The sequence below is a fragment of the Eutrema salsugineum genome, unplaced genomic scaffold (assembly GCF_000478725.1).
Source record: "Eutrema salsugineum unplaced genomic scaffold, Eutsalg1_0 scaffold_4, whole genome shotgun sequence".
Classification (NCBI taxonomy): Eukaryota; Viridiplantae; Streptophyta; class Magnoliopsida; order Brassicales; family Brassicaceae; genus Eutrema; species Eutrema salsugineum.
In genome coordinates, this window is record NW_006256686.1 from 2,508,275 (window position 1) to 2,572,673 (window position 64,399).

Genomic DNA, 64,399 nt, shown 5'->3' on the forward strand with positions numbered 1-64,399 from the left:
AGAAACATTGACCTTCAATGGTGGGTTTCTTCATCATCTCATTCACATCAAACTTGAGCTTTTCAGACCCAAGTTGAAGCTCTATTATCCCACCTCTCACATCAATAATAGCTCCTGCAGTTGCTAAGAATGGCCTGCCCAAGATAAGAGGATCTACTGGTTCCTCATCCATTTCCAGCACAACAAAATCTGTTGGAACCTCAAAACCACCTATCTTAACAGGTAGATCTTCCAACATACCAACAGGCAATCTAACTGATCTATCTGCAAGGATAAGAGAGATCCTAGCAGGTTTGAAGACTCTAAAGCCCAGCTTCTTTGCTATGGAGAATGGCATCAAGCTGACTGATGCTCATAGATCACAAAGACATCCAGAGAATAGAAGAGGTCCAATGGCACAAGGGAGTGTGAAACTTCCTGGATCAGTTAACTTCCTTGGAATGGACTTCTTCTGAATGATAGCACTGCATTCATGACTTAGTACCACCATGCCTTGAAGTTCTTTAGTTTTTTTCAGAATGGCATCCTTCAAGAACTTCCCCATCTTTGGCATCATTAAGAATGCATCAATGAGAGGCATAGTGAGTGGTGTCTCATTGAGTGCCTTCTCAAATACAGCTCTTGCCTTGTCCACAAGTTGCTTCTTAAATCTCCGGAAACCGTATCTTCCTGCTCATAGCTCCGAATTGAATGATCTCGGGTGTTCTAGAAAGAGGACTCAAATGTCTCAGGTTCTCATGAGGACCCCGGAAACTGAATCGGCCTGGAAGTGCACCGTCCTTCGCATTCTTCAGAGCTCATCGGCTTGGTCCAAAACAGCAGCGAGATAGGAGTTTCTTCTGACGAGCTTAACTCTCTGCTCACGCGTCCGAATTCCATGATTTTATTTGCTATGGAACCGTGATCCAATCGTCTCCAACTTTCATGAAGCAGCCGCCAACTGAATCGGACCGGAAGGTTCCCCGGACAGGTGACTTCGGAAACGTGTCTGCACCCAGAGATTTTGGCCGATACAATCCACTCGCGGTACGCGTTTTGGCCGATAAGGTCTACCGCAGTATGCGTTTTGGCCGAGAAAAAACCTTCCTGGTGCGCAAGAATGGCCGATAACCTCCAAAGACCCAATTTCACCGTTTTTCAAGCCTTGATCACCATTCCACCTCCTGGATTCATCTTTTCAGCTCCAAATACACCTGATAAACACTCAAAACATGCAAAGACTCATTGGGACCTAATGCATCTCCTAAGTTCTAAAACAAACCCTAAGGACTTAAAATGCATGGAATAAAACATGATTTGGAATGAATTATGCAACCTAAATGATGCAAATTATGAACATATCAATCTCTTGCAGTATTAGTTTGAAAAACTTAGGAAGAAGCTTCCTTATTGTGTAAGGTAAATGCATCAGCGACTCAAGAGGATCATAGCAGGAATAATTAGGATCATAGCAGAAATACTTAGGATCATAAAGGAATATTTCTCATCTCTTTGAATCAATGTGGAAATCTCCTGACATGAGACTTGTCAAATGCAACAACATTGCTAATTGGAGAAACGATAGGTTGCATAGCAGAAGTACCTGGTTTTTTAAGATATCATTGTGTCAAGTTCCATGCAAAAGAAGCTAAATATTTGCATAATGCAAAGTCTGCGTGATCTTCATATCTCAGAGGTCTGGATAATATCCAATTTTCAATCAGTGGTAAAGGCGATCACTAAACCCCTTGAATGTCCAATATTTTGAGTTTTCACTTATTATATTTCTCAGCTTTGTTCTGCATTTGTGAACTGCTCGACAGAACATTGATGATTGGTTTAAGCAAAGCAGCTCAAGAGATTTCCAAAAGAGTGACTTGTAATAGGCGTTTAGTCGTATACGATCTTCTTCGTAATGACGTTATTTTATCCTGAGTATCCAAAAAAACATTCACTTAGATATTTGATGCTCTGTTTCTAATTTTTCCTTTGTACCGGATCTTTTGATTCTTGATTCAATAAAGTTTGAAACATAAAAAATTAAGTATATAAACTGAGATCTTTATATTTTATATAAATGAAAAAATTATGAAAATCGATGGGGTGCCATATCATAAATTAGCCGACTATAAGTTTCGCTTTGGGCGAAAATACTAATACCTATGATCTCTTGCTCCAGCGAGGAAGTGCCCACGTCTTTTTTGTACAATTGCTTTAACCTTTATCTTGAATATTCTAAAACTTTTTAAATAGAAAAACTGTAGAATCAAAAGAAGAAGAGAGAATATTAGCTTACCTATCTATACAAACATGTATCGCCATATGGTTTTCTTAGCTCAACCACGTTCAGTGACGGCTTTATCTCGAGAAAGTATATGACAAAAAGTCCTTTGATTACTCAAATATAGTCACTAAATCGTCTAAATTTCTTATTATAAACCAACTTGACTTTTCTTGTTTTTATTTTTTCTTCTTGCTATCCTTTTAATATACGGTTTAAAATTATATGAACGCTACAAAATTAACATTAGAAGTAGCTAAAGAAAGAGGAAGACCATGTTGTGAAGACTAACCTTCGCATGTTTCTTTTGTACACTGAATCCCATTTCGGTAACCGCTGTTTTGATTTTCTCCAGTAAATCTTTTGATGAGCTATTTGACGTGAACGTTATTCTCCTTTCTGATACCTTATGAGAATTCAAAAGTATAATTTTTTTTTTTAGTTATTCATTGTCTCATGCATTGGAAAAATCTTTGAGACATTACGTCTTGTTCAAAGAAACAAGACATGTCAAGAACCGAAGACATTCCAATTAACTGAAACGCATTGATGATGGTCGTGAATCACTACCCTTCCCATTTACAGATCACTACACCGTTCAGAAAAGAAAGAAGAGAATGGAGCACATTGTACATAAATCAATTGCAATTGCAATAAAGAGTGAGGTGCAGATTCTTACGAGTTCTTGGATTAAGAAAGTATCATCGTCTGTCTCAACTTCTTCTTGGCCATCATCAGCGAGAATTGCGGGGGTGTAGTTGTGCTTGAACCATTCGCTGGCTTGAGTACCTGTGATTCTGGTAGATGGATTTGGATCGCACATTCTCTTAATCATGGTTCTTGCACCTAGTGATAGCCATCTTCGTATTGGTGGGTCTCCTTTGCATATCTGAATAAGAAATCAAATCTTTTATCAAGCTTGTTTCTTCAAAATGTGTGCCAAATCGAATACAACAAAGGGAAGAGGCTTAAAGGCGGTTTACCTTCGGGAGACATCTAGTTAGAATCACATACAAAATTATACCATACAACCATATATCTGATCCAAACCAAAAGTACGCCCTTAAAGTCACATAGCAGACACAAGATACAGAGCACACTTTCATACCTGCATCAATAAAGCTCTAAGAGAAGCACATGAGGCATCATCACTGATGGACCCGGCCTAAAACCTCAAGGCAGCACTGTCAACGAAAGCAAATCGATACACAGTTGAACACTTTTCTAGGTTAGCATGAGAACAAATAGACCAACAACGAAATTAGCAATAGCATTAAACAAAACAACAAATATAACTGCTTTAAACGAAAAGAAACCAAAAAGGGTAACATAGGAGTAAAAATAGACACTGAAAAATTTGTCTTGTGCTACCATTTTAGATAACAAAAGTTATTCTCCCAGAAAACCTGAAAAACCAGAACTAATCCACGACCACTTAAAAAAAAAGTAGAAAACAAAAGATAAGAGACAACAACAAACAAACAAAAAAGCACATAGGGACAGAAAGAATCGAATTGAGTTATATATTGCTGCAAACACAGAATAATCTAACGTAAGAGCACGTATGGGATGTATCTTTAATAATTCAAAGGAAGAGCTCGGAGATTTCGTTATTATAGAGTTTCTTGATCGAAAATGTTGAAGAGTAAATTGTTATCTGAAACTTGCGAGTAGGTCGTTTAATTTGCGAACTACAAAGAGATTTACGAGTTTGAAGATTAATCGAGCTACGAGTATAAGAGTAGATCGAATGTCTTAAAGTTGCGAGCTTAATGCATTTATTCAAGATTACGGATCCCGTCTTAAATGAAGGTACAAGACTATTTATAGTAAAACGATTAGGTTAATTTCGGGAAAAGTAGGTCGTACGGTCGATCAGACTGACCGCCCTTCTTGGTATCGCAGTGGCGATTAATCCATGTTTCATGTAGCTCGTACGGTCAAAATGGTCGAGCTTCGTGGATACGTTGGGCCTGGTGAGGTTATTGGGCTTTACCAGGCTTAATGGGCCGATCTTGACTTGGGCTAATTCTTGAAGAGGGCTGTGCGCAGACCACCTCCAACAATTGCCCCCCTAGTTCGTCGAGAGAGATTTGTATTGATAGCTCGGTGACTTGACGTTGTGACTCCTTATTGCGAGTTCTAATCCAGTCTTGGGCAATATCTTTGGCGAGGCGACACTTAGATATTGCGGTGATGGAGCTGTACAGTATATATCAAGGAGGGGTGGTGTGCATTGATGACGGCTTTGAAGTTGAAAAGGCGCACGTGAATGGCGGTTTCAGAATCGAAAAGACGCGCATGAGAGGCGGCTTGGAAGTCGAAAAGGCGTGCGCTGAGATACGAAACATTGGATGGCTCGTGAACTCCAAATATCTTTGAATTCGATTGGATTGCGGGTCATGATTATATTCCTCGGTAACCGGTATTTTTCTTCTATATAATTTGAGAATCCCAACTTCTCTTCATTCTCTTCTCTCGCTCATAAAAGGTAACTTCTCTTTCTCCCTTCCCGCACTCTCTCTAGTTTCTCTCTCTAGAATTTACTCTTCCTCCGTCATTTTGGTTCTATTCTCGTGGCTTGATTTCTCCAATCATAACTTCTTCGGCCATCTCCATAAACATCACCCAATGGTCATGGGAGAGGAACACATTGAGTCGAGTTTGGAATCTGGATCTCGATCTGAGGAGATTGCTGAGGAGAGTGGAGATTCATCTCCCTAAGTATCATCAAGGTCTGAGAGTCCGTTGGATAGAGGGACATCACCACTAGATGAGTTTTCAAAGCGGATTTGTCCGGATGGGGCCACTTCTAACTCGACAAGAGTTGAGATCGTGACTCCTTGATCGAGCCACATCAAAGCAAATTCTTGCGATGTTGATGCTGAGGTGCCCGATATAGACGACGTCGAAGAGAAAAATTAAAATGAAGAAGAGGAAGACGAAAATGAAGAAGTCAAACCTCGCAGGAAGGGTTCCAAATGTAAGGGACCAATAGAGAATCATCTTAAGAAGATCCTGTCGTGGATGACGGTTGAGCGTCTGAACGATATGCAGAACAGGTTCCACCTTTCATTAGGTTTTGTTCTTAATTCACCAGGCCCAGCAGATCCACCATGGCGAGCTCTGGAATTTCCCAGTTGTGTTTAAAGATCAAGGGGATCTCTGAAATTTCCGGGTGGATGGCCGCTGTGGAGGAGTGGCAAACTGAAAAGAAGAGGGAGTTGACCAATCAGATTGAGTTGTTGAGAATAGAAAACCAGGATTTGATCAACAATCTCCAGATCGCCAACGAGAAGAAGATTCAGCTCGAGAAAACGATGGCTTCGGAGGTCCTCCGAGCGCAGAGGAACACCGCCAAGAGGATTGAGGCCGAGAGCATAAGGATTTTTTCGGATGCTGAAGCCAGGTTCTCTGCTCGCATGGGTCGGCTGAGAGCTTACAATGTTGATCGCGAGGCAGCCGAAACCGTGAATCTCGATCTTGTTCAGGCTAGAGGAACCCTCGAGTGTCTCGATCTTTTGAAGCAGCCTTCAAAAATTACCAAGGGAGAGATAAGGTCTGAGTATGCGAAAACAAAACTTGATTGTGAGCAGAACCTTGCAAGTCTCAGTATTTCTGACCTGCAGAAGCGTGATCTTGAACTGCCGTTTCCTGCTACTTCAGGAGGCGGTTCAGATCATTACAAGCCTGAAGATCCTGAAGACCCCGAAGCTCGAGATCGATTCGTTGAGTAAAGTGTTTTCCTTTGTTGTTGCACTTCTCCTTATTCGTCGCATTTTCCTGATTTTCTTTGTTTTTTTTTATTCGATGTAATGCGATATTCGAACTTAATGAAATGTCTATTTTTTTTACAAGTGGTTGTTTGACTATTTTTGTTATTGAGACTAATCAAATTATAGGTGCGAGACAAGAGTTCGGCAACTCTTTTTTTCCTAATGAGTGTGGGCTCGGTTTAGTATGCTAGCAGGTGCGAGTAGTAGCTCGGCTGACCTGTTAGCTTTAGCGTATTTATTCGGGCGATCTAAGAGAGTGCAGGATTGGACCCGACTTAATCTCTATAATCGTTAAGGTTTTTGTTCCTTAGGATTATAGAGAGTTTGCATTATGATGAATGAGTTTTTGTAGATCGCCGAGATGTCGAGTAAAGAGTTCAGAAAAGTAATAACAAATTTTTATTAATAGCTGCACTTGATAATTCGGGATCAAGCTAATCGTAGTTTTCATTTAATACAGAGTAGAATCTAGCTCGGTGAGCAACCTTTTTTTTTGGCAATCTTGTGGTCAAATCGATCTAGTAGTAGTATCTCTTTATGTTAATCGAATTCCATGACCGTGGGATCATCTCTCCTTGCATTGTCATTAGCTCGTATACTTCTGGTTTGAAGAATTTTGTGATTTGGTATGGGCCATCCCAGTTTGCTCCAAGCTTCCCCGCTTGTTGTTCAGCGGTGTTTTCGAGTACCTTGCAAAGTACGAGGTGGCCTGCCTTGAAATGTCTTCCTTTGACCTTCTTGTTGTAATATCGGGCCGCTTTTTGTTGGTAATTTTGTATTCGAATTAGAGCTTGGGCTCGTTCTTCTTCTAACATGGTGTTGGTTTTGGCGTCTTGTGTTAGCATTATTTGGCGCAGGCTTGGTAGGCCAACCTCGGATGGAGCTAGAGCTTCCATTCCATGTGACAATGAGAATGAGGTTTTATTTGTTGATCGTCGAGGTGTGGTTCTATGCGACCACAGTACTCCATCGAGTTCGTCGGCCCATAGACCTTTCTCTTCTTTAAGTCTCTTTTTGATCCCGCCGAGTATGATTTTGTTGGTCGCCTCAGCTTTCCTGTTACTTGTGGGTATCTCGAGGTCGATTTACTGAGTCTGATCTTCCACTTGGCACAGAAATTCTCAACTGTGCTAGAAATGAATGTGGGGCCGTTATCCGTCACGCTCTAATAAGGGAGGCCGTGTCGACATATTATGTGTTTCTAGAGAAAATTCTTGACGTCTTCTGCGTGGATTTTAGCATAGGATTCGGCCTTGATCCACTTCGTGAAATAGGTGATGATGATAATAGTACATTTCTGGCGGGTGCGAGGTAATGGACCGACGATATCCATCACCATCGCATGAATGGGTGGGGTGGTGATGAAGCCATGAGGAGTTCGATTGGGTCGTGGATCAAAAGGGTGTGTCGCTGGCATTTTTTGCAGCGAGCAACGAATCTATCGCAGTCTATCAATATAGTCGGCCTGAAGTGTCTGTGATTTTTTTATTTAAAGGGTTAATGCCCAACCAGTCGAATGATTTTCACACCCACCTTCGTGTGTTTCTTGCATAACGTCAACAGTTTCTTCCCCGTGCAGACAGCTAAGCAGCGCGCCCTTGGCGCTCAATCAGTATAGGTTTTTGTGCGACTGAACATACTTTGTGCTGCGGGCTTTTAGGCGTCTGGTTGCCCATCAGTCAAGAGGTACATCGCCATCTATGATGTACATTAAAATTTTGACCCTCCATTCATTGTTCGAGGGTTCTTGCACAGCCTACTCATCTATGTTTGAGTAGTTTCTCAGTTGGGTTTAAACGGATTTCTCAAAGGGAATTTCATGTGTCTTCTTATATGAATTGCTAGATTTAGTATTAATAATCTTCTAGGTGTTCTTCGTCTACCTTTATTCTTATTGCGCGATTCTCTGCTGGCCACTTAGAATTCGATCTAGATATGATATGTTCTAAAAGTTTTCATTGATTGTCTAATCTAGGGTGAAACGAGAAATTCTACTATAGAAGTGGAAACTTACGTATAAATGAGTTGTGAATATTGATGAGTCTTGTTCAAACTATTGAATCTTCTTCCTTTCAGGACCAGAGTGGAAACCTACTTCTTAGGGTTGCGAGAGATAGTTGTTTAGTGATGCAAAAGTAGGCTATTCATACTTCCATGCCTCAAGTTCTAGAATATACATAGTCGATTACCTTTATCATTTATTTATGTCATAGGTTTAGTCCAATGAATCCCTGCGATACCCTTGAGCCCATCGTTTGTTTTCCATTGTTTATAGCCTTCGATTTTCATTCGGTTTTTACCCGCTTCACTTGCTTTCATTTTCAGTTACTTTTTACTTGCTTTCTAGTTTAGATTTAGTGACACCCGAAAACAAAAACCCAAATTGTTTAGTTCAAGCCTGATTTAAGCATTAGCGTGAATTCGTACTGAAACAACTAAGTCTTTGTGGATCGATACCCTAAGTACTATAGCGCACATCTGCGCACTTGCAGACATTTAGTGGTTATAAATTTTAAACCTGAAAATTAGTAAAACCAACACCTCGTTTACAATCGCATCAAGTTTTTGGCGGCGTTGCCGGGGACTTTGATGCGAATCTCAGCTTAAATCCATTAGAACACTTGTTTACTTTTACTTTTTCTTTTGAACTTTCCAGGTTACTCGACAATGGGAGACCGGAACATATTCACAGAACTCTCGGTGATCCGCCATATCATGTGGATGATAACCCAAGCGACGGACCTGAGTGATGAAGAGCTTGACAATCTGATCAATGATGATGAGAAGCTAATTGGATCAACAAGATGATGATGATGAACTAATAGGAAGTTTTGATTCACTCAAAAAGTTTTTGGGAGATCGAAGAGCTATTCAACCTTCCTTACCAGAGGATGGTAAAACTGAAATAAAGGTACCATATATCAACTTAGTTCAACAAAATTAATTCTATGGTTATTCATCCGAACACCCGATGGACCATATCGAGTCGTTCGAAGAATTATGTGCAACCATTACATCAAATGGGGATTACCACAAGTGTATTCTTTTCTCATTTTCTTTGAGAGACAACGCCAGCAATTGGCTAAAATTTTTGCAACCTGCATCAATAAAAACGTGGAAAGACTGTAGAGCGGCTTTCCTAAATCGTTTTTACACTAGAACTCGTTCCAATCTCTTAAGGAACAAGATACAAACTTTCGAACAAAAGAAAGACGAAGATCTTTACGATGCTTGGGGAAGATTTAGAGAATACCAAAGAGATTGTCCACACCATGGATTTTCCGACGAATACCTGATGGGTATCTTCTATCAAAGCGTAACTAAAGAATTGCAACATTCTTTTGACACAGCAAGCAATGGAGACTTCTCCACCAGATCCACAGAAGATGCTAGTGTTTTCATAACAACCTGGCAGGAAGTATCCGTAACAAGCAATCTTTGGCAAGTCTGCACTTCATGAGAAGAAAGAAGAGATTTCAGAAGTTATGAAGTGTCTCCATCAAATAATGAGTCAACTTGGATTGCAACAACCAAACAAAGTACACAATACGTGTAACTTTGATGGTTGGAACAACCCAATGGATTCTTATAAGCAAGAGATGATGAACACTGAAGAAATCTATCAAATTCAAGATTTTCTTTCGTGCTTGATCACCACAGGTCCATTCTTTCGGACCCCGGCCAAACCAGCTTTCACCACGGTCGTGCCTTCCCTGACCGCGATCAAGACCCATTCCACCACGGTCGCGAGTCATACGACCGCGGGAAATTCTCTTCCGAACAAATATGGGCTGTCCAATCTGATTCAATCCCCTATTCAAGTTTTCCCTCTTCTGAAGCTAAAAACCTAAACAACAGATTCTAGAGCTTGAAAAATCTAAGTCTAGGGAGATCAGTGATCTTAGTTCTGAAATAAAAAGGATGCAAGAAGATTTCAATGACAAATTTTCCACCCTAAGAACACAGATAATCCCGAGGAGGAGCCAAGTGAAAGTTCTTTCAAAAGCTCAAGCGAGGCCGACCCCTCTGATCATGTGAAAGCCATCACACTTAGGAGCGGTCTAGCTTACAAAGAGCCTGAATTTCCTAAAGATCCCGTAGATGAGAAAAAAGGAAAGGAAAAGGAAAAAGAAAGAGACAGAGTCACGATTGAAGACGTTGAAAAAGACGTGGTCAGAGAAAAGGATGGAGAAGAAGTAAGAGAAGTTACATCCCGGGAAATTCTCTTAGAAGACCCGATCCCCCCTCCATCAGCTCGTGTATACAAACCTAAACCGCCATATCCTAAAGCATTAAGAGCCCCGAAGAAGGAGAAAGAAAAAGCTAAGCTGAAAAGCTAATCGATCAATTAAATGTGAGATTACCTTTCGTATAAGCTTGTGCTATGATTCCCGCTTTAAGAAAATACATGAAGGGTATTCTAACAATTTTTTTAACTCTTGAAGAAGGTGTTATAATGAGAACCCATGAATGTAGTTCTATCCAGCAAAGCCGGATCCCTCAAAAGAAAGACGATCCTGAGAGCTTCATACTTTTCTGCACTATCAATAATATGGCTTTTAAGCGTGCTCTTTGTGATTTGGGATCAAGCCTAGACATGATGCCTCTCTCATTTTCAAAAAACGTTTAGGACATCACAATTTCCAGCCCACTATTTCTTTAGTATTAGCTGATCGTTCCGTTAGACAACCCGTAGGTATCTTAATAGATGTTCCCATCAAAATTGAAAAATGTTGCATACCCACCGATTTTGTAGTGCTAGAATTAGAAAGAGAACGTAGAGATCCTCTTATTCTCGGACGACCATTCTTATGTACAGCGGGAGCGATAATCAATGTTCCTAAAGGAAAAATCGATCTTCACTTAGGTGATCTGGTTATGCAATTTGACATGAACAAAAATCTCGATAAACCAACTCTGGATAAAAAAAAATTGTTGGATTGATGAGCTTGACGGAATTATTGAGGAAGTCTATGAAGATCTACTTCTCGAAGACCCTTTAAGTGTCACGGTTTCAACCACAAAAGACGAAAGCAATTTCCTTGAAGAAATCTCAAGTGAATGCGCGCGGATGCTTGATAAGTCTGAAACTTATAAGAAGCCTCTAAACCATCTAGATCTTAAAGACCAAACAAACATTCCTACACTTCCTATAGGCACAGCCACAACAATAAATGATCCGTGGAGCAAGCTGAAAGCCCCGAAGGTTGAGCTTAAATCTCTTCCAGTCGGACTAAAGTACACTTTCTTTGGACCAAATTCGACTTATCCTGTCATTATAAACTCCGGTTTGACAGAAGAAGAAACCAAAATGCTATTTTCTGAACTGAGAAAGCATAAAAAGCCTTAGGATATTCACTTGATGACATATCTGGAATCTCTGCAGATCTTTTTATGCACAAGATCAATCTCGAGGATAATGCTGAAAACTCAATCGAAAGTCAAAGGAGACTAAACCCTAATCTCATGAATGTCGTCAAGAAAGAGATTATGAAGCTTTTAGAAGCCGGAATAATATTTCATATCTCAGATAGCACTTGGGTTAGCCATTTCATGTTGTCCCGAAGAAAGGAGGAGTCACTGTCGTTAAAAATGATAAAGATGAATTGATCGCTACAAGAACACTCACTAGACATCGTATGTGCATCGATTACTGGAAACTGAATACAGCAACTAGGAAATATCATTTTCCACTTCCCTTCATAGATCAAATGCTAGAAAGGTTAGCTAATCACCCCTATTATTGCTAATTGATGTATACTCCGGACTTTTCCAAATTACCATTCGACCGGAGGATCAAGAAAAAACGTAATTTACTTGTACATATGGCACGTTCGCTTATCGACGAAATGCCTTTTGGATTGTGTAATGCACCTGCTACCTTCCAGCGATGCATGATGTCGATCTTCACGGACTTTATCGAAGACATTATGGAGTTTTCATGGATGATTTCTCAATCTATGGATCTTCTTTCAAAAAATGCCTGGCCAACCTTGGTAAATTTTTGCAAAGATGTGAAGATAGGCACTAAGTATTAAATTGGGGAAAATGTCACTTCATGGTGCGAGACGGAATCGTGCTTGGGCACAGGATTTCGGGAAAAAGAATTGAAGTTGACAAAGCAAAAATCAGTCATGACAAGCCTACAACCCCCCCCCCCCACATATGTAAAAGGCATACGTAGTTTCTTAGGACTTCAGGATTCTATAGGTGCGTCATAAAGGATTTTTCACAAATATCTAGACCTCTTACGCATTTGCTTTGCAAAGAAACGAACTTCCAGTTCGATGACGAGTGTTTAGCCGCATTTCATAAAATAAAAGAAGCCCTTGTCTCTGCTCCAGTCGTGAAAGCACCTGATTTGGAACTCCTATTCGAAATCATGTGTGATGCAAGTGACTATTTAGTCGGAGCAGTTCTTGGCCAACGAAAAGATAAGAAACTGCATGTAATCTATTACGCAAGCAGAACTCTAGATGAAGCTTAATGCAATTATGCAACAACAGAGAAAGAACTTCTATCTGTCGTATGTGCATTTGAGAAATTCCGTTTTTATCTAGTAGGATCTAAGGTTATAATTCATATTGATCATGTGGAAATTAAGTATTTAATGTCTATGAAAGACAATAAACCGAGATTGATAAGATGGATCTTCCTACGGCAAGAATTCGACATCGAAATTTGAGATCGGAAAGGAGCAGAAATGGAGTTGCAGACTGATATGTTCATAATTTGCATCATTTAGGTTGCATGTTTCATTCCAAATCATGTTTTATTTCATGCATTTTAGGTCCTTAGGGTTTGTTTTAGGATTTAGGAGTTGCATTATCTTTGCATGTTTTGAGTGTTTATCAGGTGTATTTGGAGTTATTTGGAGTCGGAGAGATGGATCCAGGAAGAGAAATGGCAACCAGGACTTGAAAGATGCTGAAAATGGGTTTTTGGAGGTTCTTGGCTATTCTCGCGTACCGCAGGAAGGTTTTCTCGGCCATTCTCACATACCGCGGGTGGATTCATCGGCCAAAACGCGTACCGGCTAATGAATTTCTCGGCCAAAATCTCCGGGTGCAGACACGTTTTCAAAATCGCCTAACCGGGGAACCTTCCGGTCCGATTCAGCTGTCGGGTGCTTCCTCAAAGTTGGAGAAGATTGGATCACGGTTCCAGAGCAAGTGGAATCATAGACTTCGGACACGTGAGCAGAGAGTTAAGCTCGTTGGAAGGAACTCCTGTCTCGCTTCCGTTTTGGACCGACCCGATGAGGTCCGAAGAATGCGAAGGACGGTATTCTTCCAGACCGATTCAGTTTACGGGGTCTTCATCAGAATCCGATATCTTTGAGTCCTATTTCCAGAACGTTTGAGATCATGTAATTCGGAGCTATGAGCAAGAAGATAACGTTTCCGGAATGGACACATGTCTAGACGCCACTCTCTGATCGTGTAAATGCACTGCGAAGATGAGCCCTCCAGGAAACCTTCCACTTCCCAAGCACCGAAGCTTCCTTCACCAAAGTTGAAGATATATGAGTCTTCTGTCCTCTGAAACCGGAAGCACACAATTCGGACAAATATCTTAGAAGTTACGCCTCCCTGAACGCAAAGTGGTCCTAGGAGCCCTGAACGCTGTAAGATTGATAAAATTATGCTAAGGGAAAGATGGCACGATGGAATGCCACGGTCCACACCTGACCGTGGCACTTAATTGCAGTCCTTCGGCGTTTGACACGATCTTCATGCCACGGTCTACACTTGACCGTGGCAAAGTAACATTTGGCCGCGAAAAGATTTTACTCACATTCGACATTTGACAAGGTCTCCATGCCACGGCTTAGGACTTGGCCGTGGCAACTTTGTACACTTCTTTGGTGTTTGACATGGTCTCCATGCCACGGCTTAGGACTTGGCCGTGGCAACTTTGTACAATTCTTCGGCGTTTGACACGGTCTCCATGCCACGGCTTAGGACCTGGCCGTGGCAACTTTGTACACTTCTTCGGCGTTTGACACGGTCTCCATGCCACGGCTTAGGACTTGGCCGTGGCAACCTTGCGCATGCTTTCGGCGTTTGACACGGCCATGCATCACGGCTTCACATCTGACCGTGGCAACTTTGTGCGTTCTTTCGGCGATTGACACGATCACTTGCCACGGCTTGACCCAAACTTGCTAGACCGTGGCATCATGATTCATCCAAGAACGCGAGATACAAGATTTGACACGGTCACTTGCCACGGCCTGACCAAGAACCTGCTAGACCGTGGCAAACTCATTCTTTACCCACCAAGACCGGGTCAGTACCCGGTTTGTTCCGGGTTGACCCGGTTCGTCCAAGGCTTCTATAAATACTTTTTAGACCTAATTTGGAGAGAACTTTTATCCTATTTTTAGTCTCCTTTTCCCTTTTTGTGAAAGACCACTTGTTAATAGCTTGCTTTTGAGTTTAATATCAATTTGAAGAGTGTTTACCCCTTAATCTATCATCTCCATCCCTATTTATCATCATTAATCATGCCAATCTTCTCAACTTGCAAAGGTTTAAGAGAGATTAGTATGATTAGTGAGTAGTCACCTTAATGAGGTTCTAGATGTGTAGGTTAGGGTGCTAAAGTGTTAGATTAGGAGTACTTAGGGCTAGATTCATTGATTCATCTCTCTAAACAGCTGTTCTCTATGATAGATCCTTGCATATCACTTGAGATCTAGATTCTGGGAATTTCATGCACCAAAAATGTTTGATGAAATTCCTGAAATAGCTGTATTAGAGGTTTAAGCATTTGCTGCATGATGATGTATTGTTATTTGCATGAATGATCATTTAGAACTGTTTATTAATGCATACTGATTCATATTTCACAAATGATTATTTGGTTTGAAAATGGATTAGTATAGGGGTTAATACCTTCATGAGAGGATTAACTTAGATTAGAGTTTTTAATCATTTGAATCAGGTCTCAACATTGTCATTAGCATTCCTAGTTTAGCACCAAAGCACCCTAACCAACTATCATGTCTGGAATCTCATGCCTCCATCATATCATAATCATATCACTTGTCATTGTTTAGTTCTTCTTTAGTCTTTAATCCTGTTTTTAAGTTTGTGGTTGTCATTAGTTAATCAAAACCACTCTTGTTTGCTTGAATTAAGAATCTGATCACATATTTTAGTGTCTAACACCACATATGGATTGATAAACCCCTTGTACTACAAGACAGGGGATTGATAACCTCTACAAAGAGCCTTGAAAACTCTTAGTTATCACAGACCATCTTTCACGAATTCGAGTTGAAGAAATATTGCCTTTAAATGATAGTTTGCCAGAAGAAAACATTTATGCAATAGATGCAGTTCCCGCCAATGCCGCACCACCAAGGCAACTCATGCGACGATAAGATGCTTTCAACACCCCATTGTTTAGGCACATAGTGAATTACCTAGCAGCTGATGTAGAACCACCACAACTTTTCGGATATAGGAAGAAGAAGTTTTTGCGAGACGGAAAACAATGTTTTTGGGACGAACCCCATCTTTATAAGAGATGTGTTGATAGTTTATTCCAAAAATGTGTGGCTGAAGAAGAGATGGAAGGAATTTATTCGGATGCCATGGCTCGTCTTACGTAGGACATTTTGCAAAAGGAATGAGATGCCTCAAAATTTTATTCTCGAAGTCGAATTTTTTGATGTCTGGGGAATAGATTTTATGGGACCATTACCGACTTCTTACAGAAACCAATACATCTTAGTAGCAGTAGACTACGTCTCTAAGTGGGTTAAAGCAGTCGCTAGTCCCACCAATGATGCGAAAGTTGTTATCAAGCTGTTTAAATCTATAATCTTTCCGCGTTTTAGAGTTCCCAGAATTATGATAAGCGACGGAGGATCGCATTTCATCAACAAGGGTTTTGAAAATCTTCTTAGAAAGAATGGAGTTACGCATAAAGTTTCTTCTCCATACCTTCCCCAAACTAGCGGTCAAGTAGAAATCTTCAATAGGGAAATCAAGTCAATTTTGCAGAAAACAACTGCAATACATCACAAGGATTGGTCTACAAAACTTTACGGCGCATCATGGGCATATCGACCAGCTTTCAAGACGCCATTAGGAACAACACCATTCAACCTAGTTTACGGAAAAGCATGTCCCCTTCCAGTAGAACTCGAGTATAAAGCGCAATAGACAATTAAGGAGATGAACATGAACTTGAAAGAGCTGGAGAAAGAAGACTACTTCAACTTCACGAGTTAGAAGAAATCCGACACAATGCTTCTAACGATAAAGTTCTTCTTTTCAATCCTCATCTTAAGCTTATCCCAGGAAAATTACGTTCAAGATGGTCCGGACCCTTCACGATAAAGGAAGTCTAACCATACGGAGCCATTGTCTTATAGGACAAAACTGGAAATTCATTTATAGTAAATGGCCAACGTGTAAAGCCATATCTGGCCGAAGAAAGAGAAGATGAGAGAGAAGTGATGCTTCTGATCGATCTATCATCATCCAAGAAAGCGATCAAGGAGTGTTATGACCCCGGAAAGTCTAATCGAGCAACAATGTCAAGCTAACAACTTAAAATAAATACTTAGTGGGAGGCAACCCACTTGGTATTTTACTTATTTCCCTTTGACCTTCATTTTCTATTTTTATTGCTCTGTTTTTGTTTCATTTAATTCCAGGCTTTTTCAAAGAAGAACAAACAAAAGACGAACACCCATTTGCAACCACAATAACATTGTTCTACGAATGATATTCTCCGGCATGATAAGTACACTTAGACATTTCAATTTTGAATTTTCTTAACCATTCTTTCCAAGATTTATCACACTGAGGACAGTGTGAAATAAGTCTGAGGGAGGATATTCATCCGTTACTAACGAAATTTGATTTGTTTTGAGTTTGTTTTGGACACAAAATCTTTCAATAAAACTTTTCAAAAAGTTTTTTTCAAACAAAGTTTTCAAACCAGGAACATAAATAAACAATACTATGATGATTTAGATCAGTGTGCTTCTACGCTATGTCCTTGTTTTTTTTTTTTTGCTCTTTTGTGATTTAGGCCTAGACTAGGCGGTAGCTAGAATACTTGCACTATAAACTCCCACCAGAGGACTTCTATTTATTGAGAATCTTTCTGACAGGATATACTAGCTCATTTATGACTTAATTTTGACTTAATTTTCTCGTTAAAGCATTAGATCAGAGAAACGAATCATACATTCAGGACTCCTTTACCCTTTTACCACTCTTTGTTGATCCTGAATGGCTAGTTCACCTTTAGCTAGTTCTCTACCTTCACCCATCCTCTTTTAAACCACATGCATTCTTGGTTTTCATTTTCCTATATGCAGATATGTGCAAAAACGTCGAAGAGAAAGAGGATCAACGCGGTTTTCAGTCACTGAAGACGGAGACCTGCGATTTTACCGGAATAATTCAACAAAAGGAGAAAACTCAGTTTGCCCCTAGAAAAACTGGAAAATGAATATACATTCGTCCCTTAGACTCTCTCTCTTAATAAAAGGTTGTTTCCATTTTCAAAAAAAAAAAATCCGAAAAAGAAAAGGAAAATAAGAAAGGAAAGGAAATAAAAAAAAAACCTTAGAGAGTCTAGGAGAATCGAGTTTTATACTTGAGACAAGCTTGATTTTAATTATATGGAGTTTTGGAGATCATCTTTCTGATTCTTGGAAAAGATCTAAGTCTGGGGGAACAGCTGTTTTTCAACAAAGGAGGAAGGATTATGCAACAACATTTGGCAAAAAGATGTGACTGAAAATTGCAGACATAACAGGTCCATGCTCTCTTGCGGTTTTGTATAATATCTTGCATCCTCCAGATTCTTCAGGTAACCCGAAACACTTAAACTCCACCACTTAAACAGCCCTTAATGCCAAACGCCGTCTGATAACATCTCATTTTGACCACTTTTCACCATTGATTTCAAATGCTTTTTCAAATGTTTTACTTTGTTTTAGGAAATTTTATTATGATTTCCATGTATTTATAGTTTCAAGGCTCTTTTCAGGAAACTTAGGAAATATGATGGCAAAATGGAAGAAATCCACATTTTTAGCTCAGAGTCAAACCATCAGAAGTTCAGCCTCAAATGAAGTCTGTCTCACTGTCCGATCCAGCTCAAATTTGGAGACAATCAAGAGGAGACAACCAGCTTTCCATATCACTTTATATCACAAAGATCTAACGGTGCAATCAAAAGATACATGGAGAACAAGTTGACCCAGTTCCAAGTCCCGGAAGACTCTCACCCGCGGGAAACACATGTTTTACCTGCCTTGGAAGACTCTCACCCCTGGTGGACCTTAGGACGAGCCACAAGGCCCAAAATCAAAGCCCACTTCGCCATATCTCTTCAGAGAAGCCCTAAATGAGAGCTGGAAGATTTTAGGACATATAAATACATTGTTTAGCAGTCCTAAACGGGTGTGTGCTCTTGTAATGAGATTTTGAGCCACCAAACTCTGTTTTTCTAGGGTTAGGCGATGGAGATGGGGATTCTTCCCCAGATCCATTGTTCTTCCTCTTGTTTATCTTATTAACTTTTCTGTTTCATTCTTCTATGTCTTTTATCATTCATTGCATCATGTAGATTAGTCCCAGAGAGTCAAGTTGTTTGAAGATATCGACAAGCATATATATCGATTAGGATTTCTATTGTTCTTAGCCATATTCTGGCTCTCATCTCTTCTAAGTTGTTCGTAAAGCATGATAGTACATTCATGACCTATTCTATGAGCCTAGGATCGATCAGAGCCACAAGAGTGCTGTATCAGATCATCCATACCTAGCTTCAGAAGAACATAGTCGCTATAGGAGTCGAGAGCTACCTATAGAGAAGATGTCAGCAGACAAATTCAATGTCCAATGCATGATCTTAAGTTTAGCATGAGAGCGAGAGTTAATTGCTGGATCTAAGAGATTTGTTGATTAAGGTGACGACAGTTGGTTAATCATACATATGTCTATTCTAGTTCAATGCAGATCCCCAGAAACAGATGAAGATAAATCACCCGGAAGCTAATTGGAAATGCCATCATACATCAGTTAGAGTAACCCGGAGAAGTCTAAATCGCCACCTATGAGTTTAAGAGTTTAGTTTGAGTCGATATGCTTTAGATGTTCTTTTAACAATTCATCTTGCATTGCATTTCTTGTGAATACTAGATTAGGTTTAGTTTAGGATCTTAACCAAAAACCCCAAAACTTTTATTGGTTTATGAATTTTCTTACTTCCCAGTTTGTTGTTTCTCGCAGATTAGACATCCTCCCTGTGGATCGGTACCCTAAGTCCTACAACGTACATATGTGCACTTGCAGACACTAGGGTTTTATAAATATAAAACTTCTGGAGGACCGCCGGGGTTGTAAAAAAAAACAACCCTAAGCCCGCAAGCCCATCAAGTTTTTGGCACTGTTGCCGGGGAGGCATGAAGCCGCTGGAGGTCTAAACCTGGGAGGTTGAAGCCGCAGACGACTATATAAATGTCGAGTTTATGCCAAAGCCACATGGGAAGTAAACCAAATTCATAAACACCCTAACTTTTTTATTTTTCTGCTTATTCTCTCTTCTGTTTGCCCTAGTTTCAGAAACCTTTGAAGCATGGATCATCCAAGAAGAAACTCTAATACTGAGCGAGGTCCTGCGACCTGTGTGAAGCTCCCTGCGCATATGAATCACCATCCAGGCGTGATTTTGATCATCATCTTTGGAACCCTAATCTGAAACACCACCATGGAGACTCGCAACCTCCACACCACCGAGATGAGCCTATTCGCCACACCTGGTGAACCGTCGACCCTCTCATCCTCTTCCTCTTCAGATTCTGCCCCAAAATGCTGAAGCTGATCGATTTAGGCTCCAACTGAATCGATTAGGACATATGCTGAATCAATACCTTGATTTTCATGTTGTTACGGAAGCTACCCTGTACAAGAGGATCGATGACCTCACTCACCATGTGAGATCGCTGGAAGATCTGCACTCTCAAGACATTGCTGCCCTAAAGAGGAAGATAGATGCTTTCGAGGAAGAGCAGCCAAGACAGAAGTATGATATCCTTCAAGGATCCATCGATGCCAAAGCTGCTAAGCTAGAGATCAAGGAGGCCAATGAAATCTCTTCATGGTACAGAGGAAAGACAGATGGTGAACTTTAAGAGATTGAATTTCGCCTTAGCAAGCTTGAGCACAAGAGCATGGAAACTAGTTCTGACATCAAGCATCTCTCTAAGTGCCAAGGAGACACAAACCTTGTTGTGAGGAAGATCTTTGAGAATCATAAGAAGGATTCTCTTGTTCATGGTCAGCAAAAAGAAGGAGCATCAACCAATTCTGATGCAAGGGATCTCACAATGGACACCCAGAATAACCCTACAGACATCCTGGAAGAGCAAGAAGGAAAAGCAGCTGAGCAACCTCCGGAATTTCCCACCGCGGCCGCAAGGACTTCAGCCACGGCCAGGCCCATCCTCACCACGGCCGCGAGAGCTTCACCCGAAGCCGGACCTTTCTCCACCGCGGATGCGACTTCTCCACCCGTGGGGAACCCCATCTCACTCCCAGTCTGCATCACCAAGACCCTGAGGAACCAGAAGAGCATGACTCTTACATCCCATGCATGAAGATCACAGAAGAAGAACCAAATGTCATAGATGTGAAGGATGAATCACCTAAGAGATTGAAATGCCATACATAGATTCAATCATCAAGTTCGATGCTGCCAAGTTCTATTGTGATTCTTACTCTGCACCAGACCATCCACAGGAAAGACCAGTTCGAACTCTGCACAAAGTTCAAGACAAAGGTCAATTTCTTATCTCTTGTGACATTAGAGGTGAAAGATTCCTCATATTCTTTGTGATTTTGGAGCTTGCATTAACATGATGTCCAAGGCAACTGCTTTGAGACTTGGCATTAAGCACATCTCAAGTACCAGGACAAAGATTAGCTTAGCAGATGATTCAAGTGCAACACCAAGAGGGATAGTCTGAGACATTCCTCTAAGGATTGGAGATTGCATTGCACATGTCGATCTATACATAGTGAAGACCAAAGATGACTCTTATCCAGTTATTCTTGGATGGCCTTTCTTAGCAACTGCTGGAGCCATCATGGATTGGCCCGATAGGCGAGTTTTCTTTGCCAATATCTACAAGGACATATTCTATGAAGCTACACCACTTAAGAGCAAGAGAGAAGAGCATATAGCCCAGGCATTTGAACCAGAAGAACTCTGGAGTGATGAAGAACCTGCAAGACAGAACAGAAGGATTTCGAAAAGGACTTGTCTTAGGACAAGATCCTATTTGAACTAAGTCTTTTTCTTTGCAAAGTCTAGCTAAGGATTATAAACCAAAGCGCTTGATGGGAGGCAACCCATTTTAGGTACTTATTTGTTTTTGTTTAGCTTTCTTTTTCTATTATAGTTTTGTTTCTTTTATTTTAGACAGGCCTTAGTATGCAATATAAAAAAAAAAAGAGAGAGAAGAAAAGGAGCTGACCGCGGCCAAAGGAGGTGTGTGAGCCAAAACTCGGACAACCAAGAATTTGTTAAGGAAAACTTAAGGGATCAGAAACTTCTAGGGTTTATCGCAAGAACAGTAAGATCGAAAGAATGTTTTTATTGCTGCGAAAGTGTTTAGTCTTTATTGCTTAGGATTGTGAAAAGTTACAGAATAAATTGTGTAAATCTCCTATTTATACTAACTAAATCTCCTATTTATACTAACTCCTTAAACCGCCTAGCCGAGAATCTCGGAAGAGATTTTAGGAATATTTCCTTATCACTTCGTGCGGCCACCGCCTCAAGGTATCGCCTAGGGTTTTCATGGGCTTTCTCCCTTCGAGACTTCGGTTCGGCCCATCTTGGAAGTATTGGCTCGGCCCACTTGCGACAAATAACGGCTCGCCCAATCGCAACAGTTAACGGCTCGGTCCTCTCTCCTTCTCCCACGGCTCGGCCCATCTTCACTTATGTATGGCTCGGCCCATTTGACTATCTGTCACGTAGCTCGGTCCCCTCAATTCTCCCTCACAGCTCGGCCCAAGCTACACCCAAAGTCATGGGATGGCTCGTCCCAACTCTTCTTTCTTTCATGGATTCAGCCTACTTTCGCACTTCTTCGATATAGCTCGGCTCTCCCGAACACTTAGTCGCTATGAAGATGGTTTTGTCCACTTGGGGTGAAACCGACCCCAACAGTTAGCCCCCCAGCTCGTTAATTTCGGAGACGAGAGTGACGAGGTTCTTCATTCCTGGCCATGGGATAAACCATCGAGTCAAGCCATCGCGAAACAACCCCAGGTGAGGCGTTATGGGAACAAAAGTGTTGAGCGTTTCCTGAAGATGCCGAGGCGTTTTCAAAGGGTGCCGAGCCGACGTGACGTTTTTTTTTCAATAACACCGAGTCGTGGTTTATGGCAACGACGAGGCGATTATGCTCGATAACGCCGAGCTGCTTTGGCAAAGGATAGTGGCGAGCCGTTTCTGGCAAGGTTGTGCGAAGGAAAGTACCAAGCCGTCTTGTTAGTGACGAGGCGTTTTTCGAAAAGATGCCGAGCCGTGATTCAAGTTAACGATGAGGCGTTTATGCTGATGATGCTGAGCCGTGATTCAAGTTAACGACGAGGCGTTTTAAAAGAAAATTACCGAGCCGTTTCATGTTAACGATGAGATGTTCTTATGAAATCGTCGAGCCGTATCGACAAAGCACGGCTCGGTGCATGCAGTTTGAGACGTTCTCAGATAACCATAGCTGTGTTGCGGGCTCGGTTTACCTGGACAGAGTGACTGTTAGTTCTTTCCAAGACATCTTGAGTGTTGGCATACATAACGGACGCGCCGAAGAGTTATGCTTTCGCCGCGGACTTCACGCGCCCCCTTTTTGAACACTTTTGCATCATCCCGAGGTCCATGCGGATTTCACGCGCTTCGGTTATCCTATAAATAGGTGAGCTCCTTCATTCCTCCTCATAATCTTCAGATCCACTCGTTTTCACTAAAAAGGTAGCTCTCCCTTCTCTCTTCTTTCTCTCTCTAGTTTATTTATTTTCCGGCTAGGGTTCCGAGGTCTCCGCCGCCTCAGATGTTTTCCCGACGAAAGTTGGCCGCGTAGCATTGTTTTTTCCGTACCAGCTGTAAATCATGTCGAACCATTCCAATGATTCATTAGATTCACTCTTCAACTACGAGCCGAGCCGTGTAGACGCCGAGGTGATAGGTGTAACAGGATCCTCCGAGGCGTCTATCTCGCCAAGCCCTTCCAATCGTGCATCCGAAAGTGGTGAGGCGTCGAATCTTTCAAGTCCCTCAGGCGCTCGCTCTCCAGATGACGAGCCGTCGGTTTTGACGAGCCGCCCTCAGGGTCCCGCTCTCGACGAAGATGTTAATCATGCCGCAGTGAAAGCCGAGGAGGAAGCGTTTCCCTTTGATCTGCTCGAGGTGAAACGTGAATTAGAACGTCTCATGGCGTCCCGAGGCGCTTCTTCATCTGGGTGAGGGAAACGAGTGAAAAGACAAAAACCTGACCCGCCCGTGTCTACGCTCTCTCCTCCCCTGACTCACTCGAGGCGTTGAGATGTCGCTTCGGGATATCCGAGGCGGTAGAATTCGTCCTTCCAGAGAAAAATGACTGAGCCGACAAACCTCCTAAGAATCACTTCACTCTGTACGAGGCGTTCTTTGAGCTTTGTTTTCTCTGGTTCCCGATCCCCGGAGTTATCCTTGAATACCTCTGGAAACATGGGATCTCAATCGGGCAGATCATGCCGAGGGGTCTGCGGCACATGATCGGTATTCTGGTTCGAAGTTTTGAATGCGGGCTCGACATCAAACTGAATCACCTGCTGAACTTGTTAGAGATCAGAAAAGCTCCGAAGGGAGACAGATTTTACATCTCCAACAAGTCCAACCGCCGGATCATAGGTGGTTTTCCAAGCAAGGATCAGTTTTGGACTGAGCGCTTCTTCTATGTCTTGGTGAACGAGGCGTCTGTCGGCGAGGATTACTTTCAAAAAACCAAGACCGCTTGGGGACCACTTGGTAGCCGATCCGAAGCTTTGCCTCGGCTCGGAACCGTTATCGTATAATCTTCCCTTACTGAAAATTTTTTTGTGTTGTTTTTGCAGTTTGGAGCATTCTTCCCCCAATTCCCGACGACCTCTTTGTTGTCCGAGATTCTCTTGCGGCTCGGAGAGTTAATTGGAGGAAGCACTTTACGTTCGAGAGAGTGGAAAGAGCACGAGCCCGTCTTGCCGAAGTTCCTGTTAGCTCTTCGTCTTCAAATTCCTCGCTAGACACAAGGGAGAAAATGGTGATCATTACTCTTAGAGATAAGAAAATGCGCGAAGAAGAGGAAGCTGCGAGACGAGCCGCTGACTTCGGTTGTACAGAAGCATGATTCTGGCCAAAAACGTTCGGCTGCTGATAAGGGGAAGGGCGTTGCTATCCAAAAGGACGAGCCGTCCAAGAAGAAGCGCAAGCAGGCTCCCGGTGATCCCGCTGCGCGCAAACTGGTCGTCGACAACCCTGACGCCTCGGCAATAATGTTCGCACGTGTTAACAATGCGAACACGCGTCTTCCTCCTCCCGAGAAGCTGAGGAGACCGAGGTCGTATGGCGCGATGGCACAGCGCGGTACCAAGGTATGTTCTGTTTGCTCTCCTTATTTTATCGAATCCTCACTAAGTGTTTTAACGCGCATTATTCTTTGCAGTTTGTAGCGGCCATCAACGAGCTAATGGATGAATACGAGGCGGACCTGTCTAAGGTCGAGCGTCGCTTGGACAAGGCTCGGAACGAGACCGTGGCGGCGAAGGGGAAGCTGGACGAGGCGATAACCAGGGTGTCGAGGCTGGAAGAGGAGAAGATAGTTCTTCGTGCCGATGTCGACAAGGTTTATGCCTCGGTCATTCGCCTCGAGGAGGCTAGGAGAGCCAGAAGCGCCAAGGTGGCGTTGCTCAAAGTCGTATCGAGGCCAAAGATGCCTTGTTTAACGCCAAGGTCAAGCGTGCGAAAAAAGGAAGCGAGGCGAGAGCTGACGGCTAAGTTTCAGGAGCGCCTCGCCAAGGTGGAGGAAGGTTTAGCCAAGCTCGAGAAGGCCAAAACCGACGAGAACGAGCTGGGGCAAATCAAGGGCAACCTTGCGATGATTGCCGATCTGAAGAAACCAGACGCCCCAACGCTCGATGATGAGAAGGCGAAGCTAAAGAGCTGGGAGAGCGAGTACGCCGACGACGAGGCGTATGAGCGCATTGCCTCCGAGATCCGAGGTGAGGTAGTCTTCTCGCCTGTATCGCCGGATTCTGTAGACACCAGCCTTGGTAACGAGCCGCTCGAAGAGACAGCAGCCAACTTGGGCGTTGTAGATCCGACCGGATCGAATGCGGGTATGCCGGCCCTCTCAAACCTCCTTGCCGAGCGTGAAACGCAGTCCGCGGCTTGATCCTCAACGCTTTCCCCTATCTTTCGTCTCATATGTTTTTGTACTTAAGATTCGGATGACTTTATCTGTTTCTCGAACTTCTTGTGTAACCGATGCCTGGATGGCTTTATCCACCTGACTGTTGATTTTGCTTTCGGTTATATTTATCTTTTCCTTAGTCGTTTTTGGATTTGATGTGTTTATCCTTGACGACCTGTGAAATTTTTACGAAAACTATTTGTTTGGAAAGAATTGTCGTTGATTGGCTTGTCGAGCTGTGTCGAGAATGGTCTCGACTGCTTTCCTGGCCGAACCGTTTACGATAGATCGATATAAGATCGGGCTAAGGATTCTGTTTAAGTCTAGATCCCGAGCTGGGAGTTGATTCGTGGAGCGTTGATGTGTGCTGGTGAGTGAGGGTTGTCAAGTTTTACCCTAAATGAAATCAATAGCCGCAAGTGCACAGCTGATCGATTGTAGTACTTAGGGATCGAATCCACAGGGAAGGAGGATCTTTTCCTGCAAAAGCCTTTGAAAGAAATATAAAGTAAGGAAGTCTAGAACCAAACGGTTTTGTGGGGGTTTTGGTGGTGTGTTTAAAATGTAAAAACGAAATCTTAAAAGAGAATACGGGAATTAAATGTCCTAATAACTTAACTTAACGGAAATGAATAAAAATGAGAAAACGGATATTCTAATTGCTTAAATGAAAATCTACTAAAAAGGAAAGACAATATTGAACTAAAGCTTGAAATAAAAACGGTGTAAATCAATAGGAAAGAAGGCGTTGGGGTTCAGGGAAGTTTTCTCAGGGGTACGAACGATTCAAAACATTGCTAGAGAATAAATTTGATAAGATCTTAGCTTAAAATTTTCGAACTGGAGTCATGGACGTATGAATACGCCACTGTCGTGATCATAGACAACTATCTCTCTCAACCCTGACCAGTAGGTTTCCACTCTGGCCGTGGAAGAGAAGAGATGCATTATGTTTAAGACTCGTCAGCATTCACAAATCGCCCATAGGTAGGTTTCCACTCCTATGTTTGTTTTGCTCTCCCAAACTAGATCTGATACCTGATGAACACTTTCGTGTCACCAAGCATCTGGATCAGATTGTAGTTCATGACGCTACTCTCATGCAGTAAAAACGAATTCAGAAGAAAAAGTTCTAAGATTCGGCTCAAAAGCTCATGGAATCCTCATCGAACATATAAATCCCCATCGAAAATCCATTAATCCCAACAATAAAACTACTCAGACATAATGAACGGAATCAAAAACATAGTATTAATAAGTAGAATAGAAACCGAAATTGAAAAAAAAAGAACAAGGGTTCAAGAGAACAAATCTCTCTCTCCCTAAAAGCTAAAGCAAAAACAATAAAAGTATGAAGTAAAAATTCGGTGGTCTATGATGTATCATCGATTAGGGTTCCTAAAACATGTATTTATAGTGCTCTGGACGTCACTTAGGGTTTCTCCAAATGAGGGAATCATTGTGGGCTTCAGAAATGGGCTTTTGGGCTCGGAGTTGGCTTGCCGCGGTCGGGAGTGCTGTGACCGCGGAGAATGAGTGGTTTGCCGTGGTCGGGATGCTTCTGACCACGGGAAATGGCCTGTTGGCCGCGGGTGGAGTTGCTTGCCGGCTGGTTTACGAGACATCTTGCTCTTCGCGTATCTTTTGATTGAACCGTTGGATTGCCAAGCTGTAAAGTGTGCTGGAAAGCTGATACTTCCATCTTTAAGGTCTCCAAATTTGAGCTGGATCAGACGGTGAGAAGGCCTTCAATTAGGGGTGAACTTCTGACGGTTTGACTCTGAGCTGAAATCTGGTTTTCTATCCATTTTGTTAAGCTTTTCCCTAAGTTACCTGAAAAGAGTCTTGGAACTACAAATACTAGAAAAACGTGATAAAAGTACTTAAAAGCAATTAAAAACATAGAAAAAGTATTTCAAAACGATTCATAAAAGTGGTCAAAATACGGTGTTATCAAGCGTCTCCATTTTAGGTGACGCCAAGGCATGTTTAGCAATAATATCGAGGCAACTTTCATTGGAAATGCCGAGCCGTGTTTGACGACGAGGCGTTTTCATTATATGATGCCGAGCCGTGTATAAAGACGAGGCGTTTTGTTCTTTATTGACCAAAGATGACTTCGGGACTTTCATTGAGATTTATACTTTCTATCACTGAGAGAGGTGGGCTGTTTTAGAAATTTCTACGAAAGAGTCTCCGACTAGTGCCGAAGTATTTTTCTAGTAAGTTATGTGTTTTCAAGTAAGTTATTATTCTCTTTGAGAGGTTAATCGTTCGTGAGGAAAATTCGGGCGTTGCAGCTAAAGTATTCAGCTTGAGTTTGTATTTTCCTGCCGAGGCGTTCGCTCAGAGTTTCTCATTGACGAGGCGAAAGTTCAAGAGGATATAGTGTTCTCTTTGGAATATGATTATAGACCGGCGTTCCCGAGAGGTTGTATTTTGCCGGGTTTTAAGAGTTTACTTTGGTTTTAGAGAAAGCGATGTAGTCTCGACTTATAATTTCGTGTGCGATAGTGAACTGTGGCGACCGATAGGATGTAACTTGCACCCTCGTCCTAGGAAAGGTGGTGAAAGTCCGTTTAGAGAACTTTGTATTTGTTGTCCCGTTGTGGCCAGCAACGAGACGAGGCATTTGGAGACTTAGTTTGCCGAAGTGAATACAAGGACAAGTAAAAGTCCGAGGCGATCAAGTGATAATATCTCGCCGAGGTGATGAACGAATTAAGAATCCAAGGTGAACACGAAATAAGTAGCTGATTTAAAACGAATGAGAAACTAGCCGAAGCGAAAATGAACGAACTAGAATTCTGAGGTGAACATGAAATAAGTAGATGATTTAAAACGAACTGAAAATTGGCCGAAGTGGCAATGTTCCTAGAGACGGTAGACGAGCTAGAATTGTAGAGTTAAATGAAGGTATGTGTATACGTACCCACCCCCCCCCCCTTTTTAGGAGGGAGACAGCTGAACCAGTTCGAGGACGGGCTGCCTACGTACCCTTTGCAGCTACCAAGCCGTCCCGTAGTTCATGTTGACCGTGTTGTAGCTTTAGTGATAATACTTCTTAAGGTGCATTGCATTCCACGATCTTGGAATTACTTCGTCAGCTACCGTCGCGAGTTCGTAGACTCCTGGGCGAACTACTTTTGTAGACCTTCCCAATTTGCTCCGAGCTTTCCTGCATTCTTCTCGGCAGTGTTTTGGAAAACTTTTCGAAGGACGAGCTCTCCTTCTTTAAATCTTCGACTGCGGACATTTTTGTTGTAGTATGTCGCCGTTGCTTGTTGGTAGTTCTGAATTCGGATTAGAGCCTGGTCGCGCCTTTCGTTGACCAAATCGATTTCGTCCATCATCATTAAGTGATTCAAGCCTTCTTGTCCCGGCAGAAGTCTTTGTCGAATACCTGGGATTACGCATTCTGCTCCATAAACTAGAGCGAATGGAGTTTCACCGGTGGCTCGCGTGAGTTGTCCGATGCGACCAAAGGACTCCTTCGAGCTCATCTGCCCATCGTCCTTTCTTGGCGCCGAGCCTCTTTTTCAGACCATTTAGGATCGTCTTGTTGGCTGCTTCGGCTTGTTCGTTCCCCTGAGGATATCTTGGCGTGGATTTGCTCAAACGGATTTTCCATTTCTCGCAGAAAGCTTCGAAACGCGTTGAGATGAACTAGGATCCGTTATCGGTGACTATCTCGTAGGGGACCCTGTTTCTGCAGATGATATTTTTCCAGACGAAGTGTTTGACTTGAGCATCCTTTATGCTCGCGTAAGAATCGGCCTCGACCCACTTGGAAAAATAATCCGTGAGGACGAGCAGAAAACGCTTTTGCTTTGATCGATGTAGAGGTCCGACAATATCCATTGACCATCTCATGAAAGGATAAGACGACGAGATTGATGACAGCAGCTCGGTAGGTTGGTGAATAGTTGGCGCATGCCGTTGACACTTCTCGCACTTCGCCGTAAACTTCTCGTTGTCCTTGACCATCGTAGGCCAGAAGTAACCGTGCCGTTTTATCTTGATCGCGAGCGACCTTCCGCTTGAATGGTTTTCGCACGCGCCGCTATGCACTTCGTGCATGATCTTTCTGGCCTCCGGTCCTTTGACGCATGTCATGAGTGGTCCTGAAAATCTCCATTTAAACACCTCGCCGTCGACGAGGACATACCGCGCGGCCTGAGCTTTCAATTTGCGAGCTTCCCATTTATCGATTGGTACTTCTCCATCGGCGATATACACTCGGATGGCTCCGAGCCATTCTTTGTCGCAGCCGTACTCCAGCTTGGTTGGCGAGGCGTCTTCATCCATAGCGACTGCTTCGTCGTTTTCTGGTTCCTGCTCAGGAGGATTTATCAGCCGAACTCCTTCTACCTCTTCGATGCTAGGACGTTCGATGAATTCGACTGGAATTGTCCGTCGGAGATCCGGGTCTGAAGTCGAAGCAAGTGCTGCCAAGGCGTCGGCCGAGGTGTTTTCACCTCGGGGTATTCGTGTGAGCTCGAACTCGTCGAACTTTTGCACCAACTCTCGGACCACCTTGAGGTAAGCTCCCATCCGTCTGTCCTTCGCCTCGTATTCTCTGTTGAATCGACATGCTACGAGCTGTGAATCGCAAAATGTTCTTATCCTTCGAACTCCGATTCCCTGCGCTAGTTGTATGTCGGTGATCAGTGCTTCGTATTCTGCTTCGTTGTTTGAGGCGTAGAAGTTCAGGCGAAAAGACTGCTCCAATATTTCTCCGGTGGGAGAGGTGAGATTGATTCCTATTCCCGAGCCGTGTTTAGACGACGAGCCGTCGACGTGCAGCGTCCATGCTTCGTCTAGGGTTGGCTCGTTCGTCACTTCGGCTGAAAGTTCGATGAGAAAATCTGCGAGCACCTGTGACTTTGCAGACGACCTATTCCGATACTCGATGTCGTACTCGCTCAACTCTATGGCCCACTTGGCGAGCCGACCGGATTGGCTCGGGCTGTGTAAGATCGAGCGCAGCAGAAGTGTGGCGAGCACAACAATCGAATATGATTGAAAATACGGACGCAGCTTGCGAGCCGAGACTACGACGGCTAGGGCGACTTTCTCAATCTGGGGGTAGTGGGTCTCGGCGTCAGTCAGTATCTGGCTAACTTAGAAAATGGGTTTTTGCTCGGACCATTCTTCTCTGATAAGCACCCCACTCACGGCTGTAGCAGATACGGCGATGTAGAGGAAGAAAGGCTCTCCTTCAACTGGTTTTGCCAAGATCGGCGGGCTCGCCAGATAACTCTTCAATTCGTGGGAAGCTGCTTCGCATCGCTCGTCCCACTCGAATTTCTTATTTCCCCGAAGGGTGTCGTAGAAAGACAGGCACTTGTCGGTGGAACGGGAAATAAACCTGTTTAGCGCTGCGACCCTTCCTGTAAGCCTTTGCACTTCTCGCTTCGTCCTTGGAGAGGGCATCTCGATCAATGCTTTGATCTGCTTGGGATTCGCTTCAATGCCTCGGTGAGTTACCAGATAGCCGAGAAACTCTCCGAGGTGACCGCGAACCTACACTTCGCCGGGTTTAGCTTCATGTTGTGTTTGTTCAACTGCTCGAAGCATTCGCGTAGATGCGTGATATGGTCTTTCTCTTCGAGTGATTTGACTAACATATCATCGATGTATACCTCCATGATTTTTCCGAGCTGAGCTGCGAACATTTTATTGACGAGCCGTTGATATGTTGCTCCTGCATTCTTGAGCCCGAACGGCATGACTTTGTAGCAGTATATCCCGCGATCAGTTATGAATGCCGTTTTTTCCCGATCATCGGGATGCATCAGGATTTGGTTGTATCCGGAGAACGCGTCCATAAATGTTAACAACCTATTTCCCGCAGTGGCTTCGACGAGCCGGTCGATGTGCGGCAGGGGGAAACTGTCTTTTGGGCACGCCTTGTTGAGATCAGTGAAATCTACACAGACCCGCCACTTGCCGTTCTTCTTCTTCACAACCACTAGATTCGCGAGCCAGTCTGGATATTTGGCCTCAGGGATTAATCCTACTTTGATCAATCTCTCCACTTCGTCGTTAACTGCTTTAGCTCGTTCGGGTCCGAGCTTCCTTCTTTTCTGCTTGATTGGTTTGAAGGTAGGGTCCACGTTCAGCTCGTGACAGGCCACGTCGATGCTTATGCCTGACATATCTTCTGCTGTCCAGGCAAAAGTGTTGATGTTCTCTTTGAGGAGAGAAAGAAGTTTTCTTCTCAGAGGTTCTTCTAGTTTTCCTCCGATTTCGACGCATCGTTCTGGACGCGCTTCGTCTATGCACACCGAGTCCACTGCATCACATACCGGCTAGTCGCACGTTTCGCGCCTCTCCGTGATCTGTAATTGCTATAAGAGTTTCGAGAGCTCGTTCGCAGGCTCTCGATCCGTCTTCATCTTTTTGCGATCTATGTCTGCTCGTGCGTCGGTGACGGGATTCCTCAGCTTGTGCTCCGCTAAGCAGCACATTCGCGACTCCTTCTGATTTCCCCAGATCGTTTTGATGCCTGCTGGAGTCGGGAATTCGAGGCAGAGATGATAGGTGGAAGGGACCGCCCTCATCCCGTTGATCCATGGAGTTCCCATAATCACATTGTAGATTGCTGGATGATCGGTGACGCAGAATTGGACGATCTTAGTGACTCCGCCAGCTACCACAGGGAGCCTAATTGTTTTCATGGTCATCGTTGTTTCTCCTGAAAATCCGGTTAGGGGTTTGGGGATTGCCGTCACCTCGGAGAGATCGATTCCCATCCTTCTGAGCGTTTCCCTGAAAATGACGTTTATCGAGCTCCTAGTAACGATGAGCACCCTCGCTACATCGTGATCCCTGATCGTCAATTCGATCACCAGTGGATCGTTGTGTGGTCTATCGATTCCTGTCGTTTCCTCCTCGGCAAAGGAGATTACTGTATTCAGGAGATCGGTCGGTTCTGTCCAACTTTCCTTCGCTTCGGCTTGGCGCTGGTAAGCTTTGATGGAGGACACCGTGTCTTGGTAATATTGAGATCCACCCATGATCATGTTGATCCTTTGCCTCGGCTCAGGTCGCTCTTCGGGTTCGCCTCTCCTGTCGCGCTTGGAGTTATCGCCTCGTCGGGGAGGATTTGCGGGTTCTGCCGCGCAAGACGGATTGGCTCCTTCTTTTGGTTCATTAAGGACGAGGTCTTTGAGGTTAACCGCATTCTGGAGCTCTCCCGCTGCCATCTTAGCTGAGAGTTTTGCTCCTAGGGTTTGGCATTGTGCCGTTGAATGCCCGTAGGTCTGATGATACTCGCAGAATGCCTTTTCGTCGTAGTTGGTGGATTTTCTTACCCAGGTGTTGTTGTGCGGCTCTCCTCTTCCGAGTCCAGTGCCTACTTGGTAGTTGTGGGCACCTCCGCTTCTAGGTTCGTCCGAGCTCTGCGTTGTTGCATTGTTTGATGGATTGCCTTTCTTCGAAGGGCGCGTCAAAATCGAGCTTCGAATTGCTGCTTTCGTTGCTTCGTACTGTTCGTCCAGATTCTTCATCTCTTCCTCGTTTACGACGAAGTCTGATGACCGATGCAAGGCATCTTGTGGTGTGTTGAGTGCCATTTCCCGTCGGAATTCGGATTTGTACCATAAAGACCATTTTAGAGCTTCGAGTGCAGCCTTGTCGCTTATTCCTTCTATTTTGGATACGACCGCCTTGAACCCTGCCATGTAATCCCGAAGCGGTTCATTCGGTCCTTGGGATAGCGTCCACATGTCGGCATCAGAAGTTCCTCTGTCCTTAAACATTGAGTATTGTTTAAGGAACAAGGCGAAGAGCTCTTGGAAACAGCCGATTGAATTGCGCTCCTGCCTTGAAAACCACTCGAGCGCGGCCCCCTTGAGATGTTCCACGAAGAGTAAACAATATCCAGCATCTACTTCCCGCTCTGTCAGTTTGGTGGCGTTCTTCGTGAAAGCTCATCCCATTGCTATCCGAAACGTTGTGATGTGCGCTTTCGGATCGGTCGTTCCTTCGTAAAATGGGATTCTCACCTTCTCCAGCTCGGGAATCCTAGCCTCCGTGATTCTCGCCGTGAATGGTGTTCTTTGGGTTTCTTCAAGCATCTGATCGATCTCGGGCGCATCACTCGTCGCGTTATGCACTTGAGACTTCATGGCGCGTATCTCGGCGACTGTCCGAGCCATTGGGCTCGCAGCTTTTTAATTTCGAGGGTTTGTGCGTGAGTCATTCCCTTCAATTAGGGGAGTCGCTCCCGCTCTTCTCTCCTCGGCTCGTCTTCGCGTTCCGCCTGCTCGATCCATTAGAGGTTTTCTTCTTCCTCAGTCGGGTTGTCGCCGCGAGCCTGGTCGGTGATTTCGTCAGTCCGGACGCCGTTTAGTGCCGAGGTGAGCTCTTCTTGGCTTATTCGCCGAGCCGAGCCGTTTTGTTGCGAGTTTGTGGTTCCATCGTTCTGTTGGGCATCCAGGTCGATTGCGTCATTCTCCTCTTCGCCGGCTCGTCGCCTTGAGTTCCGACGGAGTGGGGCGGCTCGGTCATGTTGACTCGGGTTGCCGCGGGAGTCTGTTCGCCGAGAGGATGGAACATTGGCGGAGCCAAGGGATTTCTTGCGCCGCTTCCCAAGGCCTCTGCAGGCGTTGAGAAATCGAAGCGTCTGCGGATTCCACCTATCGGGTCAGAGATTCCGGCTCTCCAAGTTGGGTGTCGTTGCTCGGCCGCCATCGCGTCGAGCCTCTCTGTAATTGCCTCATTTCTTTTGTCCTGCTCATCGATCTTCTTCATCAACGCAGCCATCATGTTTCGCATCTCCTCTTGGGTTTTGGTCGTCGCCGTCGTTGTGCCTGATACTGGAGCGTCCTTCTCCGCGCCGTTATCGTTGTTGTTGTTGTTATCGTCGAGGATGTTGCTCGCCATGTTCTTCGGATCTTAAAGTCTCGTCGATTTAGAGTAAGAAAGTTTCGATTCCCCACAGACGGCGCCAAATTGTGTGAGCCAAAACTCGCACAACCAAGAATTTGTTAAGGAAAACTTAAGGGATCGGAAACTTCTAGGGTTTATCGCAAGAACAGTAAGATCGAAAGAAGGTTATTATTGCTGCGAAAGTGTTTAGTCTTTATTGCTTAGGGTTGTGAAAAGTTACAAAATAAATTGTGTAAATCTCCTATTTATACTAACTCCTTAAACCGCCTAGCCGAGAATCTCGGGAGAGATTTTAGGAATATTTCCTTATCACTTCGTGCGGCCACCGCCTCAAGGCATCGCCTAGGGTTTTCATGGGCTTTCTCCCTTCGAGACTTCGGTTCGGCCCATCTTGGAAAGATTGGCTCGGCCCACTTGCGACAAATAACGGCTCGCCCAATCGCGAGAGTTAACGGCTCGGTCCTCTCTCCTTCTCCCACGGCTCGGCCCATCTTCACTTATGTATGGCTCGACCCATTTGACTATCTGTCACGTAGCTCGGTCCCCTCAATTCTCCCTCACAGCTCGGCCCAAGCTACACCCAAAGTCATGGGACGGCTCGTCCCAACTCTCCTTTCTTTCATGGATTCAGCCTACTTTCGCACTTCTTCGATATAGCTCGGCTCTCCCGAACACTTAGTCGCTATGAAGATGGTTTTGTCCACTTGGGGTGAAACCGACCCCAACAGGAGGTTCAGCCGCGGCCAACAGATGTTTTACCGCGGCCAAGAAGGTCTGGCCCGCGGCCGGCACGCGTCCCACTCCGGCCGCAATGCTCCGACCCACGGCCAGCACAGCCGACCACCTTGGCCACTTCCATCCACCCTTAGCCACATCTGTTCCACCTTGGCCACCTCCATTTCATCCTTGGCCACTTCCACCACCACCTTGACCAAATCAGTTTTGGATCCCTAGCATCCAAGTTTGATCAAGCATCACTACCACCAGGTAAGTTTTCTTTTCCCAATCTTTTTAATTTTTACATACTCTATTTCTCATCCTTGCCTGATTTATTTCACACTGGGGGCAATCTGATTTAAGTCTGGGGGAGGATTTCATCCCTTTCTAACCACCTTTTCTTGCATGAGTCTTTGCATTCTGCATTTTCTTTAAAAGTTTTTCAAATTTTTTGATTTTTATTAAATCCTTTTCAAAGTCTTTTGAGTTTCAAAAAGTATTTTTAAATGTCAAATACATTTTGAGGGAATAATGACAAAATCGATGATGATAACCAACATGTTTGCTTCTACACCAATCACTCATAAAATCTCTTTCAATGTTTAGTACTAGACTATGCGGTAGCTGAGTACTTACACTACGAAATCCCACCAGAGGACTTCTATTCATGAAGATCTTTTCTGACAGGATATACTAGCTCACTTTACTTGAATTTAATCTTGACATCTAATTTTCTCATCAATGGTTTTAAAAGAAGGCATCATGACATACATCTAGGACATCTTCAAACCTCATGCATTCTCTCTTAAGTTTATATCGACAGATATGTGCAAAAACGCCGGAGAGGGAGGAACAACACAGTTTTCAGTCACTCAAGAGAAAGACTGAAAGAGACCAGAAGGGAGTGTGCCAGAAATCTTATGATGCCTCAGAAAAGATCATTCTTAAAGGTAATTTTCGTGCTCCCTAAGACTCCAAGTCAAAAGGCAGTTTCCCCTTTTGAAAAAAAAACGAAAAAAGAGAAAAATAAAGAAAGGAAAGGAAACTAAAAGCCTAAAAGAGTCTTAGAAGCCGAAATTATTTGAGCCAAGGCAATAGATATTCACTTAAGGAGTTATGGATTCACAACCTGGACAAAAATCCAAGTCTGGGGGAATTATAAAGAGAACATGAAGAAAGGAGATCGGAAATCTTGAAGCAAGAAGAGTGTGACTGAAACTGTGGGGGCATTTACAGTTCCATCCTCTCTTGCTGTTTTGCATAATGTCATGTCTCTCCAGAAAAAGGTAACCCTAAACACATCAGCCTTACCATTAAAAAGCCTTTTTGATACATAACCTTGAATGCCTTATTTAATATCCTTTTGATGAGAACCACTGAAACCTTTAATGAATGTTAAGAGCTTGTTGACTGGAAGTTAGTTCTAAGTGTGTGGATTTTCGCATGACGGATTAACGGATTAGTTATGTCTGTATTTTGGTGAGAATTTTCTAGACTTGACCTGATTAATGCATTGTCCATAATTAAGGTCTAGAAGTATGATTGCTGATATTTTTGATTTCCTTCTCATTTTTGTTGCATGATATTTTTCCAGATTTGATCTTGTTTTGTTTGAGGACAAACAAAGTCTTAAGTCTGGGGGAGTTGATAACACCTGATTTTGACCACTTTTCACCATTGATATCAAATGCTTTTTCAAAGGTTTTACTTTTTTTTATGAACTTTTATTATGATTTTCATGTATTTGTAGTTTCAAGGCTCTTTTCAGTAAACTTATGGAATATGATGGCAAAATGGAAGAAATCCACATTTTTAGCTCAGAGTCAGACCGTCAGAAGTTCAGCCTCAAATGAAGAATTTCTCACCGTCTGATCCAGCTCAAATTTGGAGACAATCAAGAGAAAACAACCAGCTTTCCATAGCACTTTACATCACAAAAATCTAACAGTGCAATCAAAAGATACATGGAGAACAAGTTGACCCAGTTCACCAGTTCCGGAAGACTCTCACCCGCGGGAAACACATGTTTTACCTGCCCTGGAAAACTCTCACCCCCGGTAGACCTTAGGACGAGCCACAAGGCCCAACATCAAAGCCCACTTCGCCATTTCTCTTCAAAGAAGCCCTAAATGAGACCTGGAAGACCTTAGGACGTATAAATACATTGTTTAACAGCCCTAAACGGGTGTGTACTCCTGTAATGAGATTTTGAGCCACCAAACTCTGTTTTTCTAGGGTTAGGCGATTGAGATGGGGATTCTTCCACAGATCCATTGTTCTTCCTCCTTTTTATCTTATTAACTTTTCTGTTTCATTCTTTTGCATTCTTCTATGTCTTTTATCATTCATTGCATCATGTAGATTAGTCCTAGAGAGTCAAGTTGTTTGAAGATATCGACAAGCATATATATATATATATATATATATATATATATATATATATATATATATATCGATTAGTATTTCTATTGTTCTTAGCCATATTCTGGATCTCATCTCTTCTAAGTTGTTCGTAAAGCATGAGAGTAGATTCATGACATATTCTCTAAGCCTAGGATCAATCAGAGCCACGAGAGTGCTGTATCAGATCATCCATACCTAGCTTCAGAAGAACATAGTCGCTATAGTAGTCGAGAGCTACCTATAGAGAAGATGTCAGCAGACGAATTCAATGTCCAATGCATGATCTTAACTTTAGCATGAGAGCGAGAGTTAATTCCTAGATCTAAGAGATTAGTTGATTAAGGTGACGACAGTTGGTTAATCATACATACGTCTATTCTAGTTCAATGCAGATCCCCAGAAACAGATGAAGATAAATCACCCGGAAGCTAATTGGAAATGCCATCATACATCGATTAGAGTAACCCAGAGAAGTCTAAATCGCCACCTATGAGTTTAAGAGTCTTTAGTTTGAGTCGATATGCTTTAGATGTTCTTTTAACAATTCATCTTGCATTGCATTTCTTGTGAATACTAGATTATGTTTAGTTTAGGATCTTAACCAAAAACCCCAAAACTTTTATTGGTTTATGAATTTTCTTACTTCCCAATTTGTTGTTTCTCGCATATTAGACATCCTCCCTGTGGATCGACACTCTAAGTCCTACAACGTACATATGTGCACTTGCAGACACTAGGATTTTATAAATATAAAACTTCTGGAGGACCAACGGGCTTGTAAAAACAAAAAAACCCTAGGCCCGCAAGCCCATCTACCCTGAATAATGTCATTGATAAGAATTCAATATTACACTTGATGAATGTAGAAAGCTAGTTGACTGGAAGTTAGGTCCAAGTGTGTAGATTTTTGCATGACGGATTAACAGACTAGTTTTGCTTGTATTTTGGTCAGAATTTTTTAGACTAGATCCAAATAGATGTTCCACGATAAGTTATGGTTTAGAAGGACGGTCACAGAGAATATTTTTTAGTTCCTGCGATTTTTAGAATTTGTTCCTGCCTTGATCTGAGTATGTTTGATAACACCATATTTTGACCATATTTATGGATCATAATGATGTCTTATGCAGGTGTATTAACTCTGTTTTCAATGGTTTTTAAAGTGTTTTCAATTTTTAGAGTTAAGACTTTCAAGGAACTTGAGCAAAAGATATGCAATTTGGAACAAACGAACAATTTTGGATAAATGCAGACCGTCAGAAGTATGGCAAGAGATGAAGACCTTCTCATCGTCTGATCACCCCCAAAATTTGATACAACATAGAGAATGCAACCAGTTTTCTCTGGTTTGGAGACATTCCAACGGTTAGATCGTTAGATAATCCCAATGCAATAAAGGCAGAAAATGCAGTCTCGAATGAGGATAATAACTGGGATTGCGGCCAAAGCATAGTTCCCTGCGGGTAGGAGAACCGCAACCACGGTCAGACAATTATCACTTCCTAGACAACCTAGTTAAAGCCCAAGTCGATTTCCCTCATTATTTTTGAAGCACCTAAGTGTCCACGACAACTCCAGAAGCTATAAATACCCCCTTTACGGCATTCTAAAGGGCAAGCAGCATGTGTGTGCTTCAATTTACAAAATCCCTAGAGACTCGTTGTTTTATAAGAAGGAGCCGCCGAGGGAGAGCATCATCGCCCCTCCACCTGCAACTCTGTTCTTCGTTTTTCTTCTTTGTTCTTTTTAATCACCAGCAAACTCAATACGTTCATGATGCTTTGTTATAATATGTTTGAGTAGTTTCTCAGTTGGGTTAAAAGGGATTCTTCAAAGGGAATTTCATGTGTCTTCTTCTATGAATCGCTAAATTTAGGATTAATAATCTTCTAGGTGTTCTTCGTTTACCTTTACTCTTATTGCGCGATTCTCTGCTAGGCACTTAGAATTCAATCTAGATATGAGATGTTGCGAAAGTTTTCTTTGATTGTCTGATCTAGGGTGAAACGAGAAATTCTACTATAGGAGTGGAAACCTACCTATAGATAAGTTGTGAATGTTGATGAGTCTTGTTCAAACTATTGCATCTACTCCCTTCCAGGATTAGAGTGGAAACCTACTAGTCAGAGTTGCGAGAAGATAGTTGTTTAGTGCTGCAAAAGTAGGCTATTCATACTTCCGTGCCTCGAGTTCTAGAATATAAATAGTCGATTACCTTTATCATTTATTTCTGTCATAGGTTTAGTCCACGAATTCCTGCGATACCCTTGCTTTCACTTGCTTTCATTTGGTTACTTTTTACTTGCTTTCTAGTTTAGATTTAGTGACACCCAAAACCAAAAACCCAAATTGTTTAGTTCTAGTCTTATTTAAGCATTAGCATGAATTCGTACTGAAACAACTAAGTCTCTGTGGATCGATACCCTAAGTACTACAACACACATCTGTGCACTTGCAGACATTTAGGGGTTATAAATTTAAAACTTGAAGCTTAGTAAAACCAACACCCCGTTTACAATCGCATCAATGTCGATAGTCCAAAAGAACAACTCAATTCCTGGTACCTATACGACAAAGGCCAGATCAGGATGCTCATTGGTACATCCGGTAAACAAGATGTCTAGTTGGGAGCTGACCTTCTTCTATGCCAACGTCAACGAAGCGCTATTCGTAGACACTACTAGGGTCTATAGGAATGAGTGGAGCCCGAACATTGGTAGATTATATGGCTTATTGATGTGTCTACTGAGTGAGGGAACAAGTTTAACCCTTAATAAAAACAAATTAAAGCCGCATGTGCACAGCTAATCAATCGTAGTACTTAGGGATCGAATCCACGGAGATTTGTGCGCCTGGTATTCTTCTACGGTTTCTAACTTTATGTCTAGACTAGATTGGTTTTAGGGGTTGTTTGTTTGTCACGGATTAAAGTAAAACTAAAGAAAGCAAATAAATCTATCATAAAGAGCAAATAGAAAATCGAATGACAGGTAAATGAAACAAGCATAATATCGAACTAAAGCAAATGAAATGCAGATCTAAATGAGCAAGTAAAAATAAATTGGTTTGTAAACTGTGGCTAAAAACACTGAGCTTTTGGGAACTCTACAGGGATCATAATCGGTTTCAACACTAGGGACTATAGATTGGGATTGATGGATATCGAAATATAGGGTTCCAGAGCAAGAGTACGGCGGTATGACTATGTCACTGTCGTGATCATAACCAACTGTTTCTCGCAACCCTGACCAGTAGGTTTCCACTCTGGCCCTGGAAGGGAGAGAACGCAAGAGCTGCACATGGCTCGTCAGTACTCACGATTTCGCCGCAAGTAGGTTTCCACTCCTATGGAAAAATTGCCTGTTTCATTCTAGGTCGGATACTTAATGAAAACTTTCGCAACCCTAACTATCTAGATCAGATACGAAGTGATCAATCAAGCACACATGCAATAAGAACGAGAATTAACAGAGAACAAAGTTAAAATCCCAGATCTATAAACCTAGATTTCTTAATCGATTATGAGAGCCCCTTTCGGGAACCCTAAGCCCAACTCGGGATCTACTCAGACATGGCTGAGGTCGACATCATCATTGGTTTTAATAAAAGCAATTAAAAACAGTAAAGAAAAGAGATGAAAGAAAGCTTCTCTATTGAAGAACTCAGACTTGAACAATCTTCTCTAAATATTGCATAAAACGGCTAAAAAAAAGGGGTTTTTGTAAAAGTATGAAGGTGATGTCTAAAAACGACATAAATGACAAGTATTTATAGTCTTCAATACTCCATGGTCTCTAGGGTTCCAGAATTAAGGCAGAGAAATGACTTTGGGCTTTAGAAATATGGGCTTTTAATCGGAGTTGGCCGGCCGCGGTCGGAAGTAACGTGGCCGCAGGAAACAGAGGGTTGGCCGCGGTCGGGCAGCTCGTGACCGCGGTGGATGGTTGGTGGCCGTGGTCGCGTGACTTGCTGGCCGTCTTCGAGTGTCTCTGGGGCAAATGGAATATCTTAAGATCCAACCGTTGTAATATCTCCAAACAAAGTGCATTTGAAAGCTGGTTGATTCTTCTATAAGTTATCCAATTTTGAGGGTGATCAGACGGTGAGAAGATCTTCGGCTCTCCATGAGAGTTCTGACGGTCTGCATTTATCCAAAAGAGTCTTTTTGTTCTAATTTGTGCCTCTTTATCCTAAATTACCTGAAAAGTCTTTTAAAATCCGAAAACATAGAAATCCTTTGAAAATCTTTGAAAATTGAGTAAAAACACCTGTAAAAAACATTTAAGTGATCCATAAAAATGGTCAAAATCCGTTATCAATTCCCCCAGACTTAGTCTTTTGTTTGTTCTCAAACAAAACAAAGGCCAAATCTCGGTGAGAGGTTTGAAAACGTAGGAACTAAACAAAATCGCAGAGACCAAGCTTTTACACCAATATCAATCATTATGCATCAATCGGGAATAGCCTAGAAAATTCTCACAAGAAATACGGGCATAACTAGTCTGTTAATCCGTCATGCGGAATTCTATTGTACTAAGATCTAAATTCCAGTCAACTTGCTCTTAACATTCATTAAGAATTTTGGTGGTTCTCAACAAAGAAAGTATAAGCTAGGAAATCTAGGCTAGGTGTCAAAAGGGTTATTCTAGGGGTAAGGCTTAAAAGTGTTTATGGGTTACCTAAAGATCTGGAGGATGCAAAATATTATGTAAAACCGCAAGAGAGAGTGAAGTTGTTGATATCCACAATTTTCAGTCACTTTCTTCTTGCCATAGATTTCTGGTCTTCTTCCTCAGGTTCTCTCATAACTCCCCCAGACTTAGATTTTTGTAAATCTTCCAAAACCATAGCTCTTTAAACGAATAGTGGTTGCTTTTTGCTCCAAAAATTTCGACAATCTAAGACTCATTAGGCTGTTTGTTTCCCTTTCTTTCATTTTTTTTTTTTAAGATAATAGGGAACACCTTTAGATATAGAGTCATAGAGAGCACGAAATTACCACTAAAAATGAGTATTGTAAAGCTTAATAAGGGTTCTGATACTCTTCCTTCCCAATTCCATTCAGTCTTCCTCGTGAGTGACTGAAAATTGCGTCGCTCCTCTTCTCTCTGATGTTTTTGCACATATCTGCTGATATAAACTAAAGAGAGAATGCATGAGGATTGAAAACAAGGGTTTTGGGTTGAGGGTATGGTACCAGATAAAGATGAACTAGCCATCTAGGACGACAAAGAGTGGTAAAAATGAGGGTAAAAGACGTCCTAGATGTATATCTCGATGCCTGCTTAAAATCAATGATGAGAAAATTAGATATCAATATTAAGGTCAAATAAAATGAGCTAGTATATCCTGTCAGAAAGAATCTCCATGAATAGAAGTCCTGTGGTGGGAGTTCGTAGTGCAAGTACTCTAGCTACTGCCTAGTCTAGTGCTAATCACAAATGAGCTATCATGCATAGTGTAGAAGCGTGCAGGTCTAAATCATCACAATTTTGTGTCAAACATTCCTGAAAAATACTTAGGTCGAATAAGTTACATAGTAAAATTTAAAAAGTACTTGAAATTTTGAAAGCAAAGCAAGAAAAATGATTAGTACAGATAGACATCCTCCCCCAAACTTAAATCATACTGTCCCCAGTGTGAAAAAGTTGGTGAGAAGATGGCGAATAAAAGCGAAAATAAAATAAGATAAAAGAAAAAAAAATGATGATAGAACCGTGATGGCTGTCAAATGACAATGAAGTGCTGATCAATCACTCATCCTCCGATGTGTCTGCTTCGAAATGGTGCTGCTCCTGTAGGAAGGTGACAACGCGCTCAAAGTGTCGTCCTTGTCTCTTAAATCTGCGCTCCAGATCAGAATGTGTGTGTGACGATGTCGATGATGAAGTGTGGCCGGTCGAAACAGATGACTGAAAATGAACATGTGCTGCAGCTACATCTCGCTTTGCCTTGGCCACTATGTATTGCCTGATGGTGAATGGTAGACGAGGCACGGGGTAATAACTCAGCAGGTTCTGGAGTCCATCGCGGACGTCCTCCGTTACACAGTCTTGGGACTGATGCTGCAGGTAAACAGACTCGGTGCTCTTCGGTGCCAGTGCAATACTTGTAACCGAACCTGTTTGGATCGAAAGTGGCACGAGAGATAGTGTGATCACGAGAGAGATAGAGTAGGCCATACCAGACGTCGGGAAGTAGATCATCAGATGAAAAGTTGAATCCTACAGCCTGTAGTATCGCTGTAATAGCGTCTTCGCAACCATGTAAATCATGTTTCACCTTCACCATGTTATGTGCTATGATCCAGGAAAAGCAGGCAAGTCGTGGGTTGTCCATAAATGGCATCTGAAATGTAATAAGCTCGGTCTTCAAAACACATCCCATGTTGGCTCTAGAGAAAATCGTGTGTGCTAAGAGTTTGTGCACAACTCTCACTGCAGGATGAGTAAAAAGAGCTGACTTGGATCTCCCGCTATCATAGACGCCATGACCCATCTCTCTCCATAAGCCAAAATCAGGTTCTTCTTCGAGCTGAATGCCATCAGTGTATGGAAGCTTAAGAGCTTCACAAAGTGCAGAAATGGTGAGTAAGTAGGTCTGTCCGCGGATAGAGAACGACAAAATGCCGTCAGATGCCCTGGGGTTCCTCCTCTTCGTGTGGTGGAGGGTGACAGTTGCTAAGAAACCGCGGACTAGCTCGAGATAAGTTGGAAGGTTCAGCTCCATATAGGGTCTCAGTCTAAGTGCATCGATGTACCAGATTACATCTTCCCTAATTCCAAGCATCTCGAGTATATGATAATCGATGCAGTGCGTTGTTTGATGTTCAGTTTCTTGAATCGCCTTGCGTAGTCCACTCTCGGGTTGATCTCTTTCCCAATGTATCGAATCTGTGGTGGCTCAGGAATCTCTCGTGTTTCTCTTGAGTGTTGGAGCAGCCTCATCACATAATTTCTTTTTCTCGATCTGACTTGGTTCAGCATGTACTCTCCAAAAGTACTATCATCTAGAGTTTCCTCAGAGCTGTCACCAGTGCGACGGCTTCTTCGGGACTTGGTTTGTTCCATTTTTCCTACAAGACAAGATGATTCTTGGAAAAAAGAGTGAATATGGATGCTGAGTTTAACATATTAATGATCAGTGATACTAATCATAGTATCAAGAGATTAGTTAAAACAACAAGCAAGCATAATTGATATTAAATCGAAGAAATCAAGTAGTTCATGACCAGATTCGGATTTTTTGATGTTCTCAACATAGAAATCTTCTAAAAATTGGTTTAATTGAGCAAATTCCAAGTCAAATCTATAGGTTACCTAACACTAGTCACTAATCACACAAGACTTAATCAAATTCATCAATTTTGCTGTTCCAAATTCGATTTTTATAAAGCATGTAGAATCCAAATTTCAAAATTCTCAATTCCTCTTAAGCTAAGTGTGAAAATCGATTTTCAGATAGCCTAGAAGGATAATCTATTGTTCTTAAGCTATTTCCACCACTAATAAACCAAGATTTGGGCTTTTTAAGAAAACCCTAAATTCCAAAATCAATTAAAAATGGCGAGTTTGAGCTTCATACCTTGCTTGAAAGAGAGATTTGATGATAGATTCGAAATCAGCTTTAAAAAAGAGTGAGGTTTGGGCTAAGAAGTTCTTAAAAAGCTTAAGAATTGAAAAATATGTTCTATCTCCTAAATCTCCAAGTCTTTTGGAAGAGAAAAGAAAAAGGAGTTTTGATCCAAAAAGTGTGTTTCCTTACTTTAAAAAGTGTTTTTGTAGCAAAAACGGGAAATTTCCGGGAATTTAAAAGTTTACGGGAACTTACCTTTCTTGTCTTGTACGCAAGAGGGGATTTAAAACTTACGGAAAATCTTAGTGGGCTTTTCCGGGAATGTTCCGAGAATCATTGGAAATCACCGGGAACATTTGAAAAGCAACAGAAATCGGAGGTTCCTTCTCAACAACCAACGGCCGCGGTCAGGAGACGCGCGACCGCGGTGAAGATAGCATTGGCCGCGGTCACATTCACGGTGCCACGGTCGAAGATGCGTTGGCCGCGGGTTGGTTGGTCGTGACCGCGGCCTATTTTTCTGCGGCCTTCGTCCAACTTTCAGGTTTCTGCCGGGCCGAGCAGCTAAAAACCTCTCTTTCTTTTTCGGTTTTTCAAATTTTCTGATTTTATTGTGTTTTTGTTTTATAAGAGTACCTCAAATTAAAAGAAAAAAAAAACATAAATTGTAAAAAGGAAAAAAGAAAACTAAAAGAAAGAGTACCTAAATGGGTTGCCTCTCATTAAGCGCTTTTGTTTTAAGTCGTTTAGCTCGACTTAGGCATGAAAGATCAGGCTGATTTAAATGGCACTCCACTTGATATGCCTTTATCATTTCCGGTCGCTGGAGGTTTAACTTCTTCTCTTTGAGGCGCCATCTTCTTTCCTTTACTCTTCTTTCGGACTTTAACGTTGTTTAAAACCCTTTTTGTTTTCTCGATCAGCTCTTGGATTTGGTCCTCACTAGTCTCTGTTGCATCTGGTGGAATGATGATCTTGATCTTTGCAAAGGCTCCTGGCTTCTCTTTTTCCTTCTCTTTTGGCTGATTTCCTTTACTTGGAAAATCGTCTAGGAGAGTCGGATAAAACTTTTCTGCGATCCACATTGAGGAACACAGCATGCCGGTTTGCGTGATCGATTACTGCTCCTACAGTGGCCAGGAATAGTCTCCTGAATATGAGTGGTCTCTCCTTGTCTTGATCCATTTCCAGAACTTGGAAATCTGCTGGAACAATCTTGTCCCCTACTAGAACTTGCAGATCATGAATCGCCCCTTCAGTATCTTTTTGAGATGAATCTCCAAAGATAACCTTGACCATCGATGTCCTTAAGATTCTTAGGCCCAATTTTTCGCAAATGTCTTTGACATGATGTTGACATTGGCTCCGGAATCACATAGATAGTCTGTGAAGTTGATTCCTGAAATGAAACATTGGAAAACAAAACGTATTGGGTCGTCGGCTTTTGTAAGCCTTTGAAAAGGGGAACATTGAGGTACCTTGAATGGTGGCTGCTTGGCATCAACATCCTTGTAAAGTGGTACAAATATTGGGGTTTCTTCCTCCTTTCCATCAGTTTTGGCTTCTTCTTCGGGCAGCGTGGTTATGGCATTGCAAAATCTCTGGGGGTTATCTTCAACTCTTCCGAGAAGAGCTCCATTTTGTCTCTTCATAGAGTCGGCTGTTTGGGCAACTTGGACGTCTAGCTTTTTGACGTGCGAAGATAAAGTTTCAAACTTCCCGTTCAGGTCATTGTACATGCAGTCAACTTTCACATTCATGTCTTTAGCTGTTTTCTCGTTTGTCATAACAAGCTGTTGATTGGACTATTCAAGTCTTCCGATTTTCGAAGCTAGCTGGTTCGTTGTGACTCCATGCTGTTGTACAAATTGATTGTTAAAACCCGTACCTTGATAGTTATATGGCTGTCGCGGCTGATAAGCTCATGTCCCTCCAAAATTTCCACCTTGGAACTTGTTTTGGAAGGATCTCTGCTGCGGTGGGTAGTGCTGATCTTGAGGGTTCTCCACATTTGGATTGTGGTAAGAGAGATTGTCGTAGTTTGCATTCCGGAAGTTGTTGTTGAAGCCATTGTTGAAACGATTTAGATATGGTGCTTGTGCTCCTACATAGTTCAGTTCTTCTTCTTGAAAGGCTGGATTAATTTGATCGATATAACAAGGTCCTTCGTCTTCTGCGCCACTGTTGGTCTCACAAGCATGGATAGGGTGATTGTTGCTTTTCAAAAGCTGGCTCATCATGTTCCTCAACTCGGTTATCTCCTTGTTGTCTGTTCCGGTTTGCTTTGTTCATGGTTGTTACCATTCTGCTGCATTTCCTGGTTGTTACCATCGACTGCATTGATAGGTGCATCAAGGTCTTCGCGTTCTTCTCTCTCTCGGTTTTGAGGATTTCTTGGAGGAATCTCATTCTCTTCTCCATCTTTTCGAGCATGATCACCTTCTCTGTGATCGTTTTCTTCATTTTCACCATGTTCGGACCCGTCTTGGTCCATATTTAGAGTTCGGTTAACAGGATCTCTAGGCTGGTCGTCGTCGGCCATTCCTTGCGTTCGTCTAAGTCTTCGAAGTTCTCTTTTGTATCTGTCTATCTCGTCTAGAATCGGAATGTTTTTTACAGGTCTGCGCCTGGTATTCATGCAATTCAGAGAAAAAAAAAGAAGGAAAGGATAATTCAGAAAAATTTAAGAAAGGACTAGAGATCAGATGTCTAGAACAGAAATTAGAACAAGAAACATAACAAAGGCAGCGAAACAAATCCCCGGAAACAGCGCCAAAAACTTGATGTGTCTACTGCGTGAGGGAACAAGTTTTACCCTTAATAAAAACAAATGAACGCCGCAAGTGCACAGCTAATCAATTGTAGTACTTAGGGATCGAATCCACAGAGATTTGTGTGCCTGGTATTCTTCTACGGTTTCTAACTTTATGTCTAGACTATATTGGTTTTAGGGGTTGGTTGTTTGTCACAGATTAAACTAAAACTAAAGAAAGCAAATAAATCTATCCTAAAGAGCAAATAGAAAATCGAATGACAGACAAATGAAACAAGCAGAATATCGAACTAAAGCAAATGAAATGCTGATCTAAATGAGCAAGTAAAAATCGATTGGTTAGTAAAAACTTTGGCTAAAAACGCTGAGCTTTTGGGAACTCTACATGGATCATAATCGGTTTTAACAATAGGGATTATAGATTGGGATTGACGGATATTAAAATATAGGGTTCCAGAGCTAGAGTACAGCGGTATGACTACGTCACTGTCGTGATCATAACCAAGTGTTTCTCGCAAACCTGACGAGTAGGTTTCCACTCTGGCTCTGGAAGGGAGAGAACGCAAGAGCTGCACAGGAGTCGTCAGTACTCACGATTTCGCCGCAGGTAGGTTTCCACGGAAAAATTGCTTGTTTCATTCTAGGTCGGATACTTAATGAAAACTTTCGCAACACTAACTATCTAGATCAGATACGAGGTGATCAATCAAGCATACATGCAATAAGAACAAGAATAAACAGAGAACAAAGTTAAAATCTCAGATCTATAAACCTAGATGTCTTAATCGATTATGAGAGTCCCTTTCGAGAACCCTAAGCCCAACTTGGGATCTACTCAGACATGGCTGAGGTCGACATCATCATTGGTTTTAATAAAAGCAATCAAAAACAGTAAAGAAAAGAGATGAAAGAAAGCTTCTCTATTGAAGAACTCAGAGTTGAACAATCTTCTCTAAAAATTGCATAAAACGACTAAAGGAAAAAGAGTTTTTGTAAAAGTATGAAGGTGATGTCTAAAAACGACCTAAATGACAAGTATTTATACTCTTCAATACTCCATGGTCTCTAGGGTTCCAGAATTGAGGCAGAGAAATGACTTTGGGCTTCAGAAATATGGGCTTTTAATCAGAGTTGGCCAGCCGCGGTCGGGAGTAACGTGGCCGCAGGAAACAGAGGCTTGACCGCGGTCGGGCAGCTCATGACCGCTGTGGATGGGTTGGTGGCCGCGGTCGCGTGACTTGCTGGCCGTCTTCGAGTGTCTCTGGGGCAAATGGAATATCTTGAGATCCAACCGTTGGAATGTCTCCAAACCAAGTGCATTTGAAAGCTGGTTGATTCTTCTATAGTTGTCCAATTTTGAGGGTGATCAGACGGTAAGAAGGCCTTCGTCTCTCTATGAGAGTTCTGACAGTCTGCATTTATCCAAAAGAGTCTTTTTGTTCCAATTTGTCCCTCTTTATCCCAATTTAGCTGAAAAGTCTTTTAAAATCCGAAAACATAGAAATCCTTTGAAAACCTTTGAAAATGGAGTAAAAACACTTGTAAAAGACATTAAAGTGATCCATAAAAATGGTCAAAATCCGGTGTTATCACTTATCGAGCTCATATTCGTTTTTTATACCTCATCTCTGATTTTTCTGAATCGCTTTTGCAGTTCGAAACATCAACTTTGACTCTTACCCAGATAATTACTTCAACGATTTGGTCAAGCTCCAAGGTTTTGGGATACAAAATTGGCATGAGGTACATCGCCAGAGGGTTCAAGCAGCTATCACTCACATTACAAATGGTTAGTCAATTATTCTTGATCTTCTTTTGCGAAATTCTTTCTCTGTCGATCTAATGGTTCCTTTATTTCAGCAAGTTGGGGCAGAGTTGATCATCTGGTAAGAAGGAGATCGCCATAGCGAATATAGATGGCTTTTATTCAAGTGAACGCTCCGAGTTTGGCTTCTAAACTCAAAGCTCGCTGGGATGCAGCCAGGCAATCTGGTTTTTCTCGTTCTGAGGAGCAGATTGCTCATACAAACACTCATCAGGATGGTGACAAGGTTGCACCTCAGCTTGACGACGAGCGAACTGAGGAGGGTGTCGAGCGTGCTGGGGACCAGAATCGGGTCGATGGGGGCGACGTTAGAGATCAAGGGGATCTCTGCAATTGCCGATCGAATGGCTGCTGTGGAGGAGTGGCAAACTGAAAAGAAGAGGGTGTTGACCGATCAGATTGAGTTGTTGAGAGTAGAAAACTAGGATTTGATCAACAATTCCCAGATCGCCAACGAGAAGAAGATTCAGCTCGAGAAACCGATGGCTTCGGAGGTCCTCCGAGCGCAGAGGAACGTCGCCAAGAGGATGGAGGCCGAGAGCACAAGGATTTTGTCGGATGCTGAGGCCAGGTTCTCTGCTCGCGTGGGTTGGCTGAGAGCTTATAATGTTGATCGCGAGGCAGCCGAAACCGTGAAGCTCTATTTTGTTCAGGCTAGAGGAACCCTCGAGTGTCTCAATCTTTTGAAGCAGCCTTCAAAAATTACCGAGGGAGAGATAACGTCTGAGCATGAGAAAACCAAACTTGATTGTGAGCAGAACCTTTCAAGTCTCAGTATTTCTGACCTGGAGAAGCGTGATCTTGAACCGTCGTTTCCTGCTACTTCAGGAGGCGGTTCAGATCATAACGAGCCTGAAGATTCTGAAGACCCCGAAGCTCGAGATCGATTCGTTGAGTAAATTGTTTTCCTTTGTTGTTGCACTTCTCCTTATTCGCCGCATTTTCCTGATTTTCTTTGTGTTTTTTTTATTCGATGTAATGCGATCTTCGAACTTAATGAAATTTCTATTATTTTTACAAATGGTTGTTCGACTATTTTTGTTGTTGAGACTTATCAAATTATAGGTGCGAGACAAAAGTTCGGCTTATCTTGTTTTCCTAATGAGTGTGGGCTCGGTTTAGTATGCTAGTAGGTGCGAGTAGTAGCTCAGCTGACCTGTTAGCTTCAGCGTATTTATTCGGGCGATCTAAGAGAGTACAGGATTGGATCCGACTTAATCTCTTTAATTGTTAAGGTTTTTGTTCCTTAGGATTATAGAGAGTTTGCATTATGATGAATGCGTATTTGTAGATCGCCGAGATGTCGAGTAAGGAGTTCAGAAAAGTAATAATAAACTTTTATTAATAGCTGCACTTGATAGACCGGGATCAAAATAATCGTAGTTTTCATTTAATACAGAGTAAAATCTAGATCGGTGAGCGTCATATTTTTGGCAATCTTGTGCTCAAGTCAATCTAGTAGTAGTATCTCTTTATGTTAATCAAATTCCATGACCGTGGGATCATCTCTCCTTGCATTTTCATTAGCTCGTATACTTCTGGTTTGAAGACTTTTGTGATTTGGTATGGACCTTCCCAGTTTGCTCCTAGCTTCCCCGCTTTTTGTTCAGCAGTGTTTTCGAGTACCTTGCAAAGTACGAGATCGCCTGCCTTGAAGTGTCTTACTTTGACCTTCTTATTGTAATATCGGGCCACTTTTGTTGGTAATTTTGTATTTGAATTAGGGCTTGGTCTCGCTCTTCTTCTAACATGTCGAGGTTGTCTTTGATCATTTCGCCGTTGGTTTTGGCGTCTTATGTTAGCATTATTTAGGCAGGCTTGGTAGGCCAACCTCGGATGGAGCTAGAGCTTCCATTCCATGTGACAATGAGAATGAGGTTTTATTTGTTGATCGTCGAGGTGTGGTTCTATGCGACCACAGTACTCCGTCAAGTTCCTCGGCCCTTAGACCTTTCTCTTTTTCCAGTCTCTTTTTGATCCCATCGAGTATGGTTTTGTTGGTCGCCTCAGCTTGCCTGTTACTTGTGGATATCTCGGGGTCGATTTACTGAGTCTGATCTTCCACCTGACACAGAAATCCTCGACTGTGCTAGAAATGAATTTGGGGCCGTTATACGTCACGATCTTATAAGGGAGGCCGTGTCGACATATTATTTGTTTCCAGAGGAAATTCTTGAAGTCATCGGCCTGGATTTTAGCATAGGATTCAGCTTTGATCCACTTAATGAAATAGGTGACGATGAGCATAATACATTTCTGGCAGAACCGAGGTAATGGACCGAGGATATCCATCGCCCATCGCATGAAGGGGTTGGGTGGTGATGAAGCCATGAGGAGTTTGGTTGGGGCGTGGATCATAAGGGTGTGTCGCTGGCATTGTTCGCAGCGAGCGACAAATCTATCGCAGTCTATCAATATGGTCAGCCTAAAGTGTCCGTGATTTTTTTATTTTTAGGGCTAATGCTTGACCACTCGAATGATTTCCACACCCGCCTTCGTGTGTTTCTCGCATAACGTCAATGGTTTCTTCCCCGTGCAGACATCAGTATAGATTTTTGTGCGACTGAACATACTTTGTTCTGCGGGCTTTTAGGCGTCTGTTTGCCCATCGATCAGGAGGTACATCGCCATCGATGATGTACATTAAAATTTTGACCCTCCATTCGTTGTCATAGGGTTCTTGCACGGCCTCCTCGTTTACTACGTCGTGGTCCAGAAGCTTGTCCGTGTTGTTTGTTTGGAGGTCGCCAACTACAAAATGCCTCTAGGGAGATCGATACTTGGTACGTCAATGCTTTCGACTGGTATAACACATCGTTGGTTGGGCTCTGAGGTTAATGCGAGAGATGTCAGTGCGTCGCCTGACGTGTTATCGCTTCTCGGCAAGATTTTTGGCGACCTTGAGATATAGATCCATCCGGTCGTTTCGTGTGTCGTAATCACTGCTGAATTAGTTGGCAACGAGCTGCGAGTCCTCAACTCTTTTGATCCCAATTCCATTAGTGCGGCATTTGGCCGGCTATTAGTGCTTATATTCTGCTTCGTTGTTCAACGCTTGGAAGGCAAAACATAATATTTGTTCCAGGATCTCTCCAGTTCGAGATTCTAATCGAATTTGACTCCTGCTCATCGTAGGGATTAAGATTCGTCGACGTACAGGAACCATTTTTCTTTGGATGGTAGGTCGGAGCTAACGAGCTCGGGTGGCAGCTCGATCAGAAAATCTGCGAGGACTTGGTATTTGGCGCAAGTTCGGTTGCAATATTCGATATCGTCTTCTATCAGCTCTACAACACATTTTTCCATTCGACCGGATTGGCTAGGACTATACAAGATCGTTCTCAGCAGCTGATTGGTGAGGACCACGATTGAATGGGATTGGAAGTAGGGACGTAGCTTTATGTCTGATATTATGACTGCCAACACGAGCTTTTCTAGTGTTGGATACCGTTTTCGGCGTCGTCCAAGGTTTTGCTGACGTAGAAGATTGGCTTTTGCTCGTCTCTATCGTTTTTGACCAGCACGCCACTCACTGCCGAGCTCGACACTGCAATGTAATGATACAATGTTTCTCATATTTCTGTCTTTGCCAGTATTGGTGGAGTTAATATGTATTCCTTGAGCTGTTTAAAAGCTTCCTCGCACTTCTCGTCCCATTCGATCTGTTTGGTGCCATGCAACAATTGATAAAATGAGAGGCATTTATTTGCTGACCTTGATATAAACATATTGAGAGCGGCAATTCGACTAGTGAGTCGCTGTATTTCACGCGTATTTCGGGAGATGGGAGATTGATAAATGCGTCGATGTGCTTTGGGTTTGCTTTGATCCCCCTCTTGGTGATGATATACCCGAGGAATTCATCAGAAGTCACGCTGAATGTGCATTTTGCCGGGTTGAGTTTCATTCGGTACTGATTCAAGATGGTGAAACATGCTTGCAGATGACCGATGTGGTCACCGGCTGTGAGGGATTTAACTAGCATGTCGTTGATTTACACCTTCCATTGTTTGTCCCAGCTGTTGGGCGAACATGTGGTTCACCAGCCTTTGATAGGTTGCCCTTGCGTTTTTAAGGCCAAAGGACTTGATCTTGAAGCAATAAGTACCTCGATCGGTGATGAAAGATGTTTTTTTATCGATCGCCAGGGTGCATGACGATCTGATTATACAGCTCAATACCGACAGTGGCTTCGACCAATCGATCTATATGGAGCAAGGGAAAACTATCTTTGGAACACGCTTTGTTCAGGTTAGTGAAATCCACGCATATTCTCCACTTGCCATTTTTCTTATTTACGATTACTGGGTTGGCTAAGCACTCTGGGTATTTTACTTCAGTAATTGATCCAGCTGTCGATAAACGTTTGACCTCATCGTTAATGGCTTTAGCTTTTTCCGATCTGAGCTTTCTTCTCTTTTGTTTGATCGATTTGAAAGTCGGATCGGAGTTTAGTTCGTGACACACTATCGCGGGATCAATTCCGGGTATGTCGCTCACCGACCATGCAAAAGTCGAGACATTTTGACAGAATAGGCGAACAATATTGCTTTTGATTTCTTCTTTTAGATCGGTTTCGATGCCCACACATCGCTCTGGATTATTTTCGTCGATGTTGACCTGGACGACAAGCTCGCCTTTCGGCACTTCCTGCGGCGGGAGATCGGCTTGTGTCACAGGTTTGACGACCAAGCATGTTTTCGTTTTTATTTGCAATTTATGCTTGGTTGTGAAACAAAGCCTTGACATTTCTTGGCAACCCCTGATCGTTTTAACTCCAAAGGTCGTCAAGAATTTGAGGCATTGATGATAGGTCGATGGGATTGCCTTCATCGATTATAGCCACGGTGATCCTAGGATCGCGTTATAGATGGCGGGCTTATCGATAACAATGAACTTGACGAGTCGGGTTTTTTTTAAGCGTAGACGGGTCGCCTGATAGTTCTGATCGAGTAAAATGTATTTCTGTCGAATTTTGTGAGGGGTTTGACAGAAGACTTGAGGTTGTGATCGGTTAGCTCCATTTTGTCCAAAGTATCCTTAAATATCAGATTTACCAAGCTACCGGTGTCGATTAATATTCATTAGACCTCGCAGTCACCCACATGTAGCTCGATCACAAGTGGATTGTTGTGCGGCATATCTACGCCCTCAGCGTCGATCTCCGAGAACATTACAGAGTCGTTGACAATTGTTTTCCCAGGAATTTTTGCTTGCCATTTTTTAGCGACAATGACCTTGCGGCCGTATTTTTTTATGGACCTAACATAGTCGTTGCACACGCTCATGCCGCCCATTATCATGAGTACCTTATTCCTTGAGGCTAGAGGGGTGTCTCCACTATTTTAATTGCCTCGCTCTCTTTTAGCGGGGTCCTCGTTAGTCTGTTGATCTACACGGGGTGGTGCGAGTCGCTTAACAGGTTTTACCTGATGACCTGCCCCACGCTGATCGGTGTTTTGTGGCGAGTTGGCTCCAACAATCTCCTCTTTGCGATATTTTGCAAGGAGATATTCTTGCAGTTGACGGCAGGCTGCGGTTGGATGGCCTTAACTGTTGTGGAAATTGCAGAACGGCTTCGTCTCCTCGGGCTGCCTTGTGTTATTAGACTGTTGGTTTTGGGATGGCGTGTTGATATTGAATGCTACTCCCCTTCTGTTATTGTTCCTTTCTTTGCTGTCAAGGTGTTGGTGTGGCTCCTGATGATCTTGTTTGGGTGCCTGCCTAGTTGGTTAAGGCTTGACTATCGTTTTTGGGGCAATCAATGTGTTTCTCTCTTCCTCTTCTTCGATATAGAGGATAGTTTTGTGGAGTGTGTCTTCGAGCGTTTGCGGCGTGTCAAATTTCAAACTGTCTCAGAATTTGGTATCAAACCGGAGGGCGTTCCTCAGAGCTGGTATCGATGCCTCGTCGGTTATCATGATGCGAGAGGCTATCGCGTTAAATCGGCCTATGAAGGATCGGAGGGATTCCATCTCACCTTGTCTGATCGTGAAGAGATCGTCACTGGATACTGGACCTTGTATGTACATCATGTATCTTTTAAGGAAAGATGTTAACAGTGCCTAGTAATTATCGATCGAGTTGTCTTTCAGTTTGGAGAACCAAACGAGTGCAGCGCCGCTCAGGTTTCAATAAAAAGGTGACAAAAAACCGCGTCTTTTTCTTCGGGCGTGAATCGAGCTCGCCCCATTTGGATGCAGAATACGGTCATATACTGGCTAGGATCCGAGTTATAGGTGTAGATCAGTAGGTTGAATTTGAGCTGATTACGTACCGGGATGTTGGTAATCCGACTCGTGAATGGGTGCTTTGGCTTTTTTTCAGTACGCGATCTATCTGTGGAACTGAACTAGTCACTTGATGGACTAATGATGTCAATTCTTGGAGCCTGGCTTTCATCTCATCCATCTCTTCGTCTCACCAGAGGTTTTTGGCGTGTAGTAGTTGAGCTTCATGATCAGACATTCTTGTGTTTGTCTCATCACAGTTCGACGTTCGTCGATTTTTTTATTATTGGAAGCGTCGGCGAGTCCCTTATGTACTTTAAGACTTAAAAATTGAGTTATATAATTTGTACGAGTTCTAGGAATCTTTGTTTACTCTTCTCTACAACTACCGAAATCAGCTCACCCCTAATAAGAAATGTATCCTACAATTAATATTTTAAAAAAATGCAGTTACACACACAAAAAAGCATTTTCCGTCCCCCACTCTCTAATCTTTAAACCACCTTTTAAGAATTATAATAATTACATTCATTACATTAAGTGGTCCCAAAAACCGAGCCACTACTTATATAACACAAAACAAAATAATACCTGCAAGCACTACACATAAAAAACATCTTAAACCTCATACCACATTTCACTCCAAACTAACTCAAAATTTCACATGGACGATTACCCCCAAACCCGACACCCACATTCTTTTCTAAATTCCTTAAGTTTACGGACCACTTCTCAAGCTGTTGTAGTCCATCTTCTCTGCTTCTGGGAGATTACCATGCTAATTCCTATGACACACTCACAGGAATCCTTATGCTCTTCATAGATAAAAAGGTATGCAATAAAATTCTTTTTACCAATTGATGAAATAATTATATATCTAAGTATATATAAAACTTCAACAGGGATGCTTAATACACGGATACATACCTCCAACAATAGAAGACAAGTACTACCATCAACTTAGGGAAGGATTCATCTATAAAGTTTGTCTCTTTGAAGTCCAAAAGTGTACCAAACTGTTCAAGCTTACATCCCAGCCATTTTTAATTACATTTACACCAATGACCACAATCAGCCAAGTGCACAACTCTTTTGTTAACATACCAAGGGAAAAGTTCCAAATTAGGACCCATGATCAGCTACTCCGTCATGCTCACACAACCTGACTTTGCAAGGTACTTTTTTGTAAGATATCAAAAACGCACAAATCTACCCTAATTTTCTATCTCTGATTTATTTTATATTTCTCAAATTACAAATGTAGACATTGTTGGTAAAATCTACTCCATCGAAGGACCTAATCTACACAACCCCACTTGCACTGACAAAATCATTGTCCGCCTTTTTCTGGAACCGTAAGTCGTACTTCCAACCCTTACAACTATACCTCATATATTACTATCTATTTATCTATCAAAAATATTCCACTCAGACATGTCTCGTGTGTGCCACAGAAACGTTATTATAACTCTTAATTTATGGGAAAATGCGATGGGAGCTTTCCGTAATTTGCTTCATCCACCAAACAGTGTTCAACCAATTATCGTAGTCACTTCCGTTAACACGTCTTTGATTGCTGGTATCATTTATCTCTACATTTTCTTACTTGCAAACTATACACCCTCATCAATTCTTCTAAATCAAATTAGGAAAACTACACTTGGACTCCACAAAACCAACACGGCTTTTTCCGACCAAGACATTAGTGCAATCAAATTGTGTACCACCAAGTAATATCATCCTTAATAAGTTTCTATTTATTGGACCCCTTTTTCTCCCTCAAACAAACTCCCTACTAAAGAAACTCATACTAGGTTTGGAGTGCTAAAAACAGAAATTTTTACCACTACTGACACAAAACTGACAGTGAAAAAATGGAGAAATTCACCATCACTGACTTTTTCAATTCACTATCCAAACTGCCCACACGGTATTCGCCTTCAGCCATATCATTATTTTATTTACAAAGTACAATACATAACATTGTTCTCTTCCTTTTAATATTTAATTAGGAAGGTGATTTTATTTGCCAAACAGTTGTTCTTGATGAGAAAGCAATATTTAATTGGAATCAATGGAGATGCACAAACTGTTTGTCTCAAATTCAAACAAATGATCAGTCCTTCTTGTGTCAATCTTGTAAGACACCATTTATTAGGAGATAAAAGATATGTAAGATAAATTTATTTCTTTAATCTCAACAACATTATTATAGGGTTGAAAAACAAATAACAATCTCTTATAGATTTCATGTGGGGTTCACTGTTTCCGACGGGAATGGCGTTGCAACGTTGATTATGTCCAACCATGAATTCATCACTTTTTTAAACAATCAAACATTTCAAAACATTGCACAACAGGTATCATAATGTCACATACACGCACCTCCACTTGGCCAATTACGCCACAAACCGTTTTTATGATTATCTTTTGTTTGATTTTATCCTAAAAAAAACAGGAAACAGAACTGAGTGTCCATTCTGATAGATAAGACTTTTAAGGGTCTCAGGGCTATCAATCCCCTTGTCAATGTAGCACAAAGAGGTTTATCAATCCAGATGTGGTGTTAGACACTAAGCTATATGATCAAGTTCTTAATTCAAGCAAACAAGAGTGGGTTTTGATTAATCTAGAGACAACTACAAACTTAAACAGGATTAAGGATTAATGAAATGCTTAAACAAGAACTAAACAATGACAAATGATGAGAATGTATGAATGATGATAAGAAAGGTCTTAGACATGATAGTGGATTAGGGTGCCTTCAGTGATAAACTAATGAGCTAATGAATCATATGATCAAGCAAGCCATTTAACATAAACATCTCTAACTAAGTTAATCCTCTCATGAAGGCATTAACTCCTATGCTAAATCAGTTCCAAACCCAATCATCATCAGTGAAACATGAGTTAACAAGCATTAAGAATCAGTTTAATCTGTCATTTAAGCATATAAACAATCATTCCCATGATGAATAACACTTAAACCTCTAACAACTTTGGTTCAGGCATTTCATCAAACACTTTTGGTGCATGAAATGCCCAGAATCTAGACCACATATGATTTGTATGGATCTAGCATAGAGAACAAGTTGTAGAGAATGGAATATGCATGATCTAACCCCTAAGCTCGCTAATCTACCACTTAAGCACCCTAATCTACATATCTAAGACCTTAATATGGGATTACTCACTAATCATACTAATCTCTCTTAAACCTTTGCAAGTTGAGAAGATTAGCATGATTAATGATGAGAAATGGAGATAGAGATGATAGATTCAAAAGTAAACAGCTTTAAACACCCAGATCTCTTAAAACTCTCTTGATCCAACACTCAAAAATAGATATTTCTCTTCTTAATGGAGTCTTTTTCACAAAAGAGGCAAGAGACAAAGGGAATAAAACTTAGTTCTCCCCCAAAAAAAAACCCTAAAAAGTATTTATACCTTCTTAAAAACGAACCGGGTCAGCCCGGAACAAACCGGGTCCTGACCCGGCTTTAATGGATAAAGTGGGAAAAGCTGCGGGTCGGTTCAGTATGTCCCAGGCCGCACACCTAAGTCGCAGTAGATGAAGACTTGTCTTGTGAGGCTTGAATCGCCTTGTCGGAGCCGCACAACCATCTTGGAGTAAATTCCGAGTGTTTCTGCGGCATGGTCTCCTTCCTCTCCAACTCGCAGGGCTGAGCCGGTTTCTGGGGGATGTAGAAACTGTGCGGGTTGGTCTCTATTGCACTTAGGTCGCAGGCTCAAGTCGGAGTGAATTCCGAGTGATCGTGCGGCATAGATCCAGGCGCGGATGACTCGCATGCCTAAGTCGCACGATTGTGGACTTAGCATTTCTCTTGCTCGGGAGCTCCAGACCTCTTCCAGTGATAGTTTACCCGCACATTTCAACTCGCAGCATCAGCATTCAGGCGTTCATCTTCAGGCCTGCGGGTTAACCAAGTCGCAAGACCATCTCGCAGCATCCAGAGCAGCTTAGATCACTTCGCATTCCGGAGAGTGTAACTCCTGTGATACTTGTCCGAATTGAATGATTTCGGTTGCAGAAGACAGAGGACTCATTTATCTCCAACTTTTGTGAAGGAAGTTTCAGTGCTTGGGAGGTGGAAGGCTTCCTGGAGGGCACATCTTTGCAGTGCATGTATACGACCAGAGAGAGGCGTCTAGACATGTGTCCATTCCGGAGGCCGTATCTTCCTGCTCATAGATCCGAATTGAATGCTCTTGGACGTTCTGGAAAGAAGACTCAAATGTCTCTGATTCTCATGAAGGACCCGGAAGTTGAATCGGCCTGGAAGTGCACCGTCCTTCGCATCCTTCAGAACTGATCTGCTCGGTCCGGAATACCTGCGAGACAGGGGTTTCTTCCGACGAGCTTATCTCTCTGCTCACGCGTCCGAATTCTACGATTCCAATTGCTATGAGACCGTGCTTCAATGCTCTCCAACTTCTATGAAGGACCCGCCATCTGAATCGGACCGGAAGGCTCCCCGGACAGGTGATTTCTGAGACTCGTTCGCACCCGGAGATTTTGGCCGATATACTTAATTCGCGGTACGTGAAAATGGCCGGTAAAGCTTCCCGCGGTACATGAAAATGGCCGGTAAAACCTTCCTGGCCAGCGAGAATGGCCGATAACCTCCATAGACTCAAGTTTTCCACTTTTTCAAGCTCTGCTCACCATTCCACCTCCTGGATTCATCTTTTCAGCTCCATAATCACCTGATAGACACTCAAAACATGCAAAGACTCATTGGGACCTAATGCATCTCCTAAGTTCTAAAACAAACCCTAAGGACCTAAAATACATGAAATAAAACATGATTTGGAATGATTTATGCAACCTAAATGATGCAAATTATGAACATATCAACTCCCCCACACTTGTCCTTTGCTTGTCCTCAAGCAAAAAGAGCAAATGAGAGAAAGAGGTTGTATGCAATGGGAGTTCACATTTTCTTTTTGAGAGAAGTGATCACAATGAGAATTCAAGTTCATGCTCAATTATGCAATGCAAAGCCATACTCAGATATATGTCAACTCAGCAAGGAATCTCCACAAGTTCTTCTCTCTCTCAACTCTTTCAAATTCATTAAGCTTTTATCAGGTGGATCTCATGATGCAAGGTTTAAACAAGCTGGCTTGGCTAGGGAGAGGCTATGAGATTAAAATGATCTCATCAGTGTTCAAGTGGGTTAAATGCAGCAAAGGGATCTCTCTATGAATGATCAAACTTTGGCAGAATGCTAAAGGTAAAAAGCAACCTATGCATACAAGGGCAAAGACTCATCACTCCCCACCCTCTACTCAAAGCTTCCTCTCTTGCTCAAAGACCTCACTTTTCACACTCATTTTTCTCTCACTAGGGGATTTGTTCTTCACTTTCACTCTCAAGTCTTGGAACTCAAACTTTACACAGCTCTTTTTCTTTTACAACTTCTAGCCTCTTCTTTCTTTCTTATCAAAACATTTGAGCTTTTGGCTTCTTTTCTTTCTTTTTCACTTAGAGGCTAGATTTTTCTTTTCAACAAACCAGAGCTCACTTTCTCAAAACACCAAGACTGACTTCTTTTTCTTTCATTCCCCTAGTTATTTTCACTCTCTCTTTCCACTCATCTCACCTTTTTCCACTCACCAAAAAGTCTTTTCCCCCACACTATTCCTCGCCAAAACTCTCAGTTCCTTGATGTTGGAACACAGCACTCAATGAGACCTGCCCTTGTCGCTCTAAACCTAACACTTTCTGCTAAGTTTGATCCAAGGTGGCCTTTCAATTCACACACAAACATTGGCTTAAAAGAAGGATGGGTTCAAGGTGTGGGAACTGATCCATGATGTGGATTCAGCTACTTGAGCTAAGGAAAAGAGTGGTAAAAACAGTGGTTCTAGCTCAAGTATGTATATTGGTATCCACAAGCTTTTTCAAAAAATGCATCACAAGATATTTTCAGGTCAAGTTCAAGGTTTCCACTTAATTAGAGTTGAGTTCAATTCAAACTTGCTTCTCAGATTCAAATCATTTCAGACTTTGCAAGCATAGAAAAAGATTCACAAGCATATTCAATTCAAGTTCTCAAAGTGATGTACTCTCTAGAAAACCTATCATTACTCCTTGCAAGATGCAACCTATATGCAAATGCAATCTAGACTCAATCCTAAAAATGAGAATGCAACTACATGATCATTTTTTTGTGAAAATTTTTCAGATTTTTCCATTTTTTTTTGGTTTTTATATGCACTTAGATGACTATGCAACTAGAATGTGACTCAAGACTCAAAGTGTAAAATGAGAAAATAGAAAACATGGTTAGTAAAGGATGAAACTCCTCCCCCACACTTAAATAACACAGTCCCTTGTGTTATAAAAGTATGAGAAAGAAGTGAAACCAAAGCAAACAAGCAAAATGCAAAAGGAAAAGAAAGTCTACATGCTATTTACAAGGTTTTGAGTGTTACCTAGTGGCTGTTGAAATCAGACCCCAATGAGTAGGAGGGGTTCGATGTGTGGCCTGACGGTGTTTCCCAAGAATGGTGGCTGGCTTCATCACTCCCGTCGTCAAGATCTACCCAAGTGGTTCCATATGCGACCAAGGCTGTGCAGTTCATGGAACTCTCCCCAACTTCCTCTCTGTTTCTTGGTGAAACTGGTGCTGGAGCCCCACCTTTGCAAGGGTTTTCAAGCTTCTTGATCCTCTTCTTCATCTCCTTGATGCACTTGGCCATCTTGTGGATGGTTTTGTCTTGGTACTTGCACCATTGTTGGAGAATACCAATCTTCTGTTGAGCTCTGAACCCTGAAGTGCCTGGTTCCTCCCAGTTGTAATCATCAAAGTGATATCTGTTTCCACCAAAACGTTTTTGAGGTGGAGGCAGATCAGCATCGTGAGCACCAGCTGCACTTGTGGTAGCATCTTCAGCGGTTGCTTTCTTTCCCTTGGAGGCTTCTTCTCTGCAAGCTTGCCTGTATGTGAGGATTGGTGGATCAGTTTGGACATTGTACAGCTCTTCCTTCAGCAAGAAGAAGTGAATGTTCCTTTTAACTTGGACTGTGGTGATGGAGGGATTGGGTAGGAGAACTTGGGCTGGCTCACTGATGAGTGTCTTGAAGTTGTAGACTGCCTTGGTACCCACTCTTCCTTGGAGAAAGCCAATCCTACACAAATGTGCTTCATTAATCAGATCAAACTTTGCCTTGTTCTCCTTGAATCTATACCCCATGGCTTTCAAGATCTTTGTTACCACCCATCCATGGGTCAGCTTTGCATCTTTGTTTGTAGAATCCCACATGCACTTTTTGTAGAACATCAAAGACCTTGCTAATTGAGATGCAAGGCAAAGTGGGTATTCATACCCTACATAGGGTTCCCCATCTTCATGTGTTGGCATCAGCGGCCTCAGCCCTACACCCAGAAGCAGCAGATCTCCTTTGTGAACTCTTCCAACATCAATCTTGAAGTAGAAGCTGTGAGAGAGAATCTTGTGTACATATCTCAGAACTGGATTCCTTATCCAAGAGGCCTTAGCTGTTCCAGCTGTGTACTTCCCAGAAGCAATTGATCTTGGAGTAAATTCCGAGTCTTTCTGCGGCCTGGCCATCTTTCTTCTGACCCGCACTCCTCTTACTCAATTCTCTGAATGACACTGAATATTCCTTCCCTTTCACAGTAAACTCCACATGTCCAAGCCCATCTCCATAACCATCCCGCAGTAAATTCCGAACGATCGTGCGACTTAGACTCCTTGGGTTTCAGGCCGCAGCACCAGGTCGCACGGTTTAACACTTAGAACCCTCGGCCTTCTTCTTTTTGGTGCGGCTCAGCGTCTACGCTCCTAGGTCGCACGCCCAGGCCGGAGTAAATTCCGAATAGTCGTGCGGCCTAGCTCCCCCTCTTCTGACCCGCGCACCCATCCCGCAGTAGATGGGACTTAAACGTTTCGGGCCTTCTTCTTTCTGTGTGGCTCGGCCTTCCTCTTTCCAGGTCGCACGCCCAGGCCGGAGTAAATTCCGAACCTTGCTGCGGCCTGGGCTCTTCTCTTCTGACCCGCACTCCTAGGCCGCAGCTTTTGGGACTTAAACGTTTTTCTGGCCTTAAACACTTCTCTCAGCTCTCTCACATGCTTCTTTCCATTCATCACTGAGCTATGTCCTCCAAAGATCACTTAGTACCTGAGACCAACTCACAAAACCCATCAGAAAGTTCTAAAACATAAAAGAAAAGAGAAGAAATCAGAAGAACTATGTACAAAGATAAGCTTGGGGTGTCTCCCAAGAGCACTTTGTTTAAAGTCTCTAAGTTTGACTTTGAGAACCTGGTTAACAGGCTGGTGGATCAAGAAGAGGAACTGATGTAGCTTCCTCTTTCCCTTGTGAAACTAAGTAATGCTTGACTCTCTGTCCATTCACCACAAATTCCTGACCATTTTTCCCTTCCAAGACAATGGCACCATAAGGCCTCACT

At 42.5% G+C, this 64,399-nt stretch overlaps 2 protein-coding genes, 1 non-coding gene and 1 pseudogene across 3 annotated transcripts; all 4 read right to left on the bottom strand.

Annotated features, from left to right (window-relative positions):
* Positions 1–1,496: 1,496 nt before the first annotated feature.
* On the bottom strand, positions 1,497–3,374 carry LOC112084362 (annotated as a pseudogene).
* A 5,831-nt stretch (positions 3,375–9,205) lies between these two features.
* LOC112084952 lies at positions 9,206–9,315 on the bottom strand. The gene has a single exon (XR_002898600.1). It is a non-coding gene; the product is annotated as a small nucleolar RNA R71 (small nucleolar RNA).
* A 19,864-nt stretch (positions 9,316–29,179) lies between these two features.
* On the bottom strand, positions 29,180–31,674 carry LOC112084363. Its single transcript, XM_024153483.1, has 3 exons — positions 31,456–31,674; positions 30,692–31,039; positions 29,180–30,595 (listed from the first exon to the last, which is right to left on the bottom strand). Exons 1-3 carry the CDS (start codon positions 31,672–31,674, stop codon positions 29,180–29,182), a joined length of 1,983 nt encoding a protein of 660 aa, XP_024009251.1.
* Positions 31,675–31,866: 192 nt separating this feature from the next.
* On the bottom strand, positions 31,867–33,678 carry LOC112084364. Its single transcript, XM_024153484.1, has 2 exons — positions 33,526–33,678; positions 31,867–33,369 (listed from the first exon to the last, which is right to left on the bottom strand). The coding sequence occupies exons 1-2, from the start codon at positions 33,676–33,678 to the stop codon at positions 31,867–31,869; spliced, it is 1,656 nt and encodes a 551-aa protein (XP_024009252.1).
* Positions 33,679–64,399: the final 30,721 nt, after the last annotated feature.

What these genes read in the sequence shown, in the direction of transcription:
- LOC112084363 (XM_024153483.1), bottom strand. Translation starts at nt 31,674, where the DNA reads ATGTCAGGCATAAGCATCGACGTGGCCTGTCACGAGCTGAACGTGGAC. An exon ending in AGAAGAACGGCAAGTGGCGG is followed by an intron (nt 31,040 to 31,455) that starts GTCTGTGTAGAT and finishes GGCGAAGTGTAG; the next exon opens with GTTCGCGGTCACCTCGGAGA. An exon ending in TCGCCGTATCTGCTACAGCC is followed by an intron (nt 30,596 to 30,691) that starts GTGAGTGGGGTG and finishes CACTACCCCCAG; the next exon opens with ATTGAGAAAGTCGCCCTAGC.
- LOC112084364 (XM_024153484.1), bottom strand. Translation starts at nt 33,678, where the DNA reads ATGGCTCGGACAGTCGCCGAGATACGCGCCATGAAGTCTCAAGTGCAT. An exon ending in GGATTCCCGAGCTGGAGAAG is followed by an intron (nt 33,370 to 33,525) that starts GTGAGAATCCCA and finishes GAACATCTCAAG; the next exon opens with GGGGCCGCGCTCGAGTGGTT.